General features: G+C 45.1%; 1 protein-coding gene across 1 annotated transcript; it reads right to left on the bottom strand.

Annotated features, from left to right (window-relative positions):
• Nucleotides 1-43,885: 43,885 nt before the first annotated feature.
• LOC123398552 lies at nucleotides 43,886-45,570 on the bottom strand. The gene has a single exon (XM_045093010.1). The coding sequence runs from the start codon at nucleotides 45,338-45,340 to the stop codon at nucleotides 44,039-44,041; it is 1,302 nt and encodes a 433-aa protein (XP_044948945.1). The 5' UTR covers nucleotides 45,341-45,570; the 3' UTR covers nucleotides 43,886-44,038.
• Nucleotides 45,571-72,089: the final 26,519 nt, after the last annotated feature.

The raw sequence follows: 72,089 nt of genomic DNA on the forward strand, positions 1-72,089 counted from the left end.
TAGTTGTTTATCTTGCTTAGCATAAGTTGTTGGTGCACATAGGTGAGCCTAGTTGTTTGTAGGTTTTGTGCTTGACATATTAAACGATTAGTTTTATTCCGCATTTGTTCAAGCCTAAACCTTAACTATTTTAAAGCACCTATTCACCCCTCCCTCTAGGCGACATCCACGTCCTTTTCAGAAAGGTGCAAGCCACCATCTCTCTCCTCTTTAGTTACTCAACCCCCAATGAGGTAAGTGCATGTAGAAATTAAGAGACAATGTGTAGAATGTTATTAGCCTTGATTATCGTGTGGTGAGAAAGAAGCATTTTTTCTACTTTAAAGTGCATTGAGAAGATAAAAAGTACATTATTTTATGGATAAAATTTGAAGCCAAACATATACTCTTTATCACACGGAGGGAGTACGCTGGTATCATATGCATAATACTACTATATGATACTCCCTAATATGAATAGCCTCATGGAAGTGATCGAGAATGACCTCACTTATTCTTTTGGGTTTGGCCATAACTAAGCATTGAGCATCGCCGTAGGCGCTTCCGACGCGGTCACCTTGTACTGGGCGGCGATCGATGGAGGCTGGCACATCCAGAACTGTCGGGCGCCCACTCACTTTAATCGAGAGAGAAAAAGCTCTCGCGTCGGGGAGCCCAGATGGATAGGCCTAGCCGTGCGGAAGGCATCGACGTGTTATTCTGTTTCTTTTTTCTGTTTTTTTGTTCTTGTTTTTTGCTTTATTTTTCTATACCTACTAATAAAGCACGGATAACTTCTACCCTTCCGTCGATGTCATTTTCGCAAAAAAAGACTTCTTTATTTCTTTGAAATCAACCCGCGGTCCTTTCTAAGTTAAAAAAACGTTTTTTTTTATAAAAACCCCATGCATTACTAAGCACCCAGACACCCCGCACGCCCCTGCTTCCCGATCCCCACTTTCACCCCAGCGCGCCGCACGCCCCTGCCTCCCAGTCTCCACCTTCACCTCCAGCGCACCGCCACCTCCTGCCACGCCCAACCTCCCTCATCAAGCGCCACCGGCCCGCCCCCGCGTCACCACGCACTCCTACCGCCATCCCCGTTGGCACGGATCCAAATAAGTAGCATGTGTGATAAGCCCAACTCGGTCGTCTTACTCCTGATGGCAGGGGACACAGGAGGCGGCGGATTCGGCTACTCCGGCATGGATGCGACTGTGGCGGGCGTAATCGAGGCAGAGGAGCATGAGGTCGACAGTGTGGTGGTCGGAGGCGGTGAGCTCCAATGCGGGGGGTGGGCGGGTGGCTGCGATTGTTGTTCCATGGCGACTCCCTGAAGAAAACATGTGAGACGGATTAGATGCAGAGAGAGAGAGAGAGAGAGAGAGAGAGAGAGAGGAGACACACGGTAGCTGGCTGATCCTGTCGAGCTGCTCCATCAAGAAGGCGAGGAGGCAACGGACGACGGAGCGAAGGCGCTAGGCGGCGGTGACGAAGCTCCACGTCCGTCGTCGGGCCGGCGTGCTCGATCTGCGGAGCAGAGGACACGATGACGACGTTGGTTAATAGAAGAATGAGGGAGAGGAAGAGAGGGAGGAGGAGGAAGGCGGGTGGCGCACAGATCGAAAAGACGAGGCGCTCGGGCATGAGAGGAAGTGCTCGGCGCCTACGAAGCACCGATACGACGATACGGGTACGGCGATACGGGATACGGCAATTTCTAAAAACAGCAATTCGGCGATACGGCAAGCATATATAAATAATGATAAAATAACATGCAATAAAAACTAACATAATAAATGTATGAGATGATAACAAAATACCGACCCACTGGTTGCCTAATTACTTTCATACCTTATTGTTTCTCATTTTAAAATCTCACTATCGTCAATGAATAATATGACCAATCGGTCATAGAGTGTCACAGTACGATTTAGACTGTAATATCTATTAACAGGACAATATAAAATTAATAAATCTTTTAAAATTTAAAACTTGAGATTGTCAAATGACAAACATATATAAAGAGCAACTTTGGATTGCACGAGTGGGCCAAATAATGAATTGCACAAGTAACATTCTTAACAAAGCACTTTTATCCAACTAGTGCATTAGTACAGTCCACGTGCACTACCTATATGAACAGATCAACGATACATCAAGACATGGACAATACACAACGGCGATACTTTGAGGATACGCGTATCGCCATTTCTTTTAAATTGAAAATGACGATACTTCGGGGATACTCGTATCGAAGGCGTATCTGAAGTATCGGAGTATCGGATGAAGTACTGAACGACGATATACAAATTTCTAAAGTTTCGGTGCTTCTTAGCTCGGCGCTGGCTGCCCCGCTCTGCTGCAGAGAAAGCTAGAGCAAGGAAGAAGCTTGCGATGATTTTTTTAGAGAATGGGATAAGCTTTGAAGCATGGTCAACGATGAAGCATACACGTGATACATGTACGAGGCGGTCGGCTGTGACTACAAGTACAATGAGGCGTATGGGGTGTGTGGCAGCGTTGTTGGTTTACTCGAGACAGAGAAAATATAAAAAATAAATCTGTTACAGGAATTTTGGAATTCGATAACAGGACGAGATGTGTGTGTGGTTCTCGACTCTCAAAGTGTGCGTCTTTTTTTTAAGAAAGAGCCTATCTGATTTCTATACCAAATGATTGTGTTTGATCTTAAATAGTTCAAAAAGCAAGAAAGAGAATGGACTATAATCTTGAAAACCAAACAACCAATATTCTCTAAAAATATCAACATAGTAAAAACCTGCTTGAATTCAAATATTAAAGGACATATATATAAAAAAATCCCACTTCAATGCACCACTACTCTTCCATCCGATGATAATGTGAAGCGCCGTCAAAGTACATGAATGTGACTTCATAATAAAATAATAATTATCAACGCCAAAACTCCTACCACCAATGATGAGATGATGATGTTGTGAACATTAAAAGTGCCAACATGAATGATCCACTAGAAAACTATAATATATTGTTTACATTAAATTGTTGCATGCAAAAATTAAAAGGAAAAGCTTTTTTTAGAAACACAGTACAAATACATATATAATATATTTTCTTGCATTTGTGCACAAAATTTGAAAATCAAATGATGATGCGTAAACATAATGTGATCATCATCATTGGAGATTATGGAAAAAAAATTTGTTGCAACGCACAGGCCCTTTTACTAGTATATTTTAAAATATTTTTCATGCACCTATTGCTTTTGGTGGTACGTCATTTAAGTTGCCCAAAAATTGTAAAATTTTACCCACCAATGTCAACGGTTCACACAAAATAATTTCCTGACAGGGCCGCCCATGTTGGGACCTCCTATATTGCGTTCTGGGCGCGGGGAGAAAATGCAGCACGCCCATTCGGCCCGGCCCATGTACCGGGGTTTAAATTTTTTAAATTCCACTTTTATTTTTCTTTATCTGTTCCATTTTCGTTTTTGCACAATTTAAATATTTTTGGGCTTTCAAAAAGATCGTAAAATAATAAGAAAAATTGATAATTTAGAATTAAATGTTTAGTAAACAAAATATATTCGTGGATGATGAAAATACTCTTGATTTTGTAATAAAATTATTACTTATTAAAAAATGTTTACGAATGTTAATGAGAGTGAACAAAATTTTGTGTGTTAAGAATGTTAATGAAAGTGAACAAAATTTTGCAAATCCAAAACATGTTCACGAATGCAAATATATTCTAAAAATTAAAATATGTGCACGACTTACGAAATAGTTTACTAATTCATGAAATATTCACTAATTAAAAGAAAGATCATGCATTTCAAAAAATATTCATTAAATCCAAAAATGTTTGTCAAAACAAAACAATGTTTTCCAAATTAATAATTATACAGCCAAATTTCTAAAAGATGTTGTCCATTCTAGAAATGTTTGTTAATTCAGGAAAATGTGTACAAAGTATTCAGAAATTTTAAAAAATATTTGCAAATAGCATAAATATTCATGAATTAAAAAACTGTTTTTATTCTAAAGAAATGAAAATTTCTAATGGTATTTTGTTCACGATTTCAAATATGTGCACGATTATAAAATCAATGATTTCATGAAATTGCGAGTGATAGTGTATCTCAGTGATGCAGGAAAATATGATCATGGCCATCGAAAATTCTCATTTCTTTTCTCCCGTTACAATGGACAAACCCTTTTCCAAGTATATATACATTAAAGAAACACTCTGCAAAAACACTTTATAAAAATATTGAATAAGTATTTAAAAATGTTGAATAAGTATTAACAAAATGTTGAATAAGAATTTTAAATTTTTTGAACAAGTATTTAAAAATGTTGAAGAAGTATTAAAAATGTTGAACATGTATTTCTAAAATGTTAAATAAGTATTTAAATATGTTCAAGAAATATGCAAAAATGTTGAACAAGTATTTGAAAATGTTGTATAAGTATTAAAAATGTTGAATGGGTATTTCAAAATATGGAATAATTACTAAAAATTATTGAAAGAGTTTATGAAAAATGTTGAACAAGTATTTGAAAAATGTTAAATAAATATTAAAGAACATCGAAATAGTATTTGAAAATGTTAAAAATATTAAATAATGTTAAAAATCATTTGTAAAATGTCAAATAAGTTTAAAAAATCAAAAAGTATTAGGAAAATATCGAAGAAGCGTTTGAACAATGGTGAATGTGTATGAAAAAATGTTGGTCACTCATTAAAAAAATGTTTTTGACAATATATGAAAATGTAGAGTGAAAAGATAACATAAGAAAGACCAAAAGAAAAGCAAAAATGGAGAATAAAAAAAGAAAACCAAACAAAAAGGGAGAAGAAGAAAGGAAACCAAACAAAAAATGGAGAAGAGGAAAAGAAATCCAACTAAAAAAATTAGGAAAAATCAGTAAAAAAACTGAAGAAAAAATGGAGAAGAATTAGTGCAACTGCGTCACGTTTGGCCTTAAGCTTCTTGGCCCTACTATCATGTCATGAACCAAAGGCAAGCGGAGTGGCGACGTTGTTCCAAAAGAGGAGACTATGGTTCAAATCTGGCGCGCTCCATATTCTCTTCTCTTTTTTCCCTTTATAGTGGGTGTGCTGAAAATGTTTGTGTATCTAGTGCCACCCTTGGTTGGTTTTGGAGTATTGAAGACTAGCATGGCTGAGGGACTAATGTGTTTCTGAGAGTTCATAGAATAACGCAGATACAAGTCCCTAGAAAATTGCTTTAACTGTCAAAGATGACCCCTAAAAGTGTCCAAAGACGTTGAAGACGGTTGAATATAATGGTGGTGCGCAAAGATATACGCATGAAGATAATGAAACGCGAAGACGAAGTCTTTTGGTAGTTTTGTTTCTTTTTCCTGAGTCGTAGGTATCACCATACTGTAAAGTGATGTCTAAGTGATCTAGGTCACAGATTGACGTGATGCTCAACCCAAATCACCTATGTCTTTAAGACTTCAAGCGAAGACAATGATATAAAATCTCGTCCAGAGTTGGTTGATTCAGCTTTCCTTGTTGCCCAAGTAAAGTTGTCGCGTGTGTTTGAAATCTGACCATCATGACACGTGTCAGTTGGACATTGACCCACGATCATTTCGTTCCTATCATGTCGGGTTGCGTGTTGGTCGTAAATAGCCCACCCCCTCCATCATTAGTTGGCGACTCCTCAGAGCTATTATAAGGCTTCTCTCGTTTTAGAGCAACCCACCTCGAATACGTAAAGGGAGCTATGCTACGAGAATAAACCCAAACACCTAGAGTCACATTGTTTGAGCATCACTGAAGTCATTCTGTTCTCAAAGAACCGAAGACTTATTACACTTGAAGACTATGATCTTCGAGATGGTTAAGTATCATGGTCTAAAGCATCCAAGAGCCATTATGGATTGTCGGGTGACCAAGTTTGTAAAAGTTTCGGGAGTCTACCTTGAAGACTTACCAGAGTGATTGAACGAGGTCTAAGTGACCTTGGCTCAAGGGGAATAAGGTGAAGACAAGGTCTTCAGAGTTAAATCACAGCCTCCCCAACCAGACGTACAGTTGTCATAACAACTAGAACTGGTCCAACAAATCATGTGTCCGTCAAGTAAATCGTTCTACCTTTCCACTCCTTTAAATATTGTTTTGTATTGTGAAGACAGTGCTGCTTGTTCTTGTTGGAAATATGTTCTATAGGCAATAATAAAATGGTTATTATCACATTTTCTTGTTCATGATAATCGTCTATTGTTCATGCTATAATTGTATTAACACGAAACAGTAATCCATGTGTGAATAAATAGATCACAATGTGTCCCTAGCAAGCCTCTAGTTGGCTAGATCGTTAGTCAATAGATGATCATGGTTTCCTGATCATGGGCATTAGATGTCATTGATAACGGGATCACATCATTGAGAGAATGATGTGATGGACAAGACCCAATCCTAAGCGTAGCACTAGATCGTATTGTTCATATGCTAAAGCTTTTCTAATGTTAAGTGTCTTTTCCTTCGACCGTGAGATTGTGCAACTCCCGGATACCGTAGGAGTGCTTTGGGTGTATCAAACTTCACAACGTAACTGGGTGACTATAAAGGTGCACTACGGGTACCTCTGAAAGTGTTTGTTGGGTTGGTACGAATCGAGATCGGGATTTGTCACTCCGTGTGACAGAGAGGTATCTCTGGGCCCACTCGGTAGAACATCATCATGAGCTCAATGTGACTAAGGAGTTAGTCACACGATGACGTGCTACGCAACGAGTAAAGAGACTTACCGGTAACGAGATTGAACAAGGTATAGGTATACCGACGATCGAATCTCGGGCAAGTTCTATAACGACAAACAAAGGGAATTGTATACGGGATTGATTGAATCCTTGACATCGTAGTTCATCCAATGAGATCATCGTGGATCAAGTGGGAGCCACCATGGGTATCCATACCCCGCTGATGGTTATTGGCCAGAGAGGTGTCTCGATCATGTCTACCTGTCTCCTGAACCCGTAGGGTCTACACACTTCAGGTTCGATGACGCTAGGGTTATAGGGAATTGTTATACGAGGTTATCGAAAGTTGTTTGGCGTCTCGGATGAGATCCCGGACGTCACGAGGAGCTCCGGAATGGTCCGGAGGTAAAAAATTATATATAGGACGGATGGTTTCGGACACCGGAAGTGTTTCGGGCGTCACCGGTAACGTACCGGGACCACCGGGACCACCGGAGGTGGCCCCGGGGGTCCACCGGAAGGGGGAAACGACCCCGGGAGGCTAGATGGGCCAAGTGCGGGAGGGAACCAGCCCCTAGGTGGGTTGGTGCGCCCCCCACACTCAGCCCAAGGCGCAGGAGGTGGAGAGGGGGGGAAACCCTAGGCGCTGGTGGGCCTAAGGCCCACCTAGGGGTGCGCCACCCCTCCCCCTTGCCCTGGATGCCGCACCTCCCATCTAGGGGGGCTTCCACACCACCTAGGGTGGGAACCCTAGGGGTGGCACCCCCTCCCCTCCTCCTATATATAGTGGGCACTTTTGGGCTTTTGGAAGCACAATTTTCCCTCTCCCTCGGCGCAACCCTGCTCTTCTTTCTCCTCCTCTCTGTCGGTGCTTGGCGAAGCCCTGCCGGGAGACCTCGTCTCTCCATCGACACCATGCCGTCGTGCTGCAGGAGATCTTCCCCAACCTCTCCCTCCTCCTTGCTGATCAAGGTGCGGGAGACGTCACCGGGCTGCACGTGTGTTGAACGCGGAGGTGCCATAGTTCGACACTAGATCGGAATCACACCGCGATCTGAATCGCCGCGAGTACGACTCCATCAACCGTGTTCTAGTAACGCTTCCGCTTAGCGATCTTTAAAGGTATGAAGGTGCACTCACCCCTCTCTCGTTGCTGGTCTCTCCATAGGAAGATCTGAATATGCGTAGGAAATGTTTTGAATTTATGCTACGTTACCCTACAGTGGCATCCGAGCTAGGTTTTCTATACGTAGATTCTATGGACGAGTAGAACACAAAAGGTTGTGGGCGATGATTTGTCAATTGCTTGCCGCTACTAGTCTTATTCTTTACCGACGGTATTGTGGGATTAAGCGGCCCAGACCAACATTACATGTACGCTTACGTGAGACTGGTTCCACCGACAGACATGCACACCGTGCATAAAGGTGGCTAGCGGGTGTCTGTCTTTCCTACTCTAATCGGATTGGATTTGATGAAAAGGGTCCTTATGAAGGGTAAATAGCTTTGGCATATCATCGTTGTGGCTGTCACGTAGGTAAGAAACCGTTCTTGCTAGAAACCCAAATCAGCCACGTAAAACTTGCAACAACAATTAGAGGACGTCTAACTTGTTTTTGCAGGGTTTGACATGTGATGTGATATGGCCAAAGTTGTGATGTTTCATGTATGATGTATGAGATGATCATGTTATTGTAATAGGTTTCACGACTTGCATGTCGATGAGTATGACAACCGGCACGAGCCATAGGAGTTGTCTTAATTTATTGTATGAGATGCAACGCCATGTGCTTACTACTTTTACTTCATTGCTAACGGTTAGTTGTAGTAGTAGTGATAGTAGTAGTTGGCGTGACGACTTCACGGAGACACGATGATGGAGATCATGATGATGGAGATCATGGTGTCACGCCGGTGACAATGATGATCATGCGATGCCTGAAGATGGAGATCGAAAGAGCAAAGATGATAATGGCCATATCATGTCACTATATGATTGCATTGTGATGTTTATCATGTTTTTCATATTATTACTTAGAACGACGGTAGCATAATAAGATGATCCCTCTTAAAATTTTGAGAACGTATTCCCCTAAGTGTGCACCGTTGCAAAGGATCGTTGTCTCGAAGCACGACGTGATGATCGGGTGTGATAGATTCTAACGTTCACATTCAACGGGTGTAAGCCAGATTTACACACGCGAAACACCTAGGTTGACTCGACGAGCTTAGCATGTACAGACATGACCTCGAATACAAGATACCGAAAGGTCGAACATGAGTCGTATGGTTGAATACGATCAACATGAAGTTGCTCACCATGATGACTAGTCCATCTCACATGATGATCGGACACGGGTTAGTCAACATGGATCATGTATCACTTAGATGACTAGAGGGATGTCGATTTAAGTGGGAGTTCATACTTAATTTGATTAAATGAACTTAATTATCTTGAACTTAGTCTAAAAGTTGTCTTTATAAATATTGTAGATGGCCAACGTCAACCTCAATTTCAACGCATTCCTAGAGAAAAACAAGCTGAAAGATGATGATAGCAACTATGCGGACTGGGTTCGCAACTTGAAGCTCATCCTTGAAGCAGCTAAAAAGGATTATGTCCTTGATGCGCCGCTAGGTGACCCTCCCGCTCCCGCAACAGCCCAGGACATTCTGAACGTCTGGCAAACGCGGAGTGATGACTACTCTCTGGTTAGGTGTGGCATGTTATACAGTTTAGAAACGGGGCTCCAAAGGCGTTTTGAGCAACACGGTGCATATCTGATGTTCCAAGAGTTGAAGCTAGTTTTTCAAGCTCATGCCCGTGCCGAGAGATATGAATTCTCCGACAAGTTCTTTAGCTGTAGGATGGAGGAGAACAGTTCTGTCAGTGAGCACATACTCAAAATGTCTGGGTTACACGATCGTCTGACTTCACTTGGAGTCAAACTTCCGGATGATGCTATAATTGACAGAATCCTCCAGTCTCTCCCACCAAGCTACAAAGGTTTTGTGCTGAACTACAACATGCAAGGGATGGAGAATACCATTCCCGAGTTGTACTCGATGCTCAAGTCTGCAGAAGTAGAAATCAAGAAAGAGCATCAAGTGTTGATGGTCAACAAGACCACTAGTTTCAAGAAGGGCAAGGGTAAGAAGAACTTCAAGAAAGACGGCAAAGCCGTTGCCGCGCCCGGTAAGCCAGATGCCGGGAAGAAGAAAAAGAATGGATCCAAGCCTGAGACTGAGTGCTTCTATTGCAAGGGAAAGGGTCACTGGAAGCGGAACTGCCCCCAAATACTTAGCGGACAAGAAGGCCGGCAACGTTAAAGGTATATGTGATATACATGTTATTGATGTGTACCTTACCAGCGCTCGTAGTAGCTCCTGGGTATTTGATACCGGTGTTGTTGCTCACATTTGCAACTCAAAGCAGGAACTGCGGAATAAGCAGAGACTGGCCAAGGACGAGGTGATGATGCGCGTCGGGAATGGCTCCAAGGTCGATGTGATCACCGTCGGCACGCTACCTCTACATCTACCGTCGGGATTAGTTTTAAACCTTAATAATTGTTATTTAGTACCAGCTTTGAGCATGAATATTGTATCAGGGTCTTGCTTAATGCGAGACGGCTACTCATTTAAGTCAGAGAATAATGGTTGTTCTATTTATATGAGTGATATGTTTTATGGTCATGCTCCGCTGGTGAATGGTTTATTCTTGATGAATCTCGATCGTGATGTTACGCATATTCATAGTGTGAGTACCAAAAGATGTAAAGTTGATAATGATAGTCCCACATACTTGTGGCACTGCCGCCTTGGTCATATCGGCGTTAAGCGCATGAAGAAGCTCCATACTGATGGACTATTGGAGTCTCTTAACTTTGAATCATTTGACACATGCGAACCGTGCCTCATGGGCAAGATGACTAAGACTCCATTCTCAGGAATAATGAAGAGAGCAACTGACTTATTGGAAATAATACATACTGATGTGTGTCGTCCAATGAACGTTGAAGCTCGCGGTGGCTATCGTTATGTTCTCACTCTCACCGATGATTTGAGTAGGTATGGGTATATCTACTTGATGAAGCACAAATCTGAGACATTTGAAAAGTTCAAGGAATTTTAGAGTCAGGTCGAGAATCAACGTGACAGAAAAATTAAGTGTCTACGATCTGATCGTGGAGGAGAATATTTGAGTCACGAGTTTGGCACACACCTAAGGAAGTGTGGAATCGTTTCACAACTGACGCCGCCTGGCACACCGCAACGCAACGGAGTGTCTGAACGTCGTAATCGCACTTTAGTAGATATGGTACGATCTATGATGTCTCTTACCGACTTACCGCTGTCATTTTGGGGATACGCATTGGAAACTGCAGCATTCACTTTAAATTGGGCACCATCTAAATCCATTGAGACAACACCGTATGAACTATGGTTTGGCAAGAAACCTAAGTTGTCGTTTCTTAAAGTTTGGGGCTGCGATGCTTATGTGAAGAAACTTCAACCGGAAAAGCTCGAACCCAAAGCGGAGAAATGCGTATTCATAGGATACCCTAAGGAAACTATTGGGTATAACTTCTATCTTAGATCCGAAGGTAAAACCTTTGTTGCCAAGAACGGATCCTTTCTAGAGAAAGAGTTTCTCTCGATAGAAGTAAGTGGGAGGAAGGTAGAACTTGATGAGGTAATTACACCCCCTCTCGAACAGGAAAGTAGCGCAGCACGGGAAATTGTTCCCGTGGCGCCTGCACCAACTGAAGAGGAAGTTAATGATAATGATCATGAAGCTTTGGATCAAGTTACTACTGAACCGCGAAGGTCCACAAGGGCACGCTCCGCACCAGAGTGGTACGGCAACCTTGTGATGGAAATCATGTTGTTAGACAACGGTGAACCTTCTAACTATGAAGAAGCGATGGCGGGCCCGGATTCCAACAAATGGCTTGAAGCTATGAAATCCGAGATAGGATCCATGTATGAGAACAAAGTATGGACTTTGGTGGACTTGCCCGATGATCGGCGAGCCATAGAAAAAAATGGATCTTCAAGAAGAAGACTGATGCAAACGGTAATGTAACCGTTTATAAAGCTCGACTTGTCGCAAAGGATTTTTGACAAATTCAAGGAATTTACTACGAAGAGACTTTCTCTCCCGTAGCGAAGCTGCAGTCTGAATCATGTTAGCAATTTCCGCCTTTTATGATTATGAAATTTGGCAAATGGACGTCAAAACAGTGTTCCTTAACGGGAACCTTAAGGAAGAGTTGTATATGATGCAACCAGAAGGTTTTGTCGACCCTAAGGGTGCTAACAAAGTGTGCAAGCTCCAGAGCTCCATCTATGGGCTGGTGCAAGCATCTCGGAGTTGGAACATTCGCTTTAATGAGGTGATTAAAGCGTTTGGGTTCATACAGGTTTACGGAGAAGCCTGTCTGTACAAGAAAGTGAGTGGGAGCTCTGTAGCTTTCCTCATACTGTATGTGGATGACATATTATTGATGGGGAATTATATAGAGATGTTGGAGAGCATAAAGGCCTATTTGAACAAGAGTTTTTCATTGAAGGACCTTGGAGAAGCTGCATACATATTAGGCATCAAGATCTATAGAGATAGATCGAGACGCCTCATAGGTCTTTCACAAAGTACATACCTTGACAAGATATTGAAGAAGTTCAATATGGAAAACTCAAAGAAAGGGTTCTTACAAGTTTTGCAAGGTATGAGATTGAGTAAGACTCAGTCGCCGACCACGGCAGCAGATAGAGAGAAGATGAGTACTGTCCCCTACGCTTCAGCCGTAGGCTCTCTTATGTATGCCATGCTGTGTACCAGACCTGATATAAACCTTGCATAAGTTTGATAGGGAGGTACCAAAGTGATCCCGGTATGGAACACTGGACAATGGTCAAGAATATCCTTAAGTACCTGAAGAGGACTAAGGAAATGTTTCTCGTTTATGGAGATGACGAAGAGCTCGTCGTAAAGGGTTACGTCGACGCTAGCTTCAATACAGATCCGGATGACTCTAAGTCACAGACCGGATACGTATATGTTTTGAATGGTGGGGCAGTGAGCTGGTGCAGCAGCAAGCAAGAAGTCGTGGCAACATCTACATGTGAAGCGGAGTACATAGCTGCTTCAGAAGCGGCTCATGAAGGAATTTGGATGAAGGAGCTCATCACCGACCTTGGAGTGGTTCCAAGCGCGTCGGGTCCAATGACACTCTTCTGTGATAACATTGGGGCCATTGCCATAGCCAAGGAGCCCAGGTTTCACCGTAAGACGAAGCACATCAAACGCCGCTACAACTCCATCCAGAACCATGTCCAGAGTGGAGTAATAGAGATTTGTAAAGTACACACGGATCTGAATGTTGCAGACCCATTGACTAAACCTCTTCCATGAGGAAAACATGATCAACACCATAATGCTATGGGTGTTCGATACATCACAATGTAACTAGATTATTGACTCTAGTGCAAGTGGGAGACTGTTGGAAATATGCCCTAGAGGCAATAATAAAATGGTTATTATCATATTTTCTTGTTCATGATATTCGTCTATTGATCATGCTATAATTGTATTAACAGGAAACAGTAATACATGTGTGAATAAATAGGTCATAATGTGTCCCTAGCAAGCCTCTAGTTGGCTAGCTTGTTAGTCAATAATGATCATGGTTTCCTGGTCATGGGCATTAGATGTCAATGATAACGGGATCACATCATTGAGAGAATGATGTGATGGACAAGACCCAATCCTAAGCGTAGCACTAGATCGTATTGTTCGTATGCTAAAGCTTATCTAATGTCAAGTGTATTTTCCTTCGACCGTGAGATTGTGCAACTCCCGGATACCGTAGGAGTGCTTTGGGTGTATCAAACGTCACAACGTAACTGGGTGACTATAAAGGTGCACTAGGATACCTCTGAAAGTGTCTGTTGGCTTGGTACGAATCGAGATCGGGATTTGTCACTCGGTGTGACGGAGAGGTATCTCTGGGCCCACTCGGTAGAACATCATCATGAGCTCAATGTGACTAAGGAGTTAGTCACACGATGACGTGCTACGGAACGAGTAAAGAGACTTACCGGTAACGAGATTGAACAAGGTATAGGTATACCAACGATCGAATCTCGGGCAAGTTCTATACCGACACACAAAGGGAATTGTATACGGGATTGATTGAATCCTTGACATCATGGTTCATCCGATGAGATCATCGTGGAGCAAGTGGGATCTACCATGGGTATCCAGACCCTGCAGATGGTTATTGTCCAGAGAGGTGTCTCGGTCATGTCTACGTGTCTCCCGAACCCGTAGGGTCTACACACTTAAGGTTCGATGACTCTAGGGTTATAGGGAATTGTTATACGAGGTTACTGAAAGTTGTCCGGAGTCCCGGATGAGATCCCGGACGTCACGAGGAGCTCCGAAATGGTTCGGAGGTAAATATTGATATATAGGATGGATGGTTTCAGACACCGGAAGTGTTTCCGGCGTCACCGGTAACGTACCGGGAGCACCGGGACCATCGGAGGTGGCCCCGAGGGTCCACCGGAAGGGGGCAATGACCCCAGGAGGCTAGATGGGCCAAGTGCGGGAGGGAACCAGCCCCTAGGTGGGCTGGTGTGCCCCCCACACTCAGCCCAAGGCGCATGAGGTGGAGAGGGGGGAAACCCTAGGCGCTCGTGGGCCTAAGGCCCACCTAAGGGTGCGCCACCCCTCCCCTTGCCCTGGCCGCCGCACCTCCCATCTGGGGGGGGGGGGGCTGCCGCACCACCTAGGGTGGGAACCCTAGGGGTGACACCCCCCTCCCCTCCTCCTATATATATGTGACAGCCCGATGCCGACGTTCCAGAAGATTCTCCTCTCTTTCCGTTTTCGTCCTGTGTTTGTTTTTATTTGTCGCATCATCATTGCATCATGCGCATCATCTGCATTGCATCGGCATCTCCATTGCCGCCAGTTTTTAAAACTTGCATCCGTTATTAGTTGCCGCTTCTCTTCGCGTTCGTCGTTGTCCGTTCTGAGTCCAACCGCACACGCACGCGCCCGCGGCACCGTCAAAACCCTGTTTTAAAAAATGTGCGTAAAAACTTTCTCGGATCGGGGTGAAACTTGGCACGCGGTCGTGATTAGTTATAGTTAGGCCGCTATCGAGTTTCGTCGCGATCAAAGTCCGTCTGGTACCCGAACGGTCGACCGTAGCGGCACCGTATTCGGTCTACCGTCGGACGTTTGTCGGTGTTTTAAAATTCTTGCCGTGCCGCCCGTTCTCCCTCTCATCTCCGGTAGACCACCCTACACGGCTGCGTACCCGTACCCGTGTTCGGAATCGTCCGAATCCGACCCCGCAGTTGGATCCGGAACACGATTCCGGTTAACCGAGCCCCCCCCCCCCCCGTTTGTCTATATATAGCCCCCCTCCTAAAACTTAGGCAGCTAACCCTAATCCCACCTCGGGATCCGCACCACCCCACCTCTCCTCTCTCCCGCAGCCTCTCTCCCCACCAGCCTCGCGGGCCCGCCAGGCCCAGATCGGGCCCGGCCGAGTTGTGACAGCCCGATGCCGACGTTCCACAAGATTCTCCTCTCTTTCCGTTTTCGTCCTGTGTTTGTTTTTATTTGTCGCATCATCATCGCATCATGCGCATCATCTGCATTGCATCGACATCTCCATTGCCGCCAATTTTTAAAACTTGCATCCGTTATTAGTTGCCGCTTCTCTTCGCGTTCGTTGTTGTCCGTTCTGAGTCCGACCGCACACGCACGCGCCCGCGGCACCGTCAAAACCCTGTTTTTAAAAGTGTGCGTAAAAACTTTCTCGGATCGGGGTGAAACTTGGCACGCGGTCGTGATTAGTTATAGTTAGGCCGCCTGTCGAGTTTCATCGTGATCGAAGTCCGTCTGGTACCCGAACGGTCGACCGTAGCGGCACCGTATTCGGTCTACCGTCGGATGTTTGTCGGTGTTTTAAAATTCGTTGCCGCGCCGCCCGTTCTCCCTCTCATCTCCGGTAGACCACCCTACACGGCCGTGTACCCGTACCCGCGTTCGGAATCGTCCGAATCCGACCCTGCGGTTGGATCCGGAACACGATTCCGGTTAACCGAGCCCCCCCGTTTGTCTATATATAGACCCCCTCCTAAAACTTAGGCAGCTAACCCTAATCCCACCTCAGGATCCGCGCCGCCCCACCTCTCCTCTCTCTCCCGCAGCCTCTCTCCCCACCAGCCTCGCGGGCCCGGCCGAGCCCATCCAGCCGCCGCCGCCCGAGCCCGCATCCGCCGCCGCTGCCTGCCCGAGCAGTAGCAAGCAGGAGCTCCTCCCTGCCTCCCGTGGCGCCCCGCCGTTCCCGTCGCCGAGCAGGAGACGACCAGCTCTCCCCTCGCCGGAGGTCGCCGCTGCCCTCGCCGGAGCCGCAGCCGCCGGAGCTCCATTCTCCAGATCCGGCCGCCCGTGTTGTTCCCTGCCCCGAGCATCCTCGATCTCCATGTTGAGCTCACCACAGCCCCGCCTCTCCCCTTGTCGCTGCTCTGCCCTAGTAGCGCCGCCGGCAGGGCCTTCTAGTTCAGGCCAAGGCAACCCGAGCGCCGCCGGACCTCGGCCGCCTCCCAAGCAGCGGCACCTGCCAGGCCCCGTGCCCTCGGGCACGACGAGGAGCACGGGAAGGGGACGAGCAACCAGCGACCCGTCTGGGCCTCCAGCGCCCCGCAGCCGGCCTGCTGCCGCGTGGGCCAAGGGCCCCCTCGGCCTCCTTCCCCCTGCGAGGCCAGGCCTCCCACCGCCGCCTCGGCCCAGCTGGCCTAGCTGGCCAGCGCCTCCCCAAGCCGGTCCGCACCAGCGTTCAACCGCCTCCTCTCCTGGCCCGTTGGCCCAAGGTGAGGACCAGATTCCCTTTATTTGACGCTCGAGCGAGATTTAGTTGTCCAGCGCCCATGGTTTAGGTCCGGTAGATTTTTTCCCTTTTAGGGATTTCTCGGAGTAATATAAATTCGAGTAAATAACCGAATATTAAAAACACCGTATCTTATATTCCGTAAGTCGGATCGAGGTGATCTTTATATCGTTTTGGGGTAGTTTTGCGAGTAGAACGCGATTTTACAACTTGCATAATTATTTGAGGCAGTTTGAAGTGCCTAATGCATCGTTTTGCGTGCTGTTTTAATAGGACACGCCCCATATTTAATTTTTGCGCAAGTCCGGTTTGCTCATATGCCGAATTAGAAATGTTCACATTTTAGGAACTATTTTTCCATGTATTTTAGACCAGTCAATTATATTTTTGCGTGTAGGATTTGCCGGTAGTTATTTTCCCGTATTTAGATTATTTTCCCGCATTAATATGTGGCATTATTTTGTGTTGCAAGCCCCACATATTTTATATGTTTCCGGGATAGAAAAATCCCATGGATTTTTCTGTGCAATTAGTTTTAGCTTTTGAGCAAGTTAGTTCGCGCGATATTTTGTCGTGATGCCCTTTTGTTTAATTCGTAGGATTTATTCCGAGCCTCGTTTGAATTAGTTGTCAACTAGGGAGTTGATCTTGGATGTTTTGTTTAGCCCCTGGTATTTTTGGTTGCAATATAAATGCATGTTTATGTGTTGTTTGCTTGCTCTCAAGTTGCTAGACATAGTGCTGTTTTAGAGGAGCTGAAATATTTCTAAGTCTGGAATCTGTTATATTTTGTTGCTGTCTTGTCTTGCTTGCATCTTGTGATCTGTAGCTCTTATGAGGTTGGTCCAATGGAGTTAATTGTACCCCTTGTGTTTATCTAGCATGATGTAAAGTTTCATGCCATTTGGAGACCTGTAGCTATAGGTTTTGCTGCTGTCAATATGCCTTCAGGCTGAGAATTGCACTTTCTTGAGGTGTTATTTTCACTAAGTCTGAAATAGTGTGTGGGATGCCATTTTGTGTCTTCTTTTCCTAGTGCTCCTTGCTGCCATGCTAGTTGTTGTTAGCTGTTCGTAGTAGTGCTTCTTGCCCTCTTTCGTGCCATGCCTTGCTTGAGCATATCGGAGTTGTGTAGCTCGTAGTTGTGGGGCGTAGAAAGTGCTATGTGGCTGATTTTTGGCAGACTGTAGTCCTTTCTTGTTTTGCTTGTAGTTTTTGAACCGTAGCTCCGATTTGATCGTGTGCTACATGAAACTTGCTTAGAATCTCGCGTAGTTTCATTTTATCTTGCTGTTTGTATGTTTTGAAGTGCTCGTAGCCGCCGTTGCACACATTTCGCATTCATGCCATCATATCTTGCGGTGCTTGTCTCTTTTGAACCGTAGCTCCGTTGGAGATGTTCTTTATGTATAAATTGCTTGCCTTGACGCGTAGAATCCCGAGAACCTATTTGTTTTGCTGTTTAACAAATAATTAAAGGTGTTAATTCAGATCTGGACAGAATTGTAAATTAACATGCGAGGTCGTTTCGGAGGTGCTATATGTCATTTTCGACCTCTCATGTGTTTCCGTGCATTCTTTGAATTCCCATTCAGTTGTGAATTCTTACCGGTGCGTCCTTCATTCATGCTTCAAGTGGTGCTTATCTCTCTGTCTCTTCAAGATTCTTTCAAGAGGAATAAGTGGTATGCTAAATCCGTTGCTTGTCATCAATTAAACTTGATGAAGGATAAGCATAACATAATGCTTATTCTTGTTCATAAGTAATCTGAATTCTTCTTCTAGAGGACCCATGATATCAATTCTTTTCTCAAGTATCCGTTTTCTTGCATTCCCAAGTGCATTTATTCTTCCTTTATCCTTTGAGGTGGTATTATAGCCTTCTTGTTAGTGTAGGAGCCTCGAAGAGATTTCCTTTCAAGTATGAGATAATTAAAACCACCAATTCTATGATCATGAGATATTTCCAACCCATGACTTCTTCATTGAGCTATCTTGGTTGGATTTCACCTAAAGCTTTTTCCTATGGATTGTTGCTATCATGGTGCTTGTCATTAATCCCAGTTCTCAATGCACCCTCTTGGTGTAAGAAGTTTTGATATCTTTGCTTTCATCTATCCCTGGTTCTTGTAGTGGTTGGTTGTCACCTCATATTTGTTGAGATGATTTTCATAAGCCCACTACTATCGTGTTCTTTTGTTGTTGTTTTCCAACAACTCCGTCCAATTCTTCTTGCAAGGGTGCTTGTCAAGTTCATTGGAGCTAGTAGTTGTCATTCTTTCTTCATTCTCTTCTTCCGTATGAGCTAGTTCATATTCTCTTCTTCCGGTGGCCTTGTGTTGTTGATCTTTTGGGTCAATCTTGGTGTTCTATCTAGATCATGGTGTTCCCTTGCTCTACTTAGTTGTTTGTTGTGCATATTGTCTAATTCTCTCTTCTTGTCGAATTTTTTTGTCCCTTTTTCCTACCGAAGTGCTGCCGAAATTTTCCGTGAATTCTTGCTTCTTTCTCATGTCATTTCTCATCTCCTTGCAACCTTTCAAGGATCGTTGGTTTCACTCTTTTGTCAAAGAAGCGACTAAGTTGTTACCTCTTGTTCCTTCTCACCCTCTCCCCCTTTCATTCTTGGATCTCGGGGCGAGATCCTCTTGTAGTGTAGGAGAGTTGTGACAGCCCGATGCCGACGTTCTAGAAGATTCTCCTCTCTTTCCGTTTTCGTCCTGTGTTTGTTTTTATTTGTCGCATCATCATCGCATCATGCGCATCATCTGCATTGCATCGACATCTCCATTGCCGCCAGTTTTTAAAACTTGCATCCGTTATTAGTTGCCGCTTCTCTTCGCGTTCGTCGTTGTCCGTTCTGAGTCCGACCGCACACGCACGCGCCCGCGGCACCGTCAAAACCCTGTTTTTAAAAGTGTGCGTAAAAACTTTCTCGGATCGGGGTGAAACTTGGCACGCGGTCGTTATTAGTTATAGTTAGGCCGCCTGTCGAGTTTCGTCGCGATCGAAGTCCGTGTGGTACCCGAACGGTCGACCGTAGCGGCACCGTATTCGGTCTACCGTCGGACGTTTGTCGGTGTTTTAAAATTCGTTGCCGCGCCGCCCGTTCTCCCTCTCATCTCCGGTAGACCACACTACACGGCTGCGTACCCGTACCCGCGTTCAGAATCGTCCGAATCCGACCCCGCGGTTGGATCCGGAACACGATTCCGGTTAACCGAGCCCCCCCGGTTTGTCTATATATAGACCCCCTCCTAAAACTTAGGCAGCTAACCCTAATCCCACCTCGGGATGTGCGCCGCCCCACATCTCCTCTCTCTCCCGCAGCCTCTCTCCCCACCAGCCTCGCGGGGCCGCCAGGCCCAGATCGGGCCCGGCCGAGCCCATCCGGCCGCCGCCGCCTGCCCGAGCAGCAGCAAGCACGAGCTCCTCCCTGCCTCCCATGGCGCCCCGCCGTTCCCGTCGCCGAGCAGGAGACGACCAGCTCTCCCCTCGCCGGAGGTCGCCGCTGCCCTCGCCGGAGCCGCAGCCGCCGGAGCTCCATTCTCCAGATCCGGCCGCCCGTGTTGTTCCCTGCCCCGAGCATCCTCGATCTCCATGTTGAGCTCACCACAGCCCCGCCTCTCCCCTTGTCGCCGCTCTGCCCTAGCAGCGCCGCCTGCAGGGCCTTCCAGTTCAGGCCGAGGCCACCCCAGCGCCGCCGGACCTCGGCCGCCCCCCAAGCAGCGGCAGCCGCCAGGCCCCGTGCCCTCGGGCACGACGAGGAGCACGGGAAGGGGACGAGCAACCAGCGACCCGTCTGGGCCTCCAGCGCCCCGCAGCCGGCCTGCTGCCGCGTGGGCCAAGGGCCCCCTCGGCCTCCTTCCCCCTGCGAGGCCAGGCCTCCCACCGCCTCAGCGCCGCCTCGGCCCAGCTGGCCCAGCTGGCCAGCGCCTCCCCAAGCCGGCCCGCACCAGCGTTCAACCGCCTCCTCTCCTGGCCCGTTGGCCCAAGGTGAGGACCAGATTCCCTTTACTTGTCGCTCGAGCGAGATTTAGTTGTCCAGCGCCCATGGTTTAGGTCCGGTAGATTTTTTCCCTTTTAGGGATTTCTCGGAATAATATAAATTCGAGTAAATAACCGAATATTAAAAACGCCGTATCTTATATTCCGTAGGTCGGATCGAGGTGATTTTTATATCGTTTTGGGGTAGTTTTGCGAGTAGAACGCGATTTTACAACTTGCATAATTATTTGAGGCAGTTTGAAGTGCCTAATGCATCGTTTTGTGTGCTGTTTTAATAGGACACGGCCCGTATTTAATTTTTGCGCAAGTCCGGTTTGCTCATATGCCGAATTAGAAATGTTCACATTTTAGGAACTATTTTTCCATGTATTTTAGACCAGTCAATTATATTTTTGCGTGTAGGATTTGCCGGTAGTTATTTTCCCGTATTTAGATTATTTTCCCGCATTAATGTGTGGCATTATTTTGTGTTGCAAGCCCCACATATTTTATATGTTTCCGGGGTAGAAAAATCTCATAGATTTTTCTGTGCAATTAGTTTTAGCTTTTGAGCAAGTTAGTTCGCGCGATATTTTGCCGTGATGCCCTTTTGTTTAATTCGTAGGATTTATTCCGAGCCTCGTTTGAATTAGTTGTCAACTAGGGAGTTGATCTTGGATGTTTTGGTTAGCCCCTGGTATTTTTGGTTGCAATAGAAATGCATGTTTATGTGTTGTTTGCTTGCTCTCAAGTTGCTAGAAATAGTGCTGTTTTAGAGGAGCTGAAATATTTCTAAGTCTGGAATCTGTTATATTTTGTTGCTGTCTTGTCTTGCTTGCATCTTGTGATCTGTAGCTCTTATGAGGTTGGTCCAATGGAGTTAATTATACCCCTTGTGTTTCTCTAGTATGATGTAAAGTTTCATGCCATTTGGAGACCTGTAGCTATAGGTTTTTCTGCTGTCAATATGCCTTCAGGCTGAAAACTGCACTTTCTTGAGGTGTTATTTTCACTAAGTCTGAAATAGTGTGTGGGATGCCATTTTGTGTCTTCTTTTCCTAGTGCTCCTTGCTGTCATGGTAGTTGTTGTTAGCTGTTCGCAGTAGTGCTTCTTGCCCTCTTTCGTGCCATGCCTTGCTTGAGCATATCGGAGTTGTGTAGCTCGTAGTTGTGGGGCGTTGAAAGTGCTATGTGGCTGATTTTGGCAGATTGTAGTCCTTTCTTGTTTTGCTCGTAGTTTTTGAACCGTAGCTCCGATTTGATCGTGTCCTACATGAAACTTGCTTAGAATCTCGCGCAGTTTCATTTTATCTTGCTGTTTGTATGTTTTGAAGTGCTCGTAGCCGCCGTTGCACACATTTCGCATTCATGCCATCATATCTTGCGGTGCTTGTATCTTTTGAACCGTAGCTCCGTTGGAGATGTTCTTTATGTGTAAATTGCTTGCCTTGACGCGTAGAATCCCGAGAACCTATTTGTTTTGCTGTTTAACAACTAATTAGAGGTGTTAATTCAGATCTGGACAGAATTGTAAATTAACATGTGAGGTCGTTTTGGAGGTGCTATATGTTATTTCCGACCTCACTTAAAATGCCTAGAGAGGTAGTTTAATTTCCGCTTCACCTCTTGCTTGTTTGACAACATTAATATTGCCGTGTAACTAATCGGGATAGAACTAAATAATAAACGTGGAGTTTCGTCAATATGCAACTCGTTGCATATTGAACTTCACTTAATGTGTAGTGTTTGTTTGTCGTGAATTGTCATGCCGTGCCTTGCATGTTTTCAGCTTATCATGCATCATTTGTGTTGTGCATCGTGTGGTGAATTCCGTGTGATGATTTGTGTTTCCTGTTTCCTCCGTCTCGATAGAGTTCCGCAAGCGTGCCGGATTGTGAGGACCCGTTCGACTACGTCGGTTCGTCTGCTTCCCGGAGGCATTTTTTTTGAAGCGGGATCTCAGGCAAGATGATCATTTCCCCAGATACCATTACTATCATTGCCATGCTAGATTTACCGTTTCTATCGATTATGTCTCATTGCCTACCACATGTTAAATATCAGCCTCTCAACAATGCCATGACTACCATCAACCTGTTCGACCTAGCAAACCACTGATTGGCTATGTTACTGCTTGCTTAACCCTGTTGATAGCGTTGCTAGTTGCAGGTGCAGTTGCTTCCATGTGAAAACATGGGTTCCTTGTTATATCACCATATTAAATGATATTTAATTTAATGCACCTATATACTTGGTAAAAGGTGGAAGGCTCGGCCTTTCTAGCCTGGTGTTTTGTTCCACCTTTGCCCCCTTAGTTTCGGCTACCGGTGTTATGTTCCACAATCGAGCGCTCCTAACACGATCGGGGTTGTTATGGGGACCCCCTTGATAATTCGTTTTAGATTAAAGCTGGTCTGGCAAGGCCCAACTTTGGTTTTACATTTGCCCAACATAATAATTCTGTTAAATTGAAATGCATAGGGAGTTAGCACTACCCGAGGAGTAATTTTACATAAAAAGGAGGGGCCAGTGCTGATGGTGTTGGTCCCAAACGGTCTGCCTGCGGGGCCACCGCGAGGAAACTCGAGGTTTGGCACTCGTAGCTAGTTCCATCCGTCGTATCCTGAGAACGAGATACGCGGCTCCTATCGGGTTCGTCGACACGTCGGGCGGCCTTGCTAGATTAGTTTTACCTTTGACGAGATATCTTGTGCATCGGGATTCCGGTGATGCTTTGGGTAATCTCAGAGTTGAGGTTTTCCACTAGGGAATCCGACGAGATCGCGAGCTTCGTGATTGAGGATTTCTATGCGTCTTGTGGTAATTTGTGATGGACTAGTTGGAGCACCCCTGCAGGGTTAAATCTTTCGGAAAGCCGTGCCCGCGGTTATGTGGCAACGTGGAAACTTTGTTTAACACTGGTTCTAGATAACTTGAAGTTGACTTAATTAAAACATGCCAACTGTGTGCGTAACCGTGATTGTCTCTTTCGTGAGTTCTTTCTCCGATCGAGGACACGGTGGGGTTATGTCTGACGTAGGTAGGTGTTCAGGATCATTCTTTTGATCATCAGTAGTTCACGTCCGTTATGCGTAGATCTTCCTGTTGGGGAACGTCGCATGGGAAACAAAAATTTTCCTACGCGCACGAAGACCTATCATGGTGATGTTCATCTACGAGAGGGGATGAGCGATCTACGTACCCTTGTAGATCGTACAGCAGAAGCGATTAGAGATCGCGGTTGATGTAGTGGAACGTCCTCACGTCCCTCGATCCGCCCCGCGAACAATCCCGCGATCAGTCCCACGATCTAGTACCGAACGGACGGCACCTCCGTGTTCAGCACACGTACAGCTCGACGATGATCTCGGTCTTCTTGATCCAGCAAGAGAGACGGAGAGGTAGAAGAGTTCTCCGGTAGCGTGACGGCGCTCCGGAGGTTGGTGATGATCTTGTCTCAGCAGGGCTCAGCCCGAGCTCCGCAGAAACGTGATCTAGAGGAAAAACTATGGAGGTATGTGGTCGGGCAGCCGTGAGAAAGTCGTCTCAAATCAGCCCTAATACCTCCGTATATATAGGTGGGAGGGGGAGGGAAGAGGCAGCCTCAAACCCTCAAGGGTTGGCCGAAATTGGAGGTGGAGGAGTCCTACTCCAATCCTACTTGGAGTAGGATTCCACCTTCCCACTTGGAAACTCTTTCCACCTTGTGTTTTTTCCTTCTCAAACCTTATGGGCCTTAGTGGGAACTTATTCCAGCCCACTAGGGGCTGGTTTATCTCTTCCCATAGCCCATGAGACCCCTTGGGGCGTGACACCCCTCCCGATGGTCCCCGGCACCCCTCCCGGCACTCCCGGTACACTACCGATGAGCCCGAAACTTTTCCGGTAATGCCCGGAAACTTTCCGGTAACCAAATGAGGTCATCCTATATATCAATCTTCGTCTCCGGACCATTCCGGAAACCCTCGTGACGTCCGTGATCCCATTCGGGACTCCGAACAACATTCGGTAACCAACCATATAACTCAAATACGCATAAACCATCGTCGAACCTTAAGTGTGCAGACCCTGCGGGTTCGAGAACTATGTAGACATGACCCGAGAGACTCCTCGGTCAATATCCAATAGCGGGACCTGGATGCCCATATTGGATCCTACATATTCTACGAAGATCTTATCGTTTGAACCTCAGTGCCAAGGATTCATATAATCCCGTATGTCATTCCCTTTGTCCTTCGGTATGTTACTTGCCCGAGATTCGATCGTCAGTATCCGTATACCTATTTCAATCTCGTTTACTGGCAAGCCTCTTTACTCGTTCCGTAATACAAGATCCCGCAACTTACACTAAGTTACATTGCTTGCAAGGCTTGTGTGTGATGTTGTATTACCGAGTGGGCCCCGAGATACCTCTCCGTTTACACGGAGTGACAAATCCCAGTCTTGATCCATACTAACTCAACTAACACCTTCGGAGATACCTGTAGAGCATCTTTATAGTCACCCAGTTACGTTGCGACGTTTGATACACACAAAGCATTCCTCCGGTGTCAGTGAGTTATATGATCTCATGGTCATAGGAATAAATACTTGACACGCAGAAAACAGTAGCAACAAAATGACACGATCAACATGCTACGTCTATTAGTTTGGGTCTAGTCCATCACATGATTCTCCTAATGATGTGATCCCGTTATCAAGTGACAACACTTGCCTATGGCCAGGAAACCTTGACCATCTTTGATCAACGAGCTAGTCAACTAGAGGCTTACTAGGGACAGTGTTTTGTCTATGTATCCACACAAGTATTGTGTTTCCAATCAATACAATTATAGCATGGATAATAAACGATTATCATGAACTAAGAAATATAATAATAACTAATTTATTATTGCCTCTAGGGCATATTTCCAACAGTCTCCCACTTGCACTAGAGTCAATAATCTAGTTCACATCACCATGTGATTCCAACGAATCCAACACCCATATAGTTATGGGGTCTGATCACGTCTTGCTTGTGAGAGAGGTTTTAGTCAACGGTTCTGAAACTTTCAGATCCGTGCGTTCTTTACAAATCTTTATGTCATCTTATAGATGCTGCTACTACGTGCTATTCGGAAATGCTCCAAATATCCACTCTACTATATGAATCCGTTTCACTACTCATAGTTATTCAGATTAGTGTCAAAGCTTGCATCGACGTAACCCTTTACGACGAACTCTTTAACCACCTCCATAATCGAGAAAAATTCCTTAGTCCATTTGTTACTAAGGATAAATTTTGACCGCTGCTAGTGATTCAATCATGGATCACTCTCTGTACCTCTCAACATACTTTGAGTCAAGGCACACTTCAGGTGCGGTACACAGCATGGCATACTTTAGATTGTACGGCTAAGGCATAGAAGACGACCTTCGTCTATTCTCTTTATTCTGCCGTGGTCGGGTTTTGAGTCTTACTCAAATTCACACCTCACAACGCAACCAAGAACTCCTTCTTTGCTGGTCTATTTTGAACTCTTTCAAAAACTTGTCAAGGCATGCATCTTGTTGAAACTTCTATTAAGCGCTTTCGATCTATCTCCATAGATCTTTGATGCTCAACCTTCAAGTAGCATAATCCAGGTACTCCTTTGAAAACTTCTTTCAAACAACCTTGTATGCTTTACAGAAATTCTACATTACTTCTGATCCACAATATGTCAACCACATATACCTATCAGAAATTCTATAGTGCTCCCACTCACTTCTTTGGAAATACAAGTTTCTCATAAACCTTGTACACACCCAAAATCTTTGATCATCTCATCAAAGTGCTTATTCCAACTCCGAGATGCTTGCACCAGTCCATTGAAGGATCCCTGGAGCTTGCATACTTGCTAGTATCTTTAGGATCGACAAAACCTTCTGGTTGTATCACATACAATGTTTGCTCAAGGAAACCGTCGAGAAAACAATGTTTTGACATCCTACGTGCAATATTTCATAAATAATGCATCAACAACTAACATAATTCTAACAGACTTTTAGCATCGCTACGAGTGAGAAAGTCTCATCATAGTCAACTGTTTGATCTTATCGAAAACATCTTTGCGACAAGTCGAGCTTTTCTTAATAGTGACTTATCACCATCATCGTCTGTCTTCTTTTAAAGATCCATCTTTACTCAATAGTCTTATGACCATCAAGTAGTTCTTTCAAAGTCTACACTTTGTTTTCATACATGGATCCTCTCTCGGATTTCATGGCTTCCAGCCATTTGTCGGAATCTGGGCCCACCATCGCTTTCTCCATAACTCGTAGGTTCACTGTTGCTCAACAACATGACCTCCAAGACAGGGTTACCGTACTACTCTGCAGCAGTACGCGACCTTGTCGACCTACGAGTTTTGTAGTAACTTGATTCGAAGCTCAATGATCACCATCATCAGCTTCCACTTCAATTGGTGTAGGCGCCACAGGAACAACTTCCTATGCCCTGCTACACACTGGTTGAAGTGATGGTTCAATAACCTCATCAAGTTCTACTACCCTCCCACTCAATTCTTTCGAGAGAAACCTTTTCTCGAGAAAGGATCCGTTTCTAGAAGCAAACACTTTGCTTTTGGATCTGAGATAGGAGATGTACCCAACTGTTTTGGATATCCTATGAAGATGCATTTATCCGCTTTGGGTTCGAGCTTATCAGACTGAAACTTTTTCACATAAGTTTCGAAGCCCCAAACTTTCAAGAAACGACAGTTTAGATTTCTCTAAACCTCAGTCTATACTATGTCATCTCAACGGAAATACGCGGTGCCCTATTTAAAGTGAATGTGGTTGTCTCTAATGCATAACCCATAAACGATAGTGGTAATTCGATAAGAGACATCACAGCATGCACCATACTAAATAGTGCGTGGCTATGACGTTCAGACACATCATCACACCATGATGTTCCAGGTGGCACGAACTGTGAAACAATTTCCACATTGTCTTAACTGTGTACCAAAAACTCGCAACTCAGATATTCATTTCTATGATCATATCGTAGACAGTTTATCCTCTTGTTACGACGAACTTCACTCTGAAACAGAATTGAACTTTTCAATATTTCAGACTTGTGATTCATTAAGTAAATACTCCTGTATCTACTCAAGTCGTCAGTGAAGTAAGAACATAATGATATCCACTGCGTGCCTCAGCACTCACTGGACTGCATACATCAAAATGTATCACTTCCAACAAGTTACTATCTTGTTTCATCTCAATGAAAACAAGGCCTTGCTCATGTGGTATGATTTGCATGTCACCAGTGATTCGAAATCATGTGAGTAAAGATCCATCAGCATGGAGCCTCTTCATGCAATTTATATACTAACATGACTCAAGCGGCAGTGCCACAAGTAAGTGGTACTATCATCATTTAACTCGTATCTTTTGGCACCAATGTGTAACACTACAATCGAGATTCAATAAACCATTGAAGGTGATTATTCAAGCAAATAGAGTAACCATTATTCTCTTTGAATGAATGATCGTATTGCAATAAACACGATCCAATCATGTTCATGCTTAACGCAAGCACCAAATAACAATTATTTAGGTTCAACACCAATCCCGATGGTAGAGGGGGCGTGTGACGTTTGATCATATCAACCTTGGAAACACTTCCAACACGTATCGTCACCTCGCCTTTAGCTAGTCTCCGCTTATGCCGTAGCTTTCATTTCGCGTTACTAATCACTTAGCAACCGAACCGGTATCCAATACCCTCGTGCTACTAGGAGTACTAGTAAAGTACACATCAACATTATGTATATCAAATATACTTCTCTCGACTTTTGCCAGCCTTCTTATCTCCCAAGTATCTAGAGTTGCTCCGCCTCAGTGACTGTTCCCCTTATTACAGAAGCACTTAGTCTCGGGTTTGGGTTCAATCTCGGGTCTCTTCATTAGCGCAGCAACTGTTTTGCCGTTTCACGAAGTATCCCTTCTAGCCCTCCCCTTTCTTGAAACTTAGTGGTTTTTCAAACCATCAACTATTGATGCTCCTTCTTGATTTCTACTTTCGCAGTGTCAAACGTCGCGAATCGCTCAAGGATCATTGTATCTATCCTTGATATGTTATAGTTCATCACGAAGCTCTCAAAGCTTGGTGGCAGTGATTTTGGAGAACCATCACTATCTCATCTGGAAGATTAGCTCCCACTCGATTCGAGTGATTGTCGTACTCAGATAATCTGAGCACACGCTCAACGATTGAGCTTTTCTCCTTTACTTTGTGGTCAAAGAATCTTGTTGGAGGTCTCGTACCTCTTAACAAGGGCACAAGCATGAAATCACAATTTCATCTCTTTAGAACATCACTTATGTTCCGTGACGTTTTAAAACGTTTTCGGTGCCTTGCTTCTAAGCCATTAAGTACTTTGCACTGAACTATCGTGTAGTCATCAGAAACGTGTATGTCGGATGTTCACAGCATCCACAGACGACGCTCGAGGTGCAGCACACCGAGTGGTGCATTAAGGACATAAGCCTTCTGCGCAGCAACGAGGACAATCCTCGGTTTTACAGACTCAGTCTGCAAAGGTTGCTACTATCAATTTTGAACTAAATTTTCTCTAGGAACATAAAAAAAACAGTAGAGCTATAGCGCAAGCTACATCGTAATTCGCAAAGACCATTAGACTATGTTCATGACAATTAGTTCAATTAATCATATTACTTAAGAACTCCCACTCAAAAAGTACATCTCTCTAGTCATTTGAGTGGTACATGATCCAAATCCACTATCTCAAGTCCGATCATCACGTGAGTCGAGAATAGTTTCAGTGGTAAGCATCCCTATGCTAATCATATCAACTATACGATTCATGCTCGACCTTTCGGTCTCACGTGTTCCGAGGCCATGTCTGCACATGCTAGGCTCGTCAAGCTTAACCCGAGTGTTCTGCGTGTGCAACTGTTTTGCACCCGTTGTATGTGAACGTTGAGTCTATCACACCCGATCATCACGTGGTGTCTCGAAACGAAGAACTGTCGCAACGGTGCACAGTCGGGGAGAACACAATTTCGTCTTGAAATTTTAGTGAGAGATCACCTCATAATGCTACCGTCGTTCTAAGCAAAACAAGGTGCATAAAAGGATTAACATCACATGCAATTCATAAGTGACATGATATGGCCATCATCACGTGCTTCTTGATGTCCATCACCAAAGCACCGGCACGATCTTCTTGTCACCGGCGCCACACCATGATCATCCATCAACGTGTTGCCATCGGGGTTGTCGTGCTACTTATGCTATTACTACTAAAGCTACATCCTAGCAAAATAGTAAACGCATCTGCAAGCACATATGTTAGTATAAAGACAACCCTATGGCTCCTGCCGGTTGCCGTACCATCGACGTGCAAGTCGATATTTCTATTACAACATGATCATCTCATACATCCAATATATCACATCACATCGTTGGCCATATCACATCACAATCATACCCTGCAAAAACAAGTTAGACGTCCTCTAATTTTGTTGTTGCATGTTTTACGTGGTGACCAAGGGTATCTAGTAGGATCGCATCTTACTTACGCAAACACCACAACGGAGATATATGAGTTGCTATTTAACCTCATCCAAGGACCTCCTCGGTCAAATCCGATTCAACTAAAGTTGGAGAAACCGTCACTTGCCAGTCATCTTTGAGCAAAGGGGGTTACTCGTAACGATGAAACCAGTCTCTCGTAAGCGTACGAGTAATGTCGGTCCAAGCCGCTTCAATCCAACAATACCGCGGAATCAAGAAAAGACTAAGGAGGGCAGCAAAACGCACATCACCGCCCACAAAAACTTTTGTGTTCTACTCGAGAAGACATCTACGCATGAACCTAGCTCATGATGCCACTGTTGGGGAACGTCGCATGGGAAACAAAAATTTTCCTACGCGCACGAAGACCTATCATGGTGATGTTCATCTACGAGAGGGGATGAGCGATCTACGTACCCTTGTAGATCGTACAGCAGAAGCGATTAGAGATCGCGGTTGATGTAGTGGAACGTCCTCACGTCCCTCGATCCGCCCCGCGAACAATCCCGCGATCAGTCCCACGATCTAGTACCGAACGGACGGCACCTCCGCGTTCAGCACACGTACAGCTCGACGATGATCTCGGTCTTCTTGATCCAGCAAGAGAGACGGAGAGGTAGAAGAGTTCTCCGGTAGCGTGACGGCGCTCCGGAGGTTGGTGATGATCTTGTCTCAGCAGGGCTCCGCCCGAGCTCCGCAGAAACGTGATCTAGAGGAAAAACTATGGAGGTATGTGGTCGGGCAGCCGTGAGAAAGTCGTCTCAAATCAGCCCTAATACCTCCGTATATATAGGTGGGAGGGGGAGGGAAGAGGCAGCCTCAAACCCTCAAGGGTTGGCCGAAATTGGAGGTGGAGGAGTCCTACTCCAATCCTACTTGGAGTAGGATTCCACCTTCCCACTTGGAAACTCTTTCCACCTTGTGTTTTTTCCTTCTCAAACCTTATGGGCCTTAGTGGGAACTTATTCCAGCCCACTAGGGGCTGGTTTATCTCTTCCCATAGCCCATGAGACCCCTTGGGGCGTGACACCCCTCCCGATGGTCCCCGGCACCCCTCCCGGCACTCCCGGTACACTACCGATGAGCCCGAAACTTTTCCGGTAATGCCCGGAAACTTTCCGGTAACCAAATGAGGTCATCCTATATATCAATCTTCGTCTCCGGACCATTCCGGAAACCCTCGTGACGTCCGTGATCCCATCCGGGACTCCGAACAACATTCGGTAACCAACCATATAACTCAAATACGCATAAAACATCGTCGAACCTTAAGTGTGCAGACCCTGCGGGTTCGAGAACTATGTAGACATGACCCGAGAGACTCCTCGGTCAATATCCAATAGCGGGACCTGGATGCCCATATTGGATCCTACATATTCTACGAAGATCTTATCGTTTGAACCTCAGTGCCAAGGATTCATATAATCCCGTATGTCATTCCCTTTGTCCTTCGGTATGTTACTTGCCCGAGATTCGATCGTCAGTATCCGTATACCTATTTCAATCTCGTTTACTGGCAAGCCTCTTTACTCGTTCTGTAATACAAGATCCCGCAACTTACACTAAGTTACATTGCTTGCAAGGCTTGTGTGTGATGTTGTATTACCGAGTGGGCCCCGAGATACCTCTCCGTTTACACGGAGTGACAAATCCCAGTCTTGATCCATACTAACTCAACTAACACCTTCGGAGATACCTGTAGAGCATCTTTATAGTCACACAGTTACGTTGCGACGTTTGATACGCACAAAGCATTCCTCCGGTGTCAGTGAGTTATATGATCTCATGGTCATAGGAATAAATACTTGACACGCAGAAAACAGTAGCAACAAAATGACACGATCAACATGCTACGTCTATTAGTTTGGGTCTAGTCCATCACATGATTCTCCTAATGATGTGATCCCGTTATCAAGTGACAACACTTGCCTATGGCCAGGAAACCTTGACCATCTTTGATCAACGAGCTAGTCAACTAGAGGCTTACTAGGGACAGTGTTTTGTCTATGTATCCACACAAGTATTGTGTTTCCAATCAATACAATTATAGCATGGATAATAAACGATTATCATGAACTAAGAAATATAATAATAACTAATTTATTATTGCCTCTAGGGCATATTTCCAACACTTCCCCCTCTTATTCTTGTACTCGTAAGTTTAGCCACCAAATACATGCTTAGCCGCTGCTGCAACCTCACCACTTAACCATACCTCACCCATTAAGCTTTGCTAGTCTTGATACCTTTGGAAATGAGATTGATGAGTCCCCTGTGGCTCACAGATTACTACAACACCAGTTGCAGGTACAGGTAAAGGTTACTTGACGTGAGCGCGTTGATTGTTCATTTGGAGTTGCTTCTTCTTCTTCATCGATCTAGGGTGGGTTCCAGGCCGGCAGCCTGGGATAGCAAGGATGGACGTCGTTCTTCTTTTGTCGTTTGTTTTTCGTCCGTAGTCGGACCCTGCTCTTACTCTTGATGATTATGTAATGTACTGATGTGACTCTGATGTAGCTTGTGGCGAGTGTAAGCCAACTCTTTATATATCTCATCTTTTCAGTACATGTACTTGTAACGATATCCATTCTTGCGACACGACGAGATGCGCTTCTATCCCTGACGAGGCCCTCGTGCCAAATTGAGGATAGGGTCGCATCTTGGGCGTGACAATATAGTGGGCACTTTTGGGCTTTTGGAGGCACAGTTTTCCCTCTCCCTCGGCGTAGCTCTGCTCTTCTTTCTCCTCCTCTCTCTCGGTGCTTGGCGAAGCCCTGCCGGGAGACCTCGTCTCTCCATCGACACCACGCCGTCGTGCTGCTGGAGATCTTCCCCAACCTCTCCCTCCTTGCGGGATCAAGGTGCGGGAGACGTCACCGGGCTGCAGGTGTGTTGAACGCAGAGGTGCCGTAGTTCGGCACTAGATCGGAATCACACCGCGATCTGAATCGCCGCGAGTACGACTCCATCAACCGCATTCTAGTAACGCTTCCGCTTAGCGATCTTCAAAGGTATGAAGATGCACTCACCCCTCTTTCGTTGCTGGTCTCTCCATAGGAAGATCTGAATATGCGTAGATTTTTTTTGAATTTATGCTACGTTACCCATCAATTCTTGTGTAAATACATTCATGAAAGACATCCATCTGATTACTATTTGTGTTCGTATTGTTTAAGTTCATCTTCGATACATCTCTATTTGCATGATGATTATGCCCAACCTACGTGAATGTTTTCATCTTAATGTATGCATAGCCTAGTTCCTTGATTATTATTAGTTGCTTCTCCTCACTTTGAAGGTATTTACTATTTTGAAACTTTAATATCCATAATGCCAAGCAAGTAATAGGCATATACTTGGCATGGAAATATCTAGAGATAGACCATCTCGAAAAGGGTATCTAAGTTAGAAGGGATATATTGATAAAATTCTTCGTCGTTTAATATGCATAATGCCAAGAAAGTAAGTACTCTGTTAGCTGCACATTTCGAATTATCATCAGCCTTATGTCCTAAGTCACATGCAGATATTGAGTACATGTCTAGAGTTTCCTATTTAAGTGCAGTCAGTTCACTTATGTATGACATGATTTGTTCTCGTCCGGATTTGTTGTCAGTAGATACATGGCTAATCCTGGAAAAGAGCATTGGAAAACAGTTCAATGGATTTTCAGATACATGCGAGGTATTTCTAATGCTTATTTACAGTTTGAGAAAACTAGAGATGGACTTGTTGGTTTTATTGATTCTGATTTTGCTCGGGATTTGAATAAGAGAAGATCACTCGCGGGTTATGTTTTCATCATTGGTGGTTGTGTTGTGAGTTGGAGAGCAACTTTGCAGTCTATTATGACTTGGTCCACTACTGATGCCGAGTATATGGCTATTTCTGAGTCATGCAAAGAAGCTATCTGGTTGAGTGGTTTGTATATTAAGCTTTGTGCAGATTCATCTTGCCCTACCATATTTTTTGACAGCCAAAGTGCTATATATCTTACAAAGAATCCAATGTATCATGAGAGAGCGAAACACATTGATGTCAGATTTCACTATATTCGAGATGTTGTTGCTAAAGGTGATTTGAAGGTATGCAAGGTAAGTACTCATGATAATCCTGTTAATATGGTGACAAATCCAGCTTTTACCAATAAGTTTGAGCGTTGCTCGGACTTACTTGGTATTTCTCGGTAGTCCTATGGACTTTGACGCACAAGGTGTTTATGCTTATTTGAATGGAGTTCTTTACTTTCTTCGACTACAAAAGGAAATTTGGCTCAAGGTGAAGATTGCTAATTGTGATTCAAATTCTACCGTGTTGGACTAGACGTAGTACAAAAAGTGTGGGCCTTTGCGTTGGTACCGACGCGTACGAGTACAACTTATTTACTTGTTCTCGAATGAATCTTATATATTGCCCCTCATATATGCCCCATGTAGTTGCACCTAAAGACTGTTTGTTGTTTCGTGCTTGTAATATTTCCCCATCAAAGTGATTGCGGCTTCGTGCGTCCATGGTTTTCTCCCGCAAGGGTTTTCACATAAAACCCATGTCTCTCATGTCTCGTTGATCTTGTTTTTATATAACAATATGTACCATATATAATTGAGGGTAAACTAATGAGAACAGACGTTTGGAGGCCGAAATTTTTGAAAAAATCAAATTTTAAAGTTTTTGGTTTTAAAAATATCTAAAAAAATTTGCAAGTAAAGATAGATGTTATGTGTATGTGTGTACAATTTTAGAATGAAATACCTTGAAATACGATCTGCACAAAAAAGACAAATCCATGATCTTGAATGATGAATAGTATCATGTGTTAAAAGCCTTAGATTTGTCTTTATTTGTACAACCCTCATTTCATCGTATTTTTTTCTGAAAATTTACACACATGTATGCTACATACTCACTTATCTTTGTATTTTTTCAGATTTTTTTAAATATAAAAATACGATTTTTATGAAATTTGAATTTCAAGTTTAAAGACCTTCATGAAAGCCGAGCTCCAAAAGCAATTTCCAAAAGCTAATGTGCTACATATCTGTGTACGTATTACTAGATGTCTCCTATCCAATGGCCGGGGATTTATTTGATGTGTCAATTCACTAATGCCAAAAAGCTTAGATTGTTATTTCATTCTCTTGTGATAAAAAGGTACCCTCCTATATTCTAAGGCACGGGACAGATAACAGCACAGTGGAACAACAACAATGAAAGCAGGTACCTTAATCCATACCAAGGCTAACAAAAATAGAAAACTTAAAAGCATTGTGAATTTCCTTCTTTTGATAATGCTACCCACATAGTCGGGGCTCCTATCCGATCATGAAGTTAATAACAAGTAGTCAATTTCCTCACAATTTCTCTACAGCCCGTTGGGCCTTAGATCAAATGCCAACATTCTTCCCCTTGGGCTCAATAACTTTTGTCCATTCTTCATAGGAATGATATACCAGAGTAAGGTGTTACAACCACAAATGAAATGCCATTGAACCGACATACTCATAGCACACATCCTATTTCAAAGTGGAATGTATATCAGTTAATGGAGAGTGGTTATATTAGTGGTCCCATAATTGCAGAATCAAGAGGCTTCCAATAATCCTATGCCGGCTACATGCTCACGAAATATATTGGGTGGTAAGCCTTTAGTGAGCGAATCCGCAAGCATACGTGTCGTACTGACATGCTGAACATTAATAGTTTGATCCTGGATTCTATGCTAAACAACACGATCGATACTTTAGGTCAATGTGCTGCCACCAAGAACCCCTCAACCCCCACCTGACACATATCGTTGTGAAGAGCTAGTTTTTTCTTCTGTGTTAAAAATGGGCTTTCAACTCAAATAGAACAATTCAGTGGAAAAATAACAAAAATAGAACAATTGAGAAATTGGGAAAAGTGTGGGAACCTGACATACCAAATAATGTATGGACTACCCTAAAAATCATGTATGGACTCACATTTTTGTGGCCCGTGTAAAAAAATGTCTTGTGAAAAGCCTTTTTTAACACCGAAATTTGTCTTTTTCACGCTTGACACACAAATTATCGGTTCTTAGCGAAATGACTTTGTGAGTACATACAATGTCAAGGCGTACGCGTGAAACATATTGACAGAATTTTGTGACATTCCAAAATACATTTAAAACACATTTTAAAACCAGGCGCATACGCTCGTCGGTGCCAAAACGCCCATCTCATGTACTACTCTACAAGACTACAAGATTGTTTAGCTACGAGGAGTGAAGTATGATGAGGAGAAACTATCACATGGGCACATAGTTTTGATGAAAACCGTGTGAAAATGATGCTTTGAAGTTTTGAAAATATGAGATGTTAAGTGTGATGTTGTATTAGCATGTAAAATTTTCACGTTCAAATGCATTACCATTTATGACATTTATGAGGTTAAATAAACAAAATGATCATTGCATTGTGTCGAACAATAAATATCACTATTCAATGTTGAATTTGTTCTTTTTCATAGCTTGTGTAATATGTTTGGACATGAAGTTTCGCATGGCAATAGAACATCACCCTCTTAATTTTCTGTTTTTAGCAAACTTGTTTGAAACTTCTAGACAACGTTTTCGTGAAGTTCTTTTGAAAACTTAGATTTTTAGGGGGGGGGCGAACTGCACCTGAATATATTCAATCAATTTTTTCTAGAAGCCTCGCGGCTTCATACAAGATAGGTTCAAGTAAAACGGAGTACACGGTGAGAAACAAGAGAAGAGACACAGCCGCCCGCGTGCGCACCAACACACACAACTGAACCCTTGAAAGACCTGCCAAGGAAAAGGCACAAAGCGAGAAGAAGGTCTTTCGACAATCCAAAGCCGGACGCACCATCATCACCAACCACCATCACAAATCTGAGAAAGACCTCAACTTACATGTTCATCTGACCAAGCAAGGAGAAGATTCTTGAACGTTAGCCATCTAGTCGCCACCCAACAAGTGCAAAGGTAGAGGTGTCATATGGGAACGAGGTCATCTGTTGAGTAGGACAACAACTCGGCTAACCTGGCATTGGATGAAAATCAGACCCATTTCGACGTATGGCTGCGCCAAGATCTCGCAGACAGAGCACCACTCCTCACCAACAACACACACCCCACCATCGACCCCAAATTGTCCATACCACCACCGCCGCCAAACACACACCATCATCCGATCCCACGCGAACCTGGAACATGGATTTCCATGGAGTTTTGGAGGGGCAACCATGATGACAACGCCGCCTCCAAGGAGGTTCACAGCGTCCGCAAGCGTTGTCGTCGCCAGCAGGAGTAGGAAGAAGGGCCACTGCAGCCCGCCGCCACACATGACCAGATCCGAGCCACTACAGGTCAGATCTGACATGATCCAACTTGCCCCCGCCGCTCCCCACCGGATCTGAGCCAAGTCGAAGTCGACAGGAATGCCGCCCATGCCAGCTCTACCAGAATGCAACATCACACATCCAGAGAAGACGGTGGCGCCGCTTGGAAGGGCGAGCACACCGCCCCACACCTCAGAGAGCAACCTCCGCCGGACCCCTCCGAGCCGAAACCAACAACGATCAATGGGAATATCCCGACGCACACCGGGCGCCAACGGTAGGGAGATGCCGGTTCGGGGGAAGGCCAGCAAGAGGGAGCCACAAAGTGCATCCACCCCATCGTCCCCAACCATCACCACCTGAAGGAGACGCACGCCAAAGTCACGCTGTGTCACCCACCGCCACACATGGCCCCCCTGCTCGAGCGCTCTACACAGGGAACGACAGACCACCGCCACCAGATGCGGACGGGCTTTGGGCGGCAGGAGTTATTGGCGGTGTGGGAACTTGGGTTTTATGCATAGTTTTGTAAAGCGAACCAGAAATCGAACAGGAAAGGTCGTCGGTTCAGGTTTTTACCGGTCGAACCGCCGGTTCATCGGTTCGATTGTCGGTTTTTTAAGCAAAAATATAATAAATGTTGAGTAATATATGTGCTAATATAGTGTGAAACAATGATCTAATAAAATTATTTTCATGTAGTGAACAACAAAGTAGCATAACCGAGTTGGTTATAGGACCGTAGGCAGGCCTCGCGTATTGCTCACATGACGTGAGATTGAGTTCCACTTTTTTCAATTTCTATTAAAAAATATTTTCTCGGTTTAGTGGTCCGACAGAACGGTCTTATTAGCTCAAAAACCCGATGAGGTTGTTGGTTTCGGGTTTTTCCGGTCCATTGTCCGGTTTTTTAAACTAGGGTTTTATGTGATATTCTCTCATGTGATGAGGAGTAGTTGATCATAGCGCGGAAAGGAGGGGACGAAGCAGAGAAGCACGCCGTTAGGAAGTACCCGGAGGGGGTTTGTACTAGAGGAACAAATCTTCTACAGAAAAACGAGGTAAGCTCATACTAGTACGGCACATCATGAAAAACAGTCAATTTCTCAACCGAATTACTACGAATAGTGTTCAGTCGTTTCAGACGTTTATTTTCTCAATCATACTTTTAAACCCTGAATTCGTAGAGGTCGACCGGAATGAACCCTCAAGTCAAAATCCCGGTCGATTGTATTCTAAACTATGCAATCCCGGTCTAAATCAAACCTTCTGGCCATTTTCCAAACAGGGATTGTCGATGTGGCACATGATGACCGGGATTGGGCCGGCCTAGTTCATGGAAGCGCGTTTTTTCGTTCGTTTTTTTGTTTTTCTTTTCTGTTTTTTCCTTTCATTTTATGTTTTCCTTCCGTTTTTATTTTTAATTTTTGTTTTTTGTTCTTTTATCCTTTCATTTAAATTTATCTTTTTTGCTTTTATTTTCTGGTTCTTTTTTCCTTTCGCTTTTTTTTCCTTTTTCTTTTCTTGTTCTTTTTCCTTCCTTTTTTTGGGTTCTTTTTTGCTTTCATTTAAATTTATCTTTTTGGTTTTTCTTTTCTGGTTTTTTCCTTTTCTCTTTCTTTTCTTTTTCTTTTTTCCTTCCGTTCTTATTTTTGTTTTTTGTATTTTTGGTTGTGATAGTCATATAACTTGCATCTGATGTGCAGTTTACTGCTAGATCTTTCAAAATACATTTTTTTTATCTGCTAACTTGTGAATTGGTGCAAATACGGCCAGTCCTCCTGATTGCCCGCGTATTCGACGCTGGTGTGGCATGCCACACATGCAGGTGTCCGCTGTCAGCCTCCACCATTATGGAGCGACGCTCGCATGGTTTCTGTTACAAACTGACTGAACTGTACGATGATTAGTGAACCCTTATTAGGACGTAATTAATCAGTTATTAATCTAAACGCCGTACGGACGCATCCGTTCGCACATGCATCTTTTTGTACAGACGTCTTTTGCTTTGCGTCCAAAATCCTTGTATAAATATTCCGATCAATCAATGAAAGAGATCATTCGCACAAACACTTTCTGTTTTCACTTTTACACGTTATCAAGCACTGTCTCTACCAAAAGAGTCATCACAGAACAGAGAGAAGACAAGAGAAAGGTGAGAACAATGGCAGGAGACTTGTCTTCCCTCCCTTTTGCCTTCGCACGCTTTATCCAGAAGGAGACATACCACCGTCGCTTTCCTCGCGCTCAGGACCACCAAGCCACCCATCGCCGTCGTGGACTTGGAGGATCCAGTGGCCCTCGACGCACCTTCTTCGCGAGGAAGAACCGCCGCCATGCCCGCTCCCGTCGTGGTCGCCACGGCCCTGCACCGCCAGTGCAGCAAGCAGGACCGGGCACCCACGATGTGCCCGCCGAGATGGTCGCTCCGGCGCCTCCAGCGCCGGCCTTTGTTGCCCCTGCTACCGGCTGGCTTCTCGCTGGACCGTCGGCGCCGTTTCTTCGCGAGGAAGACGCTGGACTGGTTCCACCGCCAACGCCGCCGTACTACCGCGGCCTACACGAGACCGCTCCAAACCTGCATGCACAACTTCCAACACCGACTCCATCAGACGAGGATCCGATGCACTTCTTCCCCCTGGCTATGGCCCGATTTCGAACGGGGATTGGGAAGTGGTGCCAACGGAGGAGGAAGAGCAGTGGCTCACCGGTATGAAGACCGAGCCCATGGCTCCGGCGACGGCGGACGCGACCACTGCCCCCATCCTCGACCTCAACACAGCCGCAGGCGTGCAGATCGAGGGGGCGGCTTCGTCTTCCACGCCACCGACCGCTCCTGGACCAGCAACTCCACCGCCGGAAGCCCGCCGCATCCTCCGCCGCCCTGGAGAGGACCCGCCCCGGCCTGAGCTCCGGCTCGTGGGCTCCGGCGGGCCTCAACCTCCTCGGCTACCCCGCGGGAGGATACTCCCTCCTCTGAATAGGGCCGCCTCGCGACTGCGGTGGTGGCCGGGTGCTGCGGCTGCTGCCATGGGGAGAGGAGGCCGGCGTGGTGAGGTGGGGAAGAGTGGAGAGGTGGGGATCGTGGAGCAGTGAGATGTGGGAAGAGTGGGGATGCGGGAGAAGTGGGGATACGGGAGAGACGAGCGGCGCCGAGGGGAAACCCTAGCGTGTGCGCTTCGCCTCTTATCCTCTCCCTCTCTCTCGATGGTTCTCTGGGCCAGGCCCCCTTTTCCCTCCCTGTCGCCGCTAAGGGCCGAACCCCCCCTATTTTTCTCTCTGTGTCGGTGCTAAAGAATGGGCTGCTAGTGTTTTGGCCCAACAGGCCAACATCCGAAAAAAAGAGGGTGCTGATGTTTTGGCACTTCCATCAGGAAAAAGTCCATACACACATATATTGCATAGCAGCCTTGTTTTCTTTTTTCTTTTAGTGTGATATATTATTGTATTTGAACCTCAGTTTATACTCTGTCTCTGTTGTATTAGCAATTTGTATATACTTAGACTATGTATCGTCTAAAAATAAATAAAGTCTCAGACTATGTGTACATATTCTATATGATTGCCTCAACATTTTTTATTTTTTTAGAATATGTAATTCTCAAGTACAACAATTTATTTTCACATTTGAATTTTGGGAATCACAAGATAGATGAGGCATCTACTGCACTTTGCAAATTATCCTCATCACTAAAAGAATATCTCAAGCGTCCTGATTGGCCTAAATGGAAGGAAGCAATTGAGGCAGAATTGCACTCGCTCAACCAAAGAGAGGTATTTTCCTCAGTAATACCTACTCCTCAAAATGTCTTCCCTGTGGGAGCAAAATGGGTTTTTGTTCGAAAAAGGAATGAAAACAATGAGGTGGTGAGATACAAAGCGAGGCTTGTAGCACAAGGGTTCACGCAGAGACCCGACATCGATTACAATGATACATACTCTCCTGTTATGAGTGGAATAACGTTTCTATACTTAATATCTATGGCAGTACAAATGAGTTTATCTATGCAGTTGATGGATGTAGTGAGAGCATACTTATATGGGTCACTCAAATCGGACATATATATGAAAGTCCTTGAAGGACTTAAAATGCCGAATCCAAAAGCAAATCGCAACGCATATTGTGTAAAATTACAGAAGTCGCTATATGGCTTAAAACAGTCGGGTAGAATGTGGTATAACCGACTAAGTGAGTTCCTTATTGAGAAAGGCTACTCAAATAATGATGATTGCCCTTGTGTATTTATAAAGAAGTCCTCAAATGGGTTTTGCATCATCTCAGTGTACGTTGATGACCTCAATATCATTGGAAGTACACCTGATATCGAAGAAGCACGCAATCATCTAATGGCGGAATTTGAGATGAAAGATTTGGGAAAAACCAAATTCTGCTTAGGCTTACAGCTTGAGCACCTTTCCTCAGGAATTTTAGTATACCAACTTGCCTATATTCAAAAGGTTTTGGAAAAATTTGATATGGATAAATCATATCCAATCAAAACACCCATGGTTGTCAGATCCCTTGATATGAATAAAGATCCTTTTAGACCTCAGGATAATGACGAAGAGATATTGGGACCTGAGTTCCCATATCTCAGTGCCATTGGTGCGCTAATGCACCTTGCAAATTGCACCAGGCCTGATATTGCATTTGCGGTAAATTTACTAGCTAGACATAGCGTTGCTCCAACAAAGCGTCATTGGACGGGAGTAAAGAATATCTTTAGATATTTACATGGCACAAAAGATCTTGGATTATTCTATCAGAAAAACCAAGATATGACTATGGTAGGATATGGTGACGCTGGCTATCTATCTGATCCTCACAATGCCAGGTCACAGACAGGTTTCGTATTCTTATATGGTGGAACTGCTTTTTCGTGGAAGTCAACAAAACAGACTCTCGTAGCAACCTCCACTAATCATTCTAAAATTATTGCATTATTTGAAGCATCAAAAGAATATGTATGGCTTCGCAGGATGATTAACCACATTCAAACAACATGTGGTGTTGGTTCATTAGGATCACCAACTATTATTTATGAAGATAATGCAGCTTGTATTGCTCAAATGCAAATGGGTTATATAAAAAGCAATATCACAAAACACATTTCTCCTAAATTGTTCTATCCTCGTGAATTACAGAAAAATGGAGAAATTGATATTTTGCAAACTAAATCATGTGACAATCTAGCAGATCTGTTCACAAAGTCTTTACCGAATTCAACATTTCAGAAATACATTCATGGAATTGGTATGAGACGACTTCGTGATTTGAAAAGTTCAGGGAGAGAAATCTCCTGAAAATATAACCCTTTTAATTATCATCAGGTAATGAGTATTGTACTCTTTTTCTTTATGAGTTTTTCCGACAGGTTTCTCATAAAAGGTTTTTAACGAGACAATTAAATACAAGCATTGATGCATGCCATATCATATTTCTCCTTATATTTTTTCTACTAGGTTTTAAAGGAGTTTTTCATGGCACATCTCATTGCACTCTTTTGATTATGAGTTTCTTCAAAATTTTCTCTCATAATGTTTTTAATGAGGCAATATCTTCATTAAGATCATATGCTATACTTTCTATTTTTCCTATGAAGGTTTTTGAAGGAAAGTATCTAAAGCATATTTATTGTTCTCTAAAACTCACTAATAATTTTCTCCTTCTTTGAAGGTTTTTCTCATATGAATTATCAAGAGACAATAATCACTATATGTTGTATCATTTTCTCCTTATCATTTTTTCCACTGGGTTTAAAGGAGTTTTAACAACATATCTATACATTTCTCCTCATATTTTTTCCTACAGGGTTTTTGGGGGAGAATCTCAAGAATAGACTGATGAATATACAAGGAGTTTTCAATAATGGATTACTCAAGATGACGTTGTACAAGGGGGAGTGTTACGAACCGACTAAACTGGACGATGATTAGTGAACCGTCATTAGGACATAATTAGTCAGTTATTAGTCTAAACGCCGTACGGACGCGTCCGTCCGTACATGCACCTTTTTGTACAGACGCCTTTTGCTTTGCGTCCCAAATCCTTGTATAAATATTCCGATCAATCAATGAAAGAGATCATTCGCACAAACACTTTCTGTTTTCACTTTGGCGACGCGCGCGACGGCGGTGAGCTGATGGCCGCGCCCATCGCGGGTCGTTGAATAGGATGGAAGGGAGCGTCGACAGGGCAGGGGAGGAAGCGACGGCCCCCTCATCGTGGCCGTCGCGGTAGACGAGCATGGCGGGCGTGCGGCTGAGAGAGGACGGGGACGGGGGCGAGGACGAGACGAGGTGGGGCGCGAGGCGAGAGAGGAGGCGGCTGCGACGGAGGCGATCAACGATGGCGTTGCAGGCATCGAGGAGCGCGGCCCAACAAATTTTAAATGAAAAAAAAAAACTAAAGTGGACGGCCGATCAGGATTACATAATTCGAGAGACGATCGACCGGAATTTCGACTTGGGGTTCATTCCACCCGTTCATTACAAATTCAAGGTTTAAAATGACCTTTTTCCGTGCAACCAAAATCCAGTCAAGAAAACGCGACCTCTCCGGCGTCCGGTCGCTCCTCCTCCACGATTATCGGCTCGCCCGCGAGCACGGCGGGCGCCACCAGCGCGAGCGTGTTGGTGTGCGCGGTGTACTCCGCGCCGTCCCACGGTTTCTCCTCCTCTTCCTCTTCTTCTTCCTCCTCTTCAGCCACCGGCACCCTGACCTCGCGCCGCCGCCGCGTCCCCACGTCGAACGCCACCAGCCGCCTGCCGGCCAGCGCCACCACCTCCAGCTCCGCGCCCTGGAACCCCAGGAGCCGCACGCCGTCGTCCAGCCGCACCACCGCCCTCTCCACGATGAAGGAAGACTGAGCGACCAGCTCATGCCCGCTCGCGTCGTCGTTCTCGTGCCCCGGGAGCTTTAGGCGCCGACGTGGCAGCAGCTCCGCGACAGACACTCTCAAGCCGGCCTCCTCCCAGCTCCCATCCTCGTGAAGCCGGAACACGGCGACGCTGTTGCCATCACGCACGGCGCAGTGGAGCTTGCCCGCAGCCGAGCCGATCTCCCACATGCCGCTGTCGCCGGGGCAGAGCACCATCTCGACGCGCCCGGTCAGCAGGCTGTACCCGACCGCAGTGCCGACGCTCGTCCGCCACCACGCCGTCTGGCCGGCCGCCACGCCCGACGCAGCGACGAGCCCTTCGGCTGGCACGACCGCGTCGGTGGCCCGCCACGCGCCCGTCCCGGACGTGAACACCAGGAAGCAGTATGCGCCGGAGCCCGGCGCGCACTCGGCGGCGCAGACGAGCGCGTAGTCGCCGCGGAAATTGTACGGCGTCGCGTCGAAGAGGACGACGATCGTGGGGCGCGGCCAGGTCCGGCACGGCGGGGGCGGGACGGGCGCCCAGGACGCGGTGGCCGGGTTGCACACGAAGAAGGCGTCGTCGGCGGGCGAGTAGCAGCACGCGACCCCGTGCGACGACGAAAGCACGGTGACCTCCTCCGAGGCCGGGGCGAAGGCGAGCGTCGGGGACGGCACAGCATCGTCGGACCCGTCGAACGGGAGGAACCCGACCGAGGGGACGAAGATCCCCGACATCCGGCGAGGGGCGGCCGCGTGCGCCACAGCGAAGAGCGGGGACGCGAGCCGGCGCTCCCAGGACGGGTGCACGAGGCGGAGGCGCGCGGCGGCCGCCGGCGGGAGGTGCACCAGGGCGTGCTCGCGCAGCACGTCGGAGAGCGGCGCCGCCCGGACGGCGTTCACGCGGCTCCGCAGCCGGCGCCTCGACGGCTGCCGGCGCGCCCGCAGGTCATCGCTGGTCGACGCGTCGCCGGAGTGCATGGCTGGACAGCAGACGGCCGGTGCCCGCGCGCGCTGCCGTGTCTTGTGCTCCTCCGCGGCGGATGTTACGAGCAGGGCAGATCGAGACCAACGCGTGCGGCTTCGTGGCAAGTTCGCAGCTTCGCTTTTCGTCGCGGCGAAGGCATCCGCCGGGGAGAGGAATCGACCGGCTTCTTCTCGGTGCGCGACTTGGCTGACGCGACCCACGAGTCAATGCGCAAGTCGTGTTGGTAATTTCCTTTCCATATTATATACTGTAGTAGTATATAGGAGTATGTCTATCTTATCTTATCTACGGCGTAGGGCAAAGCTGCGCAGCGCAACGGTGCGTCGCCATGGCTGGGTTTTGGACTTGCCGTGGCATCCGGGGAGACTGGGAGGAACAAGACGGGGGTTTTAAAATCGAATTAGCCGTGGCATCTGCTGCTGATATTATACGAAATCGGTTAACCTCCCCGATTTTATCGATCAGCTTGCATAAAAATCGCCAATACATTGTCGTATTACTTACAGTTCCTTAATTAGCATTTCTTTTGTATTTTTTGTTGTTGTTATAATTATTAATTAGCGTCTCCAATTGCTGTACAGTACGAGTCGTGCCCGATGGCACGAAAAGTGACTCCGAGGATCTCACGACGACAAAAAGGTGAAGAATGTGGGAAACCATCTCACGAGTAACCTGCATGGACTAGTAGAGGAAACACGCGTTGACCATGTTGACCACAAATCCGGAACCCCTCTTGGTCGATCTCCTGCAAGAGATATGTTGGGTAACTCGGCCCAGCCCGTGGCTTCCCCTCTTTTTGTTGGGTATTTATTCCTTAACCCTATACTCTTATATAAATAGAGGAGATAATCATTCTAATAGAGATCATCATTAATAAAAAAAAAATATTTTTTTTGTTTTTTTGACTTCTTGTGTGATTGTCAACGACGTTGCTACGTTCCGCAATCTTGGACCGGATTCGTTGGCAGGAGTTGCGGACACGTTATCAGCACGCTCCACGAACTCTTCATCGAGCCCGCGTCAAGCCTGCATCAAGCAGGCTCTCGTGGATCACACGGAGGTATTGATAAGATCCGACCCTTCTCTTTGTAAAAATGGATTCATCATGTTATGACGTTTTTGTTTTTGGGCTTAGTTTATTTTTCGAATTTAATCTACCTATGATGTGGATTTCTCTCTCAAGAACTCGCCGACGAACATGTCGCCGATCAATGTCGATGTTCTTGATTCAAGAGAGACTTGTTGACTACACCCTAGGGAGATGGTGATTACACTTACTCCACATGAGCACGACACCGCCGCGATGTACCGGATGTACACGCGTTGTGACATCCCGTTGACGCACGATCTGTTTTCTCGAGCTGCTAGAGTGTCGCCCTCGTCACCGTGGCCCTGCTGGCCATGACCGCGGCGTGCTGCCGCGCCTCGTCGCCCGCTACGCCGCCGATCCTCGCAAGCTGCCCCCTTGCGCCGCCGCGCTCGTCGCGTGCTCCGGCTGAGCCCCGCTGGCCTCAGCCCGGCCGCAGCACCCCTTGCGTCGTCGTGCTCGCCGCAAGCTCCGGATGAGCCCCGCTCGCCTCGGGCCGGCCGCAGCGCCCCTTACGCCGCCATGAGCTTCTCGAGTCGGCCGCTGGCCTGGCCGAGCCCGCCGCTTGCGCCAGCCGCCTGGCGGAGCCAGCCGCTGGCCTGGCCTAGCCCGCCGCTCGCGCTGGCCGCCCGCCTCGCTCGCGTCGGTTGCCCGCAGCCGCTCGCCCTGGTCGCTGGCCTCGGCCGCCCCGGGCCACCGCGCCTCCATGCTGACGGCCCTAGGGGAAACCCTAGCGTTGCCCAGAGCCTAGGCCGGCCGGCTGGGCCTCAACCACGTTTTTCGTTTTGGGCCCTCCTGGCTCTAAAAAAAATGCGTGCACCGGGCTGGCAGCTCCTCTTGGGCATTGGACCAGTCAGTTTTTTCTTTAAAAAACGTACTTTAGGCTTAAAATACCTTCGAAATTTATTTTTAGCCTAGTTTTGTATGTACTAGATGCGCTTAAACATGCTATCTCATTCAACATGATTTTATTATATGTTTTTACTGCTATAGATTAATTGTTTAACACTTTTAATCATTAGATAAATCATTTAATAAAATGTATTAAATAATGAAACGTCATTTTTATTGACTAAGTTTATCTACATCGCATTTATGTAAAAGATTACCTGTTGTAATCTCATTATTTTTACATAAATTGCAGATGGTCGGAATCGTCAACAAGGAGTTTCCTGAGTTGGCCCAAACAAGGCTAAACTACGTGACGTGGTCTTCGGACTGCGAGACCTGGTTCGAGGGCAATAACCTTCTAAGGGCGATCGGTAAGGGGACCCTCCTGGCCCCCACTGACCCCAAGTTCGCACCAGAAAATGCCAAAGCTCTGAATTTCCTCCGTCATCACCTCTGCCCAACTCTGAAAGACGAGTATATGGTTGAGCGGAGTGCTTTTGGCCTTTCAACCGCACTTAAGCAGCAGTTTGAAAGGGTGAAGTACACCGTCAAGCCATGTGCAGAGGCGGAGTGGATCCGTCTGAGGTTCGCAGACTTCAAGACGATTGAGGAGTCCAATTCGGCGCTGCACCGGATTTGTACAACTCTTCAGCTGTGTGGTACTAAGGTTACCGGCAGTTAGAAGATTAAGAAAACCCTATCCACATTCCATCCTGACGCGGTCCAGTCCTCACGAAACTATCGTCAGGGGAACTACACGAGGTATTCAGAGCTGATCGACATTCTCCAGGTGATAGAGGCGCATGACGAGGTTCTGAAGAAGAACTTTGTCGTGCAACCACTTGGGGGGAGTTCTCGTCAGGAGGTGAACGCCTAAGCATTGTTGGAAATTGCTTCAACATAGCCAAAAGTGGGAGTTGATTGATAAAAAAACCACCAAAGAGAGGCTCACTCACCGAGATGGATGATGATGCCCAAGAAACAAGAACAAGCCGGATGGAAACAAGAAGGCCAAGGACAAGATCAAGAGGGAATCGGAGGCATCATGCTTGCGTGATAAGATAGATATGATGGCGCAATCAAATGAGGTGTTGGTGGTCAAGATATTAGAGGCAAAGGAGTTGGCCGAGAAGAAAGCGCTAGAGAAGTAAGAAAAGTGGCTCTTGCTCAAGGATGATGGGTTTGCGCAAGGCCGCCATTGAGGAGAGGAAAGCCTTTGCCGAGGAGAACAAAAAACTTCGCCAAGCTTCTTGCGGAGGAGAACAACATCATGACTAACCGTAATGAAATGAATGACATCACCAAAGAATGGATTGATATGGCAAGGAGAGAAATCTTGAAGAGAAGGATGATGGACGCAAGGTCTAATGGCTTCGGAGCCCGTGGGAACGGGTGGCGGTGGTGGAGAGTGATGATCTTGACAATGATGACCACCGAGGTGAGGGTGGCTTTTGCGTGAGGTTCTTTTGTGGTTGTGGAGAGCAAGAACGCCGACGAAGATTGTGCTGAAGAGGGTGGTTGCTTTTGCATGGCGTTCTTTAACGTTTTGACCGAAAACTATGGTTTTAATTTGTGCCTAAACAATGTTTGCTTGTTCAAATTTGCCGCCAATCATCGAAATTGATGTCAAATCATGAAACTTGATTTTTTTTACAGTTTACGGGCTGGCGCGTGCGTGGCAGAACAGACCCCGCATCGCAGAACTGTAAAACAGAATATTAGTTCCGCAATGCGGGGTCTGTTCTACCGCGGCCCGCGTCAACCCGCCGGAACCCTTTTTCGCGACCTGTAAACTGATACGTCTCCAACGTATCTATAATTTTTGATGGTTCCATGCTATTATCTTGTCAACTTTGGATGTTTTGTTTGCATGATTATGCTATTTTATATCTCTTTTGGGACTAACCTATTAACTCAGTGCCAAGTGTCAGTTCCTATTTTTTCGTGTTTTTGACCCTTTTCATAGAAGAATATTAAACGGAGTCCAAACGGAATAAAACCTTCGGAAAGATTTTTTCCGTAACAGAAGATACGCACGGAACTTGAGAACCAAGGCAAAGGACTCCGGGGGAGGCCACAAGCCCCCTAGCCGCGACCTGGGGGGCGCCTACCAGGCTTGTGGCCCCCCGTGGCTCATTTTCCCTACTTCTTCCGCCTATAAATTCCCTAAAAATCCAAAACTGCTAGAGAGAGCCACGAAAATACTTTTCCGCCGCCGCAAGCTTTTGTCTCCGCAAGATTCCATCCCGGGCATGTTCTGGTGCCCTGCCGGAGGGGGATTCAGGCATGGAGGGTTTCTTCATCAACACCATTGCCTCTCCGTTGATGCGTGAGTAGTTCACCACAGACCTTCAGGTCCATAGCTAGTAGGTAGATGGCTTCTTCTCTCTCTTGGATCTTCAATACAAAGTTCTCCATGATCTTCATGGAGATCTATCCGATGTAATCTCCTTTTGCGGTGTGTTTGTCGAGATCCATTGAATTGTGGATTTATGATCAGATTATCTATGAATATTATTTGAGTTTCCTCTGATCTCTTATATGCATGATTTCGTATCCTTGTAATTCTCTTCGAGTTGTGGGTTTTGTTTGGCCAACTTGATCTATAATTCTTGCAATGGGAGAATTGCTTGGTTTTGGGTTCATACCGTGCGGTGTCCTCACCCTGTGACAGAAGGGTTAGTGAGGCACGGATCATGTTGTTGCCATCAAGGGTAAAAAGATGGAGTTTATATCCGTTGCATGAATTTATCCCTGTACATCATGTCATCTTGCTTAAGGCGTTACTCTGTTTGTTATGAACTCAATACACTAGATGCATGCTGGATAGCGGTCGATGTGTGGAGCAATAGTAGTAGATGCAGACAGTATCGGTCTACTTGTCTCGGACATAATGCCTATATGTATGATCATTGCCTTAGATATCATCATGACTTTGCACAGTTCTATCAATTGCTCGACGGTAATTCGTTCACCCACCGTAATACTTGCTATCATGAGAGAAGACTCTAGTGAACACTATGGCCCCTGGGTCTACTTCACTTCATATTTTCAGCTCTACACTTTTAATTTGTTGCACTTTCCACCTTCAGATCTCATCTTGCAATTAATCGTGAAGGGATTGACAACCCCTTCATAACGTTGGGTGCAAGTTTGTTTGTTTTTGCGCAGGTACATTGGTGACTTGTCTTGATACTCCTACTAGATTGATACCTTGGTTCCCAAACTGACGGACATACTTACTGCTACTGTGCCATCACCCTTTCCTCTTCAAGGGAAAAACCAACGCAAGCTCAAGAGGTAGCAAGAAGAATTTCTGGCGCCGTTGTCGGGGAGTATCATGTCAAGAATAGTCTCCCTTCAACGTGTCAATTTCTGGCACCGGGGACTATTCTAAGTGAAGATTATCCAAGTAACCTTCGCAAACTCATCTCTTGCATTTAGTTTTTTGCCTTTTGCCTCTCGTTTTTCACTCCCCCACTTGTGAAAAACAAAATTTACAAAAATATTTGCTTTTTCCGTTCGCCCTTTTCTTTCGCTTGCTCTCTGTTCGCTTGTGTGCTTGTCTGCTTGCTGAAGTCACTGTGACTGAAAACACCAAATTGTGTGACTTCTCGAATACTAATAATAATGATTTTATTAGTACTCCGATTGCTCCCGCCACTCGTGCGGAATCATATGAAATCAATGCCGCTTTGCTGAATCTTGTTATGAAAGAGCAATTTTCTGGCCTTCCTAGCGAAGATGCCGCATCCCATCTTAATACCTTCATTGAGTTATGCGATATGCAAAATAAGACAGATGTGGATAATGATGTGATTAAATTTAAGCTATTCCCGTTCTCATTACGAGATCGAGCAAAAACTTGGTTTTCATCTTTATCCCAAAATAGCATTGATTCTTGGAACAAGTGTAAAGATGGTTATATATTCAAGAATTTTCCATCGGCTAAGATTATCTCTCTCCGTAATGATATCATGAATTTTAAGCAACTAGATCATGAACATGTTGCACAATCTTGGGAGAGAATGAAATTGATGATTAGAAATTGTCCCGCTCATGGCTTGAGTCTTTGGATGATTATACGAATCTTCTATGCTGGTTTGAATTTTGCTTCTAGAAATATCTTGGATTCCGCCTCCGGTGGAACTTTCATGGAAATCACAGTAGGAGAAGCCACAAAACTTCTAGACAACATCATGACAAACTATTCTCAATGGCACACTAAAAGGTCACCTACTAGTAAAAAAGTGCATGCTATAAAAGAAATTAACTCTTTGAGTGCTAAGATGGATGAGTTAATGAAATTGTTTGCTAGTAAAGGTGCTCCTCTACGAAGGGCCTATCTATTTACTTTATGTAATTTATTATTTTTAATTTGAGTCTCCATCTTCTCTTATAAAGCGCCAACTAAATAACACTATTATCATACTTGAGCATTGGATGTAGCTAATATTTGGGCGTGTTGCATGAATGGATCAATGATGGAGCATGATGGACTAGGGATTGCATTATTTAGCGTTGATATTAGAAAGACTTGGTTGCTTGTTGATATGCTTGAGTATTGAAGTTTTCATGTCAAATTATAGACTATTGCTTTGAATCATCTACAAGTCCATATGTCCATGCTAAAAACAAAATAATGATGAACATGATATGTAGCATTCCACATCAAAAATTCCATTTTCAATTGCTACTTTATCATGACGAGTTTTATAAGAAAAAATTGTTGTTATGATGCTAGGAAAAGTGATTGAAATTATCATTGATCAAACTCATGCACTATGTTAGCATTCACACCTCCTAAATTATTTCTTTTATCATTTACCTACTCGAGAACGAGTATGAATTAAGCTTGGGGATGCTGATACGTCTCCAACGTATCAATGATTTATGAAGTATTCATGCCATGCTTGCCTACGTTTACAATACTTTTGTATGGTTTTGATGCACTTTATATGATTTATTTAGAACTAACCCAAACTCACGTTGTTTTCAACAGAACTACCGTGCTGTTTTTTTTTAAGAAATAACATTTCTCCAAATGCAACGAAACTTTTCTATGATTTTTTGGAACAAAAGAGGCACTATAAGATTCATGGGAGGACTAGTAGGTGAAGGAGGTGGTAACTATCCACTAAGGTGCACCAGAGGCCTTGCTCGTGGGCTGGTGGGTAGTGGGTACCTCGTGGCCCATCTGGACGTGAGACCGATGATACGTCCATTTTGCATCATGCTTTCATGTTGATATTTATTGCTTTATGGACTGTTATATTACTTTGTGGTACCATACTTATGCCTTTTCTCTCTTATTTTGCAAGGTTTATTTGAAGAGGGAGAATACCGGCAGCTGGAATTCTGGACTGGAAAAGGAGCAAGTCTGAGTCCTCTATTCTGCGCAACTCCAAATGCCGTAAAAATCAACGTGGAATTTTTTGGGAATATATAAAAAATACTGGGCGAAAGAAGCACCAGAGGGGAGCTACTAGGGCCCCACAAGCCTGGTAGCCGCCGCCCCCTGGTGGTGGCTACAGGGCTTGTGGGCACCCTGGCGGCCCATTGGCCCCCCTCTTTTGCTATATGAAGGGTTTCGTCCAGAAAAAAATCAGGGTGGAGCTTTTTCGTGGATTCTCCGCCGCCACGAGGCGGAACTTGAGCAGATCCAATCTAGAGCTCCGACAGGACGATCCTGTCGGGGAAACTTCCCTCTCGGAGAGGGAAATCGTCGCCATCGTCATCACCAACACTCCTCTCGTCGGAGGGGAGTCATCTCCATCAACATCTTCATCAGCACCATCTCCTCTCCAAACCCTAGTTCATCTTTTGTAACCAATCTCCGTCTCGCGACTCCGGTTGGTACTTGTAAGGTTGCTAGTAGTGTTGATTACTCTTTGTAGTTGATGCTAGTTGGATTACTTGGTGGAAGAGTTTATGTTCAGATCCTTGATGCTATTCATTACACCTCTGATCATGATTATGATTATGCTTTGTGAGTAGTTACTTCTGTTCCTGAGGACATGGGATAAGTCATGCTGATAATAGTCATGTGAATTTGGTATTCGTTCGGTATTTTGATATGCTGTATGTTGTCTTTTCCTCTAGTGGTGTTATGTGAACGTCGACTACATAACACTTCACCATCTTTGGGCCTAGAGGAAGGCATTGGGGAGTAGTAAGTAGATGATGGGTTGCTAGAGTGACAAAAGCTTAAACCCAGTCTATGCGTTGCTTCGTAAGGGGCTGATTTGGATCCACTAGTTTAATGCTATGGTTAGACGTTGTCTTAATTCTTCTTTCGTAGTTGCGGATGCTTGCGAGAGGGGTTAATCATAAATGGGATGCTTGTCCAAGTAAGGGCAGTACCCAAGCGCCGGTCCACCCACATAACAAACTATCAAAGTAACGAATGCGAATCACATGAACATGATGAAACTAGCATGACAGAAATTCCCGTGTGTCCTCGGGAGCGCTTTTCCTCCTATAAGACTTTGTTCAGGCTTGTCCCTTGCTACAAAAGGGATTGGGCACCTTGCTGCACCGTTTCTACTACTTGTTACTTGTTACTTTTCACTTGCTACGTTTCACCTCACTACACCATCACTTGTTACCGCTACTTTCAGTGCTTGTAGTTATTACCTTGCTGAAAACCGTTTATCAGAGGCTTCTGCTCCTCGTTGGGTTCGACACTCGTACTTATCGAAAGGACTATGATTGATCCCCTATACTTGTGGGTCATCAAGATTCTTTTCTGGCGCCGTTGCCGGGGAGTGAAGCGCCTTTGGTAAGTGAAATTTGGTAAGGAAACATTTATATACTGTGCTGAAATTTATTGTCACTTGTCACTATGGAAACTGTTCCTTTGAGGAGTTTGTTCGGGGTATCTTCACCACGAACGGAATCATGAGGAGTTGTTCCTCAACCTGAGGTACCTACTGAAAATATCTTTTATGAAATTCCTTCGGGTATGCTTGAGAAACTGCTGGCTAATCCTTTTACAGGAGATGGATCATCAAATCCAGACTTGCATCTAATCTATGTAGATGAAGTTTGTGGTTTATTTAAGCTTGTAGGTTTGCCCGAGAATGAGGTAAAGAAGAAAGTCTTTCCTTTATCTTTGAAGGATAAGGCGTTGACATGGTACAGGCTATGTGATGATACTGGATCATGGGACTACAATCGGTTGAAATTGGAATTTCATCAAAAGTTTTATCCTATGCATTTAGTACATCGTGATCAGAATTATATTTATAACTTTTGGCCTCGTGACAGGGAAAGCATAGCTCAAGCTTGGGGGAGGCTTAAATCAATGCTATATTCATGCCCCAATCATGAGCTCTCGAGAGAAATTATCACTCAAAACTTTTATGCTCGGCTTTCTCATGAAGATCGTACCATGCTTGACACTTCTTGTACTGGTTCTTTTATGAAGAAGGATATTGACCACAAGTGGAATTTATTGGAAATAATCAAACGTAACTCTGAAGATTGGGAGCTTGAAGAAGGTAAGGAGTTAGGTATGAATTTCCAGTTTGATTGCGTTAAATCTTTTGTTGAAACAAACACTTCTAGAGATTTTAGCGCTAAGTATGGACTTGACTCTGAGATAGTAGCTTCTCTATGTGAATCTTTTGCTGCTCATGTTGATCTTCCTAAAGAGAAGTGGTTTAAGTATCATCCTCCTATAGACGTCAACATAGTTAAACCCAATCTAGTTGAAGAGAAAGTCATTGCCTTTAGTGATCCTATTGTTCCTTGTGCCTACACTGAGAAACCACCTTACCCTGCTAGGAAAAAGGATTATTCTAAAGCTCCAACTGTGATACATAGGGGTTACATTAGACCACTTGCACCCCCTGAGGAAATTAGAGTTGAACCTAGTGTTGCTATTATCAAAGATCTCTTAGCCGAAGACATAGACGGGCATGTTATCAAATTCGGTGAGGACTCCGCTAGAATTGCTAAACCTCACGCGAAAGACAAATACGGACCTGTAGTTGGCCTGCCCGTTGTTTCTGTCAAGATAGGAGATCACTGTTATCATGGTTTATGTGATATGGGTGCTAGTGTTAGTGCAATACCCCGGTCCTTATATGATGAAATCAAAGATGAGATTGCACCTGCTGAGTTAGAACCCATTGATGTCACTATTACGCTAGCTAATAGAGACACTATCTGCCCTCTGGGAATTGTGAGAGACGTAGAAGTCGAGTGTGGTAAGACAAAGTATCCTACTGATTTCCTCGTCCTTGCTACTGCACAAGATAGCTTTTGTCCCATCATATTTGGTAGACCCTTTCTCAACACTGTCAATGCCCATATTGATTGCGTTAAACAGACTGTCACTGTTAGTTTCAAGGGTGTGTCTCATGAATTTAACTTCTCCAAGTTTGGAAGACAACCCCATGAAAAAGAGTCGTCTGGTAGGGATGAAATCATTGCTCTTGCCTCTATTGTTGTACCTCCTATGGATCCTTTAGAGGAATATCTGCTTGAGCATGAAAATGATATGCATATGGATGAAAGAGATGAGATAGATAAAATTGTTTTAGAACAATATCCTATTCTCAAGAATAATCTGCCTGTTGAACTGCTTGGGGATCCTCCCCCACCAAAAGGTGATCCTATGTTCGAGCTAAAACACTTACCAGATACTCTTAAGTATGCCTACCTTGATGAGAAGGAGATATATCCTGTTATTATTAGCGCCCACCTCTCGAATCACAAAGAGAAGAAGTTATTAAAAACTTTGAGGAAGCACCGTGAGGCTATTGGATATACTCTTGATGATCTTAAGGGTGTTAGTCCCACTCTATGTCAGCACAAGATTAAAACTGACCCTGATTCTAAACCAGTTGCTGATCATCAAAGGAGATTAAATCCTAAGATGAAAGAGGTCGTGAGGAAAGAAATATTAAAGCTTCTAGAAGCAGGAATCATTTATCCTGTTGCTCATAGTGATTGGGTAAGTCCAGTACATTGTGTACCTAAGAAGGGAGGTATCACCGTCATTCCTAATGATAAGAATGAACTAATCCCGCAGAGGATTATTACTGGTTATAGGATGGTGATAGACTTCCGGAAACTGAACAAGGCAACTAGGAAAGACCATTATCCTTTGCCGTGTATCGACCAAATGCTAGAAAGGCTATCTAAACACACACACTTTTGCTTTCTAGACGGTTATTCAGGTTTCTCGCAAATACCTGTTGCACAATCTGATCAGGAGAAAACCACTTTCACCTGCCCCTTCGATACCTTTTCTTATAGACGTATGCCTTTTGGCTTATGCAATGCACCTGCCACCTTTCAAAGATGTATGATGGCTATATTCTCTGACTTTTGTGAAAAGATTGTTGAGGTTTTCATGGATGATTTCTCCGTTTAAGGTTCTTCCTTTGATGATTGCCTCAACAACCTTGATCGAGTCTTACAGAGATGCAAATATACCAACCTCGTCTTGAACTGGGAGAAGGTGACAGCCCGATTGCGACGTTCCATAAGATTCCCCTTCTATTCCGTTTTCGTCGTGTGGTTATTTTTATTTGTTGCATCATCATCGCATCATGCACATCATCAGCATTGCATCGACATCTCGTTGCCGCCAGTTTTCAAAACTTGCATCCGTTGTTAGTTGCCGGTTCTCGTCGTTGTCCGTTCTGAGCCCGACCGGACTCGCACACGCCCGCGGCATCGTCGAGATCTTTCTTTCAAAAGTGTGTGTAAAACTTTCTCTGATTGGGTTGAGATTTGACGTGCGGTCTTATTTAGATATAGGTAGGCCGCCTGTCAATTTTCGTTGCGATCGGAGTCCGTATGATACCCGAACGGTCGACCGTAGCGGCACCGTCTCAGGTCTATCGTCAGATGCTTTATCGGTGTTCTAAAATACGTTGCCGGGTGACCGTTCTCCCTCTCATCTCCGCCTAGCCCCTCTGCACAGTGCACCGACCTCCACGCAGCCTAGTCCAGAAACCTCCCGAAACCCGAACCGGTTGGTCATGACCGCTGGGCCCTGATCAACTCCGTTTTACCCTAAACCATCATCGTTTGTCAATTCAAATCCCTGACCTAATAATCTCGACCGTTCGATTTCAATCGAAGGGATGAGATAGACTCATCCTGTCATATCTTGTGTGTATCAATATATGTAGGAACCCTAAAATCGAGGAGGATTGTCCCATCCCTCCCTCAGCCACCGCTAGGCCCGACCTGCCTCCTCCTTCCCCGGGATCGTTTCAATCCAGATCCACCCGCGTCCTCTCTCTAGCCGGCGCTCGATCCAATTCGAACCGAGGCCACGGCCTCCATGCGCCCGAGCCATGGTCACAACTGACCAGGAGCCCGAGCTCCTCCTCGTGCTCATGGTATGTTCCCCCGAAGCCTTGCGCCGGAGCCTCCCCTTGTCCAAGAGCCCAAGCCTTCGAGTCCCCGCTGCCACCTCGACCCCGCGGTTTGTCGCCGGCCGGAACCTCGCCGAAGATCAGTGCCTCGCCTCCTCGTTCCTCTCCTTCCCGTGCTCTCTCTCCCTCCTCCTCACCGCATATTCTCCCTTGTTCTGTAGCACACCGCCATGGATGGCTGCGCGAAGCTGCAGTGCCAGCAAGCAAGCGGCCATGCTGGAGCCGCCGCTCGCCGGAGCTGTGTCGTTCCTCCCGTCCGGGGCCTCCTCGGCCAGACCAGTGCCCCCCGCCAGTCGCCATGGCCGCCCTGCAGGAACTCCGTTGCTGCTGCTCATCGGATCCATCGGTACCACCAAGGCCGGAGCAACCGTGGTGGGATCCGCCCGGATCCGTTTCCCCTCGCCGCCGGACCTTCAGCACCTCGTCGGCGCCGCTCCCCCGCCAGCAAGGCGCGCCACCCCACCCACGCTTGCATCCCCAGCCACGGAGGCAGAGCAGCAAGTCTCTGTTTCATGTTTAGTTTCGTCAGGTAAGCATCGGGGTACGTTTCATCTGCAGCGAATTCCAGTTTTGTATCACTACCGCTCGTAGCGCACTGGTCAGCGTGTTGTGTTGCAACTCGGGAGACCTGAGATCGAATCACAACGCGTCCATCATTTTCATTTCTTTTTCTGTTGCATTTTTCTCCTTTCAGTTTAGCGCTAGCATATGTTTCATGTGGAGTAACTCTCTACAAGCATCATAAACCATACCGTAGTGGTTAGCAAGGCTAGTATTCACCCAGGAGGCCAGGGATCAAATCCCCATGGCTGCACTTCACTTTTGCATGTTTTTTTCCTTCTTTGCCATGCATTTGGTCACTTGTCCAATGCACTGCCTATTTACAAAATGTCATCTCTTAGGCGGCTATTAAGTATTTAACCATGCATCGCTTGCAAAAATCGTAGATTATATAAGGTGTAGAATTTTGTATAGTTTTGCAAAAGCCACTTCCATGCATGATAAAAGTAATAAGACGCGTTGGTTGCATTGATTTGCGTGTTACTGTGTTAAAATGTTTTAATTCGTAGCTAGTTAACCGTAGCTCCGTTGGAGATGTGCCATATATGTAAATGGACCAGAACGACGAGTAGAATCACGTGAACCATTTTGTTTTGCCGTTTAACAAACTTAAAATGTGATTAGGACAAATCTGGACAGAATTAGAATTTAACACGTGGGGTCATTTCGCAGATGCTATATGTCGTTTCCGGCCTCATTTAAAATGCCTAGCTAGGTAGATTAATTTGTGATTCACACCCTTGCCATGTTAACAACCTTTTAATATTGACGAGTACCTAATCGGGATAGAACTAAATAACTAACGTGGAGTTTCGTCAATATGCAACTCGTTGCATATTGAACTTCACTTAATGTGTAGTGTCTATTTGTGTGAAATGTCATGCCGTGTCTTGCATGTATTCAGCTGCTCATGCATCATTTGTGTTGTGCATCGTGTGGTGAATTCCTTGTGTTGATTTGTGTTTCCGGTTTGCTTCGTCTTGATAGAGTTTCGCAGCGTGTCGGATTGTGAGGACCCGTTCGACTACGTCGGTTCGTCTGCTTCACGGAGGCATTCTTCTTCCAAGCGGGATCTCAGGCAAGATGACAATTTCCCCAGATACCATTACTATCATTGCCATGCTAGTTTTATCGTTTCTGTCGTTATGTCTTGTTGCCTACCACATGTTAAATATCAGCCTCTCAACAATGCCATGAAACCTTCAACCTGTTCAACCTAGCAAACCACTGATTGACTATGTTACTGCTTGCTTAACCCTGTGTTAGCGTTGCTAGTTGCAGGTGCAGTTGCTTCCATGTGATAATATGGGTTTCTTGTTATATCACCATATTAATGCTATTTAATTTAATGCACCTATATACTTGGTAAGAGGTGGAAGGCTCGGACTTTCTAGCCTGGTGTTTTGTTCCACCTTTGCCCCCTTAGTTTCCGGCTAACGGTGTTATGTTCCATAAATGAGCGCTCCTAACACGATCGGGGTTGTTATGGGGACCCCCTTGATAATTCGTTTTAGATTAAAGCTAGTCTGGCAAGGCCCAACATTGGTACTACATTTGCCTAATCACCTAATAAAATTGCATAGGGACTTTCCGGACCCCGAGCATAATTTAATCAACCCCCGGGCCAGTGCTCCTCATGAGTGTTGGTCCAAAACAGAGCAGCTTATTAACGCTACCCGGGGCAACTCGGCGTTTGGCGTGGTAACCATCGCTCATCCGTCGTGTCCTGAGAACGAGATACGCGGCTCCTATCGGGATCGTCGACACGTCGGGCGGCCTTGCTGGATTAGTTTTACCTTCGACGAAATATCTTGTGCGTCGGGATTCCGGTGATGCTTTGGGTAATCTCAGAGTTGAGGTTTTCCACTAGGGAATCCGACGAGATCGCGAGCTTCGTGTTTGAGGATTTCTATGCAGCTTGTGGTAATTTGTGATGGACTAGTTGGAGCACCCCTGTAGGGTTTAATCTTTTCGGAAAGCCATGCCTGCGGTTATGTGGCAACGTGGAAACTTTGTTTAACACTGGTTCTAGATAACTTGAAGTTAATTTAATTGAAATATGCCAACTGTGTGCATAACCGTGACTGTCTCTTTCGTGAGTTCCTTCTCCGATCGAAGACAAGGTGGGGTTATGTCACGTAGGTAGGTGTTCAGAATCATTTATTTGATCATGAGTAGTCACGTCCGTTATGCGTAGATCTTCCCCCTCTTATTTCTTGTACTCGTAAGTTTAGCCACCAAATATATGCTTAGTCGCTGCTGCAATCTCACCACTTAACTATACCTCACCCATTAAGCTTTGCTAGTCTTGATACCTTTGGAAATGATATTGCTGAATCCCGTGTGGCTCACAGATTACTACAACAATAGTTGCAGGTGCAGGTAAAGGTTACTTGACGCGAGCGCGTTGATTGTTCATTTGGAGTTGCTTCTTCTTCTTCTTCTTCATCGATCTAGGATGGGTTCCAGGCCAGCAGCCTGGGATAGCAAGGATGGACGTCGTTCTTCTTTTGTCATTTGTTTTCGTCCGTAGTCGGACCCTGCTGTTACTCTTGATGATTATGTAATGTACTGATGTGACTCTGATGTAGCTTGTGGCGAGTGTAAGCCAATTCTATATATATATCTCTTCTTTTCAGTACATGTACTTGTAACGATATCCATTCTTGCGACACGACGAGATGCGCTTCTATTCTTGACGAGGCCTTCATGCCAAATTGAGGATAGGGTCGCATCTTGGGCGTGACAAATTGGTATCAGAGCAGTACCGACCTAGGAGCCCCCTTGATTGATCGAACTTGGCCGAGTCGAGTCTAGTGAAAAACTGCTTTGAGTCTAGTTATATATCGGACAGTAGGATTCTTTTTTCTCCTCTTCTATGCTGTGGTGAGGAATCTTGACGTAATAATTTAATTCTACTCCTCTTCTCACTCAATTTTTTTTAGGATCACGCGGATATTCTTGGAATCTATATGATGCCGATGTGATGGAGTTCTGTCTTGGTGCCTCCTATCTGCTTTGAGTTTCAGGGGAGTCGAGCTCCAGGGGATTCTCGAGCACATCGTTATCATTCAGATTTCTTAGTATCTCAGAACGAAGGATGTTCGTAATTGCTTCAATACTAGTAGTGGCGAGATAACTCCGATGTCCCCAGTACTGGTGCAGATTGTTCGGGAGTATTGCCATACTTTGTATCGTTGTGATCACGAGGGTGTGTAGTAGATGATGGTCCGAGATTCTGGTCGTGTGTTGACGGATGTGATACAGGTGACGGGTTAGTATATGAGTTGTGTGATTATTACTCCTTGTATCCGTGTACCAGATTGCATGACCAAATATTTCGGGAATTCATAGGTGGGAATTCAAGTAGTTTCTTATAGGACAATCTTCCAACAAATGCATGATGTTAGGTTGGGGTTCGACATCTAGTGGATTCGTTTGTTCACGATCGACTTACAGTAGTACACGTGGTGTCTTAAAGAGTCCTTGTAGCTTGCTACGACTCGGGGACGCTTCGTATGTCGGGTGCATTGCCTTGCACTTGATGGCTACTGTAAAATCGAGCCCGTGCGATCCTGTCCACGAAAATATCAAACGGAAATCTTTCTCATGAGTTTGTTCTGGCTAATTGCAAGCCACACCCTTTGTTTTGTTGGAATATGGTAATTCAAGTTGCTTCGATGTCAAGTGGTGATTTCAGATCTTTCCTAAGAGGTGTTCTCATATTTTTATGTGAATGCTAATTCTTTTGTTCGTTCAATTGTCATGTCAATTCTTGTCAACCGGAGTCTTCATGTTAATTATTTTCCAAACGGTGTGTTTCTCTTCAAGTGAATTCCATCCTCTCCTATTTTGCAAGATCATTCTCTGAATTCTTTCCGGAGTTGTCTCATCTAGCCCAAGTTGTCTTTGTTTTTCCCCACCCTCCTGCCCTTTTTCTGAGTGATTCAATTTTTATCCAGGAGTTTTCTTTTCATTGTGCTTCCGCTGTCTGTTCTTTCTCTCTTACCCGGTGGTTCATTGTGAAGATTCTCAGGAGCTCCGTGTTCATCTTTATTCAATATTGTTATCTTTTCCGGTGAATTCAGTTCAGTTTTCCATGGTCAGCATATCCTTTTCAACCATTAAATTCTTTCCGACATTGGAAATTCTTTCAGCCTATCTTGTTTATTAATTCCTCTCTCTTTCTATCCACAGTGTTAAAGATATTTCAGAAGTTCTGGTTTTCAACCCTTCACTTATTTCGAGGTACTAACCTCATCTAGTTTTCTTGTACCGGTGCAATATCTCCCGTTCTAGTAATCTTTTCAACGGTGATTTCTTTGAGTGGGCCCATAACCCACAGGTTTTTCCCAGGATCTGTTATAGCTCTTGTAATCTTCTGGAGATCTTTAATTCTTTTCAACTATGACGTAAGAATGATTTCCACCAGTCATATTACTTCTTCAAGATCTATTTGAGTTAATTCTCATATTTGGCTCAAACTTGCATTCTTCTTTATTCCGGAGTGTCTCAGTTATTCTTGGTGAGGTTCTTCTCGTCATTTTCTCCATTGAAGATTCGAAGGAGTGTTTCTCTCATTCTTGGTCCATTCTCTTCATGATTCATCGTTTCAGCCTTCTGGCATCATCTTGAATTATTCCCAATCATGAGTAATCCCTTTCTTGCTATCCGGTGCATTTCGGAGTTTTTTTCATTCTGGATTCTCCGAAGGCCATCATTTCAGAAGATTCTTCGTTCTCAGCTTTCATCTTTCATCCTCAATTCTTCCCCATTGTTTCCTCTTCGTTCGTCTCTTGATTATCCGGTGCCTTGTTCAAGTTTTCTCTCAGGTGGCTTATGATCTCATCATTCTCATGTATCTCCATTAATTCTTGGTTTTCCCATTCAATTGTGAATTCTTACCAGTGCTTCCTTCAATTATGCTTCAAGTGGTGCTTATCTCTTTGTCTATTCAAGATTCTTTCAAGAGGAATAAGTTGTATGCTTAATCCGTTGCTTGTCATCAATTAAACTTGATGAAGGATAAGCATAATATAATTCTTATTCTTGTTCATAGTAATCTGAATTTCTTCTTCCGGAGGGCTCACGATATCAATTCCTTTTTCTCAAGTGTTCTTATCTTTTCTTTTCTGGAGTTCCAAGTTCTTTAAGTATCTCCTTGTGAGGCTTCATCTAAATCTTGGCAAGGCCATAACCTTATTCTGTTCTACCTTCATGTCTTTGCATCATTCATTTGTATACGGTGGTCCTTCTTGGTGGTTCATCAAGGTTTCAATCCATTCTCAAGTGTTCTTCAAGATTCTTGTTGGAGAACCTCAAGTATCATGTTCTCTTGCATTTATATGTGCAATTGTTCTTCCTTTATCCTTTGAGGTGGTATTATAGCATTCTTGTTAGTGTAGGAGCCTCGAAGAGTTTTCCTTTCAAGAATGAGATAATTAAACCCACCAATTCTATGATCATGAGATATTTTCAACCCATGATTTCTTCATTGAGCTACCTTGGTTTGGATTTCACCTAAAGCTTTTCCTATGGATTGCTGCTATCATGGCGCTTGTCATTAATCCAAGTTCTCAATGTATCCTCTTGGTGTAAGTAACTGTCCATATCTTGTTCTCCCAATCAATCCTTGTTTCTGTTGGTGGCTGGTTATCACTTCATCAATTTGAAAAGGTTTCCATAAGCCCACTACTATCTTGTTCTTTCGTTGTTGTTTTCCAACAACTACGTTCATTTCTTCTCGCAAGGGTGCTTGTCAAGTTCATTTGCGATATAATTGTCATTCTCTTCTTCCGTATGAGCTAGTTCCTATTCTATTGTTCCTGAGGCATTGTGATGTTGCTCTTTGGGTCTATTATGTTGTTCTACCAAGTTCATGGTGCTCCCTTGCTCTATTTACTTGTTTGTTGTGAATATTGTCTAATTCTCTCTTCTTATCGGATTTTTTGTCCCGTTTTCCTACCGAAGTGTTGCCAAAATTTTCCGTGAATTCTTGCTTCTTTCTCATACCATTCTCATCTCTTTGCAACCTTCAAGGATCGTTGGTTTCACTCGTTTGTCAAAGAAGCGACTAAGTCTTTACCTCTTGCTTTCTCATCCTCTCCCCCTTTCATTCTTGGATCTCGGGGCGAGATCCTCTTGTAGTGTAGGAGAGTTGTGACAGCCCGATGGCGACGTTCCAGAAGATTCCCCTTCTATTCCGTTTTCGTCGTGTGGTTATTTTTATTTGTTGCATCATCATCGCATCATGCGCATCATCAGCATTGCATCAGCATCTCGTTGCCGCCAGTTTTCAAAACTTGGATCCGTTGTTAGTTGCCGGTTCTCGTCGTTGTCCGTTCTGAGCCCGATCGCACTCGCACGCGCCCGTGGCATCGTCGAGATCTTGCTTTCAAAAGTGTGCGTAAAACTTTCTCTAATTGGGTTGAGATTTGACGTGCGGTCTTATTTAGATATAGGTAGGCCGCCTGTCAATTTACGTCTCGATCGGAGTCCGTCTAATACCCGAACGGTCGACCGTAGCGGCACCGTCTCAGGTCTATCGTCGGATGCTTTATCGGTGTTCTAAAATACGTTGCCGGGTGACCGTTCTCCCTCTCATCTCCGCCTAGCCCCTCTGCACAGTGCACCGACCTCCACGCAGCCTAGTCCGAAAACCTCCTGAAACCCGAACCAGTTGGTCGTGACCGCTAGGCCCGGATCAACTCCGTTTTACCCTAAACCATCATCGGTTTGTCAATTGAAATCCCTTACCTAATAATCTCGACCGTTTGATTTCAATCGAAGGGATGAGATAGACTCATCCTGTCATATCTTGTGTGTATAAATATATGTAGGGACCCTAAAATCGAGGAGGATTGTCCCATCCCTCCCTCGGTCGCCGCCAGGCCCGACCTGCCTCCTCCTTCCTCGGGATCGTTTCAATCCAGATCCACCCGCGTCCTCTCTCTAGCCGGCGCTCGATCCAATTCGGACTGAGGCCACGACCTCCTTGCGCCCGAGCCGTGGTCACAACTGACCAGGAGCCCGAGCTCCTCCTCGTGCTCATGGTATGTTCCCCCGAAGCCTTGCGCCGGAGCCTCCCCTTGTCCAAGAGCCCAAGCCTTTGAGTCCCCGCTGTCACCTCGACCCCGCGGTTTGTCGCCGACCGAAACCTCGCCGAATATCAGTGCCTCGCCTCCTCGTTCCTCTCCTTCCCGTGCTCTCTCTCCCTCCTCCTCACCGCATCTTCTCCCTTGTTCTACATCAGACCGCCATGGATGGCCGCGCGAAGCTGCAGCGCCAGCAAGCAAGCGGCCATGCCGGAGCCGCCGCTCGCCAGAGCTATGCCGTTCCTCCCATCTGGGGCCTCCTCGGCCAGACCAGTGCCCCCCGCCAGTCGCCATGGCCGTCCTGTAGGAACTCCGTTGCTGCTGCTCATCGGATCCATCGGTACCACCAAGGCCGGAGCAGCCGTGGTGGGATCCGCCCGGATCCGTTTCCCCTCGATGTCGGACCTTCAGCACCTCGTTGGCGCCGCTCCCCCGCCAGCAAGGCGCGCCGCCCCACCTGCGCTTGCATCCCCAGCCACGGAGACAGAGCAGCAAGTCTCTGTTTCATGTTCAGTTTCGTCAGGTAAGCATCAGGGTATGTTTCGTGTGCAGCGAATTCCAGTTTTGTATCACTATCCGCTTGTAGCGCACTCATCGGCGTATTGTGTTGCAACTCGGGAGACCTGAGATCGAATCACAACGCGTCCATCATTTTCATTTCTTTTTCTGTTGCATTTTTTTCCTTTTAGTTCAGCGCTAGCATATGTTTCATGTGGAGTAACTCCCTACAAGCATCATAAACCATACCGTAGTGGTTAGCAAGGCTAGTATTCACCCAGGAGGCGAGGGATCAAATCCCCACGGCTGCACGTCAATTTTGCATGTTTTTTTCCTTCTTTGCCATGCATTTGGTCACTTGTCCAATGCACTGCCTATTTACAAAATGTCATCTCTTAGGCGGCTATTAAGTATTTAACCATGCATCGCTTGCAAAAATCGTAGATTATAGAAGGTGTAGAATTTTGTATAGTTTTGCAAAAGCCACTTCCATGCATGATAAAAGTAATAAGATGCGTTGGTTGCATTGATTTGCGTGTTACTGTGTTAAGATGTTTTAATTCGTAGCTAGTTAACCGTAGCTCCGTTGGAGATGTGCGATATATGTAAATGGACCAGAACGACGAGTAGAATCACGTGAACCACTTTGTTTTGCCGTTTAACAAACTTAAAATGTGATTAGGAAAAATCTGGACAGAATTAGAATTTAACACGTGGGGTCATTTCGGAGATGCTATATGTCGTTTCCGGCCTCATTTAAAATGCCTAGCTAGGTAGATTAATTTGTGATTCACCCCCTTGCCATGTTAACAACCTTTTAATATTGCCAATTACCTAATCGGGATAGAACTAAATAACTAACATGGAGTTTTGTCAATATGCAACTCGTTGCATATTGAACTTCACTTAATGTGTAGTGTCTGTTTGTGTGAATTGTCATGCCGTGTCTTGCATGTATTCAGCTGCTCATGCATCATTTGTGTTGTGCATCGTGTGGTGAATTCCTTGTGTTGATTTGTGTTTCCGGTTTGCTTCGTCTTGATAGAGTTTCGCAGCGTGTCGGATTGTGAGGACCCGTTCGACTACGTCGGTTCGTCTGCTTCACGGAGGCATTCTTCTTCCAAGCGGGATCTCAGGCAAGATGACAATTTCCCCAGATACCATTACTATCATTGCCATGCTAGTTTTATCGTTTCTGTCGTTATGTCTCGTTGCCTACCACATGTTAAATATCAGCCTCTCAACAATGCCATGAAACCTTCAACCTGTTCAACCTAGCAAACCACTGATTGACTATGTTACTGCTTGCTTAACCCTGTGTTAGCGTCGCTAGTTGCAGGTGTAGTTGCTTCTATGTGATAATATGGGTTTCTTGTTATATCACCATATTAATGCTATTTAATTTAATGCACCTATATACTTGGTAAGAGGTGGAAGGCTCGGCCTTTCTAGCCTGGTGTTTTGTTCCACCTTTGCCCTCTTAGTTTCCAGCTACCGGTGTTATGTTCCATAAATGAGCGCTCCTAACACGATCGGGGTTGTTATGGGGACCCCCTTGATAATTCGTTTTAGATTAAAGCTAGTCTGGCAAGGCCCAACATTGGTACTACATTTGCCTAATCACCTAATAAAATTGCATAGGGACTTTCCGGACCCCGAGCATAATTTAATCAACCCCCGGGCCAGTGCTCCTCATGAGTGTTGGTCCAAAACAGAGCAGCTTATTAACGCTACCCGGGGCAACTCGGCGTTTGGCGTGGTAACCATCGCTCATCCGTCGTGTCCTGAGAACGAGATACGCGGCTCCTATCGGGATCGTCGACACGTCGGGCGGCCTTGCTGGATTAGTTTTACCTTCGACGAAATATCTTGTGCATCGGGATTCCGGTGATGCTTTGGGTAATCTCAGAGTTGAGGTTTTCCACTAGGGAATCCGACGAGATCGCGAGCTTCGTGATTGAGGATTTCTATGCGGCTTGTGTTAATTTGTGATGGACTAGTTGGAGCACCCCTGCAGGTTTAAATCTTTTCGGAAAGCCGTGCCCGCAGTTATGTGGCAACGTCGAAACTTTGTTTAACACTGGTTCTAGATAACTTGAAGTTAATTTAATTAAAATATGCCAACTGTGTGCGTAACCGTGACTGTCTCTTTCGTGAGTTCCTTCTCCGATCGAGGACACGGTGGGGTTATGTCTGACGTAGGTAGGTGTTCAGGATCATTCATTTGATCATGAGTAGTCACATCCGTTATGCGTAGATCTCCCCCTCTTATTTCTTGTACTCGTAAGTTTAGCCACCAAATACATGCTTAGTCGCTGCTGCAACCTCACCACTTAATCATAGCTCACCCATTAAGCTTTGCTAGTCTTGATACCTTTGGAAATGAGATTGCTGAGTCCCCTGTGGCTCACAGATTACTACAACACCAGTTGCAGGTGCAGGTAAAGGTTACTTGACGCGAGCGTGTTGATTGTTCATTTGGAGTTGCTTCTTCTTCTTCTTCTTCTTCATCGATCTAGGATGGGTTCCAGGCCGGTAGCCTGGGATAGCAAGGATGGACGTCGTTCTTCTTTTGTGTTTGTTTTCGTCCGTAGTCGGACCCTGCTCTTACTCTTGATGATTATGTAATGTACTGATGTGTCTCTGATGTAGCTTGTGGCGAGTGTAAGCCAATTCTATATATATATATATATATATATATATATATATATATATATATCTTCTTTTCAGTACATGTACTTGTAACGATATCCATTCTTGCGACACGACGAGATGCGCTTCTATCCCCGACAAGGCCTTCGTGCCAAATTGAGGATAGGGTCGCATCTTGGGCGTGACAGAGAAGTGCCACTTCATGGTTAATGAAGGCATCGTCTTAGGACACAAAATCTCTGAGAAAGGCATTGAAGTTGATAAGGCTAAGGTTGATGCAATTGAGAAAATGCCTTGCCCCACAAATATCAGAGGTATATGAAGTTTCCTAGGTCACGCTGGTTTCTATAGAATGTTCATTAACTTCTCTAAGATTTCTAGGCCTCTTACCAACCTCTTGCAGAAGGTTGTTCCTTTTGTTTTTGATGAGGATTGTGAGGAAGCTTTCGAAATACTTAAGAAGGCCTTGATAACCGCACCTATTGTTCAACCGCCTGATTGGAACTTTCCCTTTGAAATCATGTGTGATGCTAGTGATTATGCTGTCGGTGCTGTTCTAGGACAAAGAGTTGACAAGAAGTTGAATGTTATTCACTACGCTAGTAAAACTCTAGACAGTGCCCAAAGAAACTATGGCACTATAGAGAAGGAGTTTTTAGCAGTCGTGTTTGCATGTGAAAAGTTCAGATCTTATATAGTTGACTCCAAAGTCACTATTCACTCTAATCATGCTGCTATTAAGTACCTTATGGAGAAGAAGGACGCTAAGCCTAGGCTAATAAGATGGGTTCTCCTGCTATAGGAATTTGATTTGCACGTTGTTGACCGAAAGGGTGCTGATAACCCTGTAGCAGATAACTTGTCTAGGCTAGAGAATGTCCTTGATGACCCATGACCTATTGATGACAGCTTTCCTGATGAGCAATTGAGTGTCATCCGCACTTCACATAGTGCACCGTGGTATGCTGATTACGCAAACTATATCGTAGCCAAATACATACCACCCAGTTTCACCTATCAGCAAAAGAAGAAATTCTTCTTTGATTTGAGACACTACTTTTGGGATGATCCTCACCTTTATAAGGAAGGAGTAGATGGTGTTATTAGACGTTGTGTGCCTGAACATGAACAGGGGCAGATCCTACAGAAGTGTCATTCTGAAGCCTACAGAGGACACCATGCTGGAGATAGAACTGCTCATAAGGTATTGCAATCAGGTTTCTATTGGCCCACTCTCTTCAAGGATGCCCGTAAGTTTGTCTTGTCTTGTGACGAATGCCAAAGAATAGGAAACATCAGTAAACGTCAGGAAATGCCTATGAACTATTCACTTGTCATTGAACCATTTGATGTTTGGGGCTTTGATTATATGGGACCCTTCCCGAGTTCCAATGGGTATACTCACATCTTAGTTGCTGTGGATTACGTCACTAAGTGGGTAGAAGCTATCCCCACTAGAAATGCTGATCATCACACCTCTATTAAGATGCTTAAAGAAGTCATTTTCCCAAGATTTGGAGTCCCTAGATATTTGATGACTAATGGCGGTTCGCACTTCATTCATGGTGTTTTATGCAAGATGCTTGCTAAGTATGATGTCAACCATAGAGTTGCATCTCCTTATCATCCTCAGTCTAGTGGTCAAGTGGAGTTGAGTAATAGGGAGATCAAATTTATCTTACAAAAGACTGCCAATAGATCTCGAAAGAATTGGTCTAGCAAACTTGACGATGCACTATGGGCTTATAGGACTCCAGAGGAGTACATAAGGGATGTTTATTGACTCCGTGACAGCAGACCTTCCCCTGCAATAGCACCAGAAGAATGCTGCTAGCACTCTCCGACAATTGAAACTAGAAGAATGTTGTTGACGGCCCACGAGTGCGTGGGATCGTAGCAGTTTTCGAGGGTAGAGTATTCGACCCAAATTTGTTGATCGCCAACAGGAGGTGAGAGAACACTCTCGAGTATTAGAAGCTGAATGTGTCAGATTCAACCACACCTGAAATATTAGTATTTGCAAGCAAAGTATCAGCAGCAAAGTTGTATGATAGCAACGGTGTCAGAAACGATCTGTTGACGGCAGACTATTCCTAACTGTCGTATCAATGGCGCCAAGTTGCCCGTTGACGGAAATTGTCTTTTCCCGTCAACGCCGAGCGAATCAAGATTGTAGCAGGTAGCACAGTGTAACGAGTAATAGCAGCGGCAAGGAACAACAGTAGTGACAGCAGTAGCAAGTAGCAACAGTAGCAAGCGACAGTAGTAGCAACAGTAGCAGCAGAGCAAGACAAGTAACAGCAGCAGAGCAAGACAAGTAACAGCAGCAGTAGGACAAACTCGTAGGCAATGGGTCGGTGATTTGTTTGGATGATATTCATCATGCAACAGTTATAACACGGAGAGATATGTGGCTAGCTCCCGTTCGTCAATGTGATGTAGGCATGCATTCCGTGTGTCGTCATACGTGCTTAGGGAAAAGAACTTGCATGACATCTATTGTCCATCCCTCCCGTGGCAGTGGGGTCCAAAAGGAAACTACGGGATATTAAGGTTCTCCTTTTAATAAAGAACCGGACTAACGCATTAGCACTTGGTGAACACATGAACTCCTCAAACTATGGTCATCACTGGGAGTGGTTCCGGTTATTGTCACTCCGGGGTTGCCGGATCATAACACATAGTAGGTAACTTCAACTTGCAAGATCAGATCTAAAACACGCATATATTGGTGACAACATAATAATTTCAGATCTGAAATCATGGCACTCGGGCCCTAGTGACAAGCATTAAGCATGGGAAAGTAGTAGCAACATCAATCTCACAACATAGTGGATACTAGGGATCAATCCCCGTCAAAACTAACTCGATTACATGATAGATCTCATCCTACTCATCACCGCCCAGCGAGCCTATGAATAGATTACTCACGAACGATGAAGAGCTTCATGGAATTGGAGAGGGAAGAAGGTTGATGATTACGATGGCGACGATTTCCCCTCTTCGGAGCCCAAAATGTACTCCAGATCTGCCCTCCAGATGAAGAACAGGTTGTGGCGGCGCCTCCGTATCGCAAACGCGACGAAATCTTCTCTTTTTATTTTTTCTGGGACGAAAGTGAATTTATAGTGCTGAGATTGGGGGCGGCAGAGCCACGTGGGCCCCACAAGCTTGCCATCCGCCACCAGGGGGTGGCGGCTTGAGGGCTTGTGGCCCACTGGCCCACCCCCTCAGGTGGATCTTTGCGCAGGTATTTTTTTATATTTTCTAAAAATAATCTCCGTAAATTTTCAGGACGTTTGGAGAACTTTGATTTTTGCACAAAAACAACACCAAGGCAATTCTGCTGAAAACAACGTCAGTCTAGGTTAGTTCCATTCAAATCATGCAAATTAGAGTCCAAAACAAGGGCAAAAGAGTTTGGAAAAGTAGATACGATGGAGACGTATCATTTATCAGCCTGTTTCTGACCCTGAAAACGAAGAGGTATGTGTTTCGGTAAGTAATTGGACTCCAAAACTTTTCCAATAGGAAATTTCCTCCGTTTTGGAATTTTTGG

The sequence above is a fragment of the Hordeum vulgare genome, chromosome 5H (genome assembly GCF_904849725.1).
Source record: "Hordeum vulgare subsp. vulgare chromosome 5H, MorexV3_pseudomolecules_assembly, whole genome shotgun sequence".
Lineage (NCBI taxonomy): Eukaryota > Viridiplantae > Streptophyta > Magnoliopsida > Poales > Poaceae > Hordeum > Hordeum vulgare.

Excerpts from the sequence above, each read along its gene's own strand:
- LOC123398552 (XM_045093010.1), bottom strand. The coding sequence starts at position 45,340 with ATGCACTCCGGCGACGCGTCGACCAGCGATGACCTGCGGGCGCGCCGG.